Below are 70,378 nucleotides of genomic sequence, written 5' to 3' on the forward strand. Positions count from 1 at the left end.
CCATTGAAATCTACGTGGCAGCCTGGCGGCTTACTTGTATAAGGAATGAGGGTTTAGTTGGAGAGGAAATGAAGAAGGGCCTAATAAGTGAGAGAGTGTAAATTACTTATAATAATAATAATATAAGTAGATGGGTTCGGTTCGGTTCGGGTGAGACTTGAGAGTTCATTTTTTTGCAGAGAGAGAGATAAAGTTACGATATTTATTCTATCAAAGCTGATAAACATTGATGAAAAAAAATGAAATTTCAGCTGCAGTTGTTTCTATTTGTGTTTGTTTTAGTACTAATTTCTCATTCGAGTGGAAACGAAGAGTTATTTACTGAAGAGTTGTTATTGAGACCATTGGCTGATCATGGGAAAGTTCTTGCTCATTTTCATTTTGAGCACAGAGCTCCTTTTCCTAACCGAGATCATCAACATTATAGCCTCTTCCCCAAATCAATTCACCAATTGGTAACTACTACACACTCTTGTTATTTTCATCAATTGGTAACTAATTGGTTGTCTCTGATGTTTATATATTAGGTACAAAAATTTCGAATTCGTGAAATGGAGCTGTCATTCACTCAAGGTCGATGGGACTATGAACGTTGGGGTGGATTTGATCCTGTGTCTAGTAGCAATGTGAAACCTCCTGGAGTTGAGTTGTGGGCTGTATTTGATGTCCCACCTAATGAAGTTGATGAAACATGGAGAAATCTGAGCCATACTCTTTCGGGTCTCTTTTGTGCTTCAATCAACTTCCTCGACTCAACTACTGCTTATTCTGCACCACTTTGGGGATTCCAACAATATTATTCAAGTGGTTTGAGATATGGTGCATTGCCACGTGAGGCTGTTTGCACTGAGAACTTAACTCCATGGTTGAAGTTACTTCCTTGTCGAGATAAAGCTGGTCTTGCATCAATATTAGAGAGGCCATCTATTTATAATGGCTTCTATCATTCACAAAAATTACGGTTGATTTCAACTGGTTTTGGATCAGAGGAAGGGCTGCAACCTGAAATAGTGCTTCAACAAACACTTACTGTTGTTCTCCAATCTGGTTCCCAAAGAACTACCACGAGAGCGGAGAGGGTGCAAAGTTGGTCTATTAGCTCAATTTTTGGAAGGAAAGCCAAACAACGATGTGTGTTGGCAAAGTCCAGCTCTATTTTTATTGAACTTGATAGGGCCTTAGTATCTCAACTTCGTAATTTAGACGTAGAACTCGATGAAATCTCTGACGATTATTGGAACAACTCAGCTTTCGAGTTATCTGTCACTCCAAATAGAGTGATTAAGGAGGCACAAAGTCCATACAGTGGGAACCTAGCTGTACTCTATGAATACTCTATGGACAAGATAAATTCGAGTAAGCCAACAGATATTGGAATTATGTGGAAGCTTCCTATGGTTTGGGCATGTCTACAGGCTCCATTTCATGCAAGTAGGTTTCTAATGGGTAGTGGAAATGAAAGAGGTTCAATCGCAATCTCCCTGAGATCTACAAAATCTGGTTTGGGTTTCAGTGGTGGTAACGCTATTGATGGGTCTAGCATACACGTTGTTGTCTTCCAAGTTGTGCCTTGGTATGTCAAAGTTTATTTTCATACTTTGCAAGTTATTGTAGATGGAGAATACAAGATGGTTGATGATGTCATTGAGAAGATGCATGTCTCGCCTTCTGAGGATAAGGTATCACCTGGGGTGATGGAGATGATCCTTAGATTTCCATGTGATACGAACTCAGTTGTATTAACTATGGAGTTTGATAAGGTATGATTTAGCATAAGTAAGGACTATAATTTTATGTTACATTCCCTTATTTTGCTGTTGATAGTTAAGCATATTACCTAAGTGGGTTGCATGAAGTTTCACAAATGTATCCTATTTTCTCTGTCATTTTGTTGTTTTGTTTCATAAATCTTATTTGGAGAGCAATTTAAATTTATTTGTTCTGAACAACATAGTGTCTTATTATGTTAGGAACCGTGCAGAATATTAATTGAAACACTCAGAAATTGTAACTTAATTGTGGTTTAATCCGACACTAAATAATTTGTAACGTATCTGCTTATGATTGATGAAATTTATATATTCATTAGGAGTGTGTGTATGTGAATACCCTGAGGGTAGTGCCTGAAAGGTGCCTAGCCCAAACAGGTGAGGGTGGATATTAACGAGTCAAATGGTCTGACATTGAGATATATTCTTAATGAGTATGACTTACTGTTTTTATGGACCGGAAAGTATTGGCTCTCGTTAGATTTTTCATTTTTATGAAGAATATGGCTAATCATTTTTAATGACATTGCTGAAAATAATACGTTAACAACTCCAAAATCCATAGCTGATGGAGAGAGACACAACTATGTACTTTAAATGGGCAGCAAGTCTAACACGAGGCAGGCACATGCTTAACAACACCCTCAGGCACACAAATTACATATTCTTAACCATAAAAGTTTGAAAACTCAAAGTAATTAAGATGAATCAGGTTTTCATTACAAACATCTCGTATGCCAAAAATATAGTTGTTTAATGTTCTTGACATTCCAAATAATCACTTTGATATGCTGTATTTGATATGCTGTCTTTTTTGAATCTAGGGTTTTTTACACATCGACGAATATCCCCCAGATGCTAACCAGGGATTTGACATCCCATCAGCTGTAATTACTTTTCCTGACGCCCAAGCAAGTCTGTTTTATCTTGAAGACAACTCGAGCAATTCCCCTATGTTACGGAAGTTCCAGGTATTACTTACCTCAGCCATATGTTGTTTGCTGCTTCTTAATTCCTCTCTTTTGGGATTTATATTTATCATTTTCTTCTATATATGTTACACAGGAAAAGAACATTCTTCTGTCTTATACAGAAGTATTACTTGTGCCCTTGGCTACTCCTGATTTCAGCATGCCTTACAATGTCATTACAATTACGTGCACAGTGTTTGCTCTATATTTTGGATCTCTGCTCAATGTATTAAGAAGGCGAGTCGGTGAGGAAGAAAGACTCTTAAAGAATAAAGGTAAATCATATATATCTTGGACAAGATTAAAACGTTAGGATTAGCTTGAATTAGATTTTGAATCACTGATCCCAAAAGAAAGTGACTTATAGGATGTGGTTGGATAAAATGTAACGGTATGGTCGTATATCTAGTTTTAACAATTAAAGTGAAATTATTCAAAATTACTAGTAAACCCCATGGTGGATTGTGGACAATTTTTCTTCTAGTGGTCATAATGACAACATTTCACTCTGCGACATCTTCTTTAGAGATGTGGTTACTCAAAGGGTCCACCACACTTGGAGATGATGAATGTATGCCTTGTAAAATTCAACAAGAAAAACTGGACCAGTGTTCTTATGCTTATGTTAATGTTCACTATATTAATTGCAACAACTCTTCTCTAGCTGCTTAAATCATTTATATTCATTTTGTAGCTTCCAAAAGGACCAGGTTTTTTCCTCTGCTCCTGCACAAGTTGTCCGCCAAGCTAAGAGGAAGACCGCAGGAACAGCCCGAAGCATCATCTCAATCGTCTTCAATGGGACCCAAGCTAATACTTAAGGTCATATTAGTGGCTGGGGTTGCTATTGGTTGGCATTTTTACCTTAGATGATTGACAGAGTATATCAATTAGGTAAGTTTCTCAATATTTTGTTTTCACTTTAAAGATAATTAAAAGTTATTGTTTAATAATGATTATCTCTGGGTATAAAAATGACGTAGAACTTAAATTCTGCTTGTCATGATATACCAATTAATGAGATTATTAAATGTGATTTTGCAGTGTGATTGTATACAAATAACACACACATATAAATATACAATGCCTGAAATCTTAGAGAAGGTTTATAAGAGAGTAGTCTCTTTAGAAATCAAAACAGGTTATCAGCTACTTTAGAATTTGATATGCTGTATTTTCACGTTCTTATTGAGAAAAATTTCGCAATGGCCCTAATATACAAATACAGAAAATACATGGACTTAGGGGTTAGGAAGAAATCATGTTGTTTAGGACACATTTGACAGGGAGAAGAGAAAGAGTTTCTTTTTTATCCCCACCCTGACTTGAAAATGCAACAATCAACATACCATTTTACTGGTAAAAAAACAAATGTAATAGAACATGTGATCATATTCCTTAGTTCAATATTCTCAAGAAACATGAGAACTTCATTGAGAACAACAGATCATTTACTGAAACAAATTTTGATATAAAAGTATATTTTCGTTCTTTGTGAATAATGCAGTTTCAAGAGAATTCAGTTTGGTCGAGGAGCTTTCTCGAGTATGGATCCATTCAATATAATTTTTCCCTGCCACCTGTAGTGCTCTTTGTAATTTACGTCTTTACTATTGTAGTATGTTCAAATATAGTACGATGGTTTACTTTGTAGTTTCTTATTTCCTTCAAACGTATTCAAACACCTGGTCAATTCTCCATGGAAAAAAGGAGGAAGTAATAGATGAGGTGATTTTGTATTTCCACCATGTAGCAAGCAGTTAATTAATTTGTGTTTGTAATCTCCAATCATATTTTGACTAACTTTAGTGGGCAGATTAATTGTGAACTCAATTCTTTTTAGGGAACTCTATACCCAAGATTTGTTTGTATGACTGCAATTTTCTGGGAGTTCTGTGCGTGTGATCACCTGACCTATCACATCAGTAGAATTGCCCATCTCTTTTCAGAAGGAACTTAAACATATATATATGACAGTGAAAAAAGCATATGGATCAATTGTACGCAGTGCTATCAGATCATTTCTATTATGACCCAGTGAGCTTCTGTGAATTTGGAGCCCCAGTCGTGTATGAAATCTGGATAACATTCTAAACAACAATTCGGAAGCTTATTTAACGTGCTGGGTTACATATATTTCTTGCAGTTTATCAAATCGACTTGGACAAACTCCTATCTACTTGTTCAGTTCATACTTCATAGTACTTGTTCAGTACTACAGCATACACCAATATACTGACAATACAAAGCAGAGAATCTGACAGCGTATATATCTATCGACGCTATAAATCTGAATCCTTATGTTTTAGCAGATATCTCGATTTTTGTTCTAGTGGTTTAGTTTCTGTGGGTGGAGAACAACAAAACACCAAGCTTCATCACTCGGGTTTTGGTGTCCTGTTGAGTGAGTTCACCACATTTTAGTTGAGTAAATTTCACTTTTTAAGTGGGTAAATTCAGCTTGGCTTTTGCATGTAAAGGCAAATGAAATTTGACTGGAATTTGGACCCTGTGAACTATGGGATATGGCGAGGCAACTCTTTAACCTGTATAATGATGAGCACCTGGTGATTAGAAAACTCTTCTTTTGGTCGTTAGAAAATTGCTCAAAATTGAGATCCAAATAATATACTTAACAAGTTAACATACAGCTAAGTATGCTTAAATCTAGTTTTAGTGTAGTGTTTCGTGCTTAACACTAGACTGTTCTCTGATAGAATATAAAGAAAGAGAGTTCCAACCTTTTGTTTTTGTTTTTTGCCTCCTTTTTGTGCTTAACGCAGACTATATGTGGAATGTGCCGGAACCTCACTCTATGGCCACCCACACAAAATGCACATTGATAGGACTATAAATGGGCATCTTCGATGACGATTACAAACCGGATCTAACTGAAATCTCTTGTATTGAACATAATTCACAATCAGCGAATTTCCAAGTAAAGAAAATTATAAACATCCCACAACAAATCAAAATCCTTTACATCATATAAACTGTGCCTAGCTGGAGATCTTTCTTGCAGTATATACACGAGAAGCAACTAATCCAACAAAAGCAACTGCTGCTCCAACAACTGAAAGATACGGGGAGAAGATAATTAAAAGGGTAAATCTGAACTGATCCTACCACAGTAAATGACAAACAAGAACACATTAAAAATGACAAAGATATAATACATTAATCCCGAAAGGCCTTAATGTTCACGTATAGAGGTATACCTGAAATAAACATGAGAGGTCTTTTAAAAGGCTGGTAGTACATCTGGTAATTTCTGCCAGCTTCAGTTATAGGAATACTCAGGTGGGGCTTCTGTGCAGCCGAGACTATCCGACAGAAGAGATTATTTAGGTCTCCTAACTTCGCACTCACGGGTATAGCCGTCTCTATTCCCATACCATAATTGACCTACAACAACATAAATTATATAAACCAACAGTGATTATCTAAAAAATATATAAACCAACAGTTCGAACACAAACTTTTAACAAATATAGTGAGTGGCAAATTAAGGAAATGATGATCCACAATCATAATGTAACATTTGAAGTGACCACCACGACAATAAAGTAATTATTATGGATAAGGTCTCTTATAATGGGACGAACAAAAAGGTTAACGGAGCAATATTGTGGATGAAAACTGTTGAGAAACCCCTACAACTTTTGGTAGTTGCACATATATCTATTGCGCACGATTCAGGAAGAATGTTTACTCTCTGACAAGAACTTTATGTAGTTTTATAAGTGAAAAAAAATATACCATAACACAAGAAGTTCATGTTCGACTATCTAAAACAAAATAGATAGATAGAAAGAAAGAAAAGTACCCTTGTTGAATCTTGTACAGCCAATGGATACATATCCAGATCATCCTTGGCTGCTACAATGAGACAGGGCACCTCAAAACCGGTTTTCTCTCCATGACCAGCAACCTCCACAAGCAATTCCATTGCTCTTTTCCACGACTTTTCATCAGAACTGGAAAATTGAGAAAATGTTTCAGATGGTAATATGTAAAACGGAACAAATGGAAAAATAATCTTAACAATCAATGGTCTTAACATATATGAAAACGAGAAAAGAGGTGCAAGCTTGACATAATCGTACCTTTACCTATTTCAGTCGAAGAACCTTGTAGTTGTTGTATGTGTGAGAGGACAATTTAATGCAAACCAATTATATAAAAAGGTATACCATATAGTTCTTTGTTATAGCTCATCATATCAGTCATACTCAGAACAAGCAGATAAAATTTTGTAATGGCACACAAAAATTCCCACGGGACTAATTTTTATCAATAAAATTCATTTATTAGGATTTCAAAATTTACAAGAGTTCATAAGTATTGGTGCTTGTAGCAAGATTCTAAATTTACAAGACTACACTAAATTTCTAATCATTTCACAGAAAGTATCAGCGAGAAGTATTGTATAGTAGTTACAAATAATTTCTTGTGTGTATTCTCCAATTAAAATCCAATATAAGTGATAGTGCATAAAAGGAAAATTGGCAACAGTACTGTGTGTGTGAGAGAGAGAGAGGTTTTGTGTTTGTGTTTGGGGGGATAGGATAATACCTATCATGGACAAATATGGCTACATCACAGGGTGCTAATGATTCTTTATTAGAGAGCAGCTTCCTGGTTCCATCCTCTGGTATCTGTCGCAATATGAGGATCTTTCTAGTTCCCTGCCAAGATATGAAACGAGATTTGCATGAAAACTGAGAAGGGAAAGGTACACTGCAAAAAATCTGCTAGTGACAATAGTGAGTATATTGAAGCAAAATCCTTAATGTGTAGAAGATTTGGTAGCGGTATTGAAGGTTTTATGTTCCATTGGCTACATACTAGTAGGGCAGGGAATCGGGTCGGGCCCGACCCGATTACCGAATACATCGGGTTCAGGTCGATTTTTATATCCGTTTTGTAATCGGGTCGGATTCGGGTTTGGGTATTTTGGGTTCGGATATAATTTTTGGGCTTTTTTGAATTTTTAGTGTTATTCGATCGGGTTAGTCGGGTTCGGATTCGGATTCGGATATAGCCATATCCGACCCAAACCCAACCCGATCCCTGCCCTACATACTAGATTACTAGTGGTGGTGCATATGGGCGTGCCCTCGCAGGTGTGAGTGAAACATCCAAAAAGGCTCATCAGAATTACAGAACTTATTTTCTAATAGTACTTACCCCATCCTCAAAAACAACATTTGCTGCAAAACGCTCGTTAGTGGTTGAAGTATAGATTTCTTTGAAGGGCCTACATTTGGAACTAGAAATAATAAATGACCTACAACTAAAACCTGAAAAAGGAAAGAAAGTACCTTTACCAAAAAAATAAAAGGAAACACAATTTGTGACTTGACAAAATCCAGCAAATAACTAAACTTTTAGCCTAAATATGAACTTGAAGTCCAATAAGAAAACGAGCATGAAAATTGTGCAAATATCTCACCTTTTTAGGAATGAATTCAACAATGCTGATTTTCCAGAACCTTTAGGTCCAAAGACAAAGCACTGGAAAACTTCTCTTTCCATTTGTTTGTTCTCGCGGTCCAACTGCCTTTGTTTCGTTATACGGAACGCAGATGTAGGATCACCCACATATCCAATGTAAATCAAATTAGCCAAACTCTTATTTGGTTCTAATAGTGTCATAAGGGCCCACTGCAACACATAAAGCTCAGTAAGCATATACAAAATCTATATGAAAAAGAACTTTTGAAAGAACTGAAAGTAGGAAATCACTTATGGTCCAGACTATTGTAGTATTGTTAATACTTAATAAGTTAATAGCCTAAAAAAAAATAAATAAACCCCAGTACATGAAAATTGCAGTTTCAAAAGACAACCTCAAGTCATCAACTACTTTTAATCACAAATGTGAAGTTCTTCACAAGTATCAGTATAATAAGTATGCGTCATATCATCCAGTGATAGCTCCTATATAATTAACTTTATATCAATTTGATCATTAAGTGACAACTCCAAAAGTAGCAAGCAAGAGTTATTTTGTTGATGATGGACAATGTAGTCACAATGCCAGGTTGCACATGAGCCACTGGCTCAATGGTTGTGCACCCCTCCCGCCATGTATGAGGTTGCGAGGTTTGGAACTCACTAGAATCACATAGGGGAGTTTTCACTCGCGTAATTATCTAAAACCCTAGTCCCTAGCAATAGCCTTCGGGCATGGTTTCTCTACAGCCGGTTATGGCTCCATGGTTATCTACCCTTTGAGGTTGGTGATCTAATCCTTCGAGCCAGATAGACTGTGGCATGGCGTGGCTGCTTAGGAGGATCAAAACAAGTATCACCTCTAAGAAAGTCATTATACTACGAAACTTATAACTTTTACTGTACACCACATGACTACATAAGATTTAACCTAATCTTGAAACGGTTTAATCTGGTCGAGAAGAGGAAACATCATGTGCATTCGAACTCGAAGGATGTAAAGAACAACTCATGTACTTAAATTTTAAATTGATAAATGCATGTAGTTTATTCCATTGGGTGTATACGATGTGTTAGTACATTCCTTTTTTTTTTTTTTCCTGTTTTGATCATATATGATTGACAGAAATTAATTTGGTGACGTAATGTAAAGGTTACACATATTGCGCTGAGATCAATATGGAGTTTATGGACAAATAAACTCAGTCATCTTTGTAATTCAATCAAGCTATACTACACAAAACATGAGAAAAGGGGGCATTCACCTTCGATAGAAATCCTTCAATAGATATACCTCCTGATGCAGTAGTTTCGGCCACATCTTCATATGGAGCTTCAATCCAAGGACTGTTAGTAAAAGAAATAAATAAATAAACTAATTGAAATAAAAAGGGAATAGAGTCACCTCAATTCAACTCAGAAAATTTGACAAATAGCATTGCAAATTGAAAACTCAATCTTATAGTGAATATTTAAATAAGAAAATATAAATAAAAAATAAACGGGATAGTATAATGCATGGGAATACCAAATAATTAAATCAAAAGCATGATAGCTGAATTTTTAATGAGGCGGAAAACAGAAGTGTGTCATGAAAATTAAAAGGAGTAAATAAATGACACATCATATTGGGTAACATTTATCAAGATCTTGGTACAACGGTAAGGACAAATTTTCTTTTTGGAAAGGTAACAGACGGATAGAGTAGGAGATTTATTCAATATACGGAGCTACAAACATGACCTATCTTGCAGAGTCCATGCAGAGGGTTTGGTTAAGATATGCCAGATTCTGCCAATATTTTACGAAACTGTTCACTCAAACCTCCAACCCTCCCCCTACGGGACACATTAGTAAAAAACCAAGTAATAAGTTCCTGATCCTACTCCATGAGCATTATCTCTGACCAGTACCTCATGCACTACAGAGAAAGAAGCTAGAATTTGATTATTTCCACAGTAAAATTTTAAGTCAAACTTTGAGGTTCATTAGTGAGTTTTAAAATCTAGGTTATCGAATTTATTCAAAACCCAACGATAGGTTTGTTTGAAGTTGTAACAGAATTATGGATTTATACCATGGAATGACAAATACTCAAATTTCAGTTTCTGGTAAGAAACATTAAGGCAAAAACATGGTAATTGAAAGGACTTGTGCCAACAAGCATTGTCTGTACAGAGACCAAGCTACCTTTCAGGTGCCGTGGAGAAAAGATCATCAAGCTCAGCAACTTGTAGGACCCCATCCTAGCAACAAAATGCTCTACCATTAGTGTCTCAAAATAATCAAGATTAGCTAGCGCACCAGAATTAAAGTTATTGTAAGCGAATGGATTTGTGTCTTGCACACTCATGCTATTTTAAGAAAGGATTGCTAGAGATATGAGTATCTTGGATACAGTAAACTTGATAATAGTGGGAGGGTGGGGTGGGTGGAGGGGGGAATCAGGTGTTCTAAACTATCTAGTTTTTGTATATCAAAGACAGATAAATTGATTCACAATTCATATATATGTCAGTGAAAAATTAAAAAATGAGCTGACTTTCTTATGTAAAAGAAAAAAAGGGAAAAAGCACAAACTTTTGAATTTAATATAATTGGATTAAGTACTAGCACACCCCTCTTCTGTATAAAAGTATCATACATGATGTTTATATATCTATAACAAATATATTAAAGAGGTGTGTTGTATAATCTAAATAGGGTCACTACAACGTGTGGACTTGATCGGGCCGTTCCAAGAATGAAAAATGTGAATATCATAGTTTCTATCTATTACAGAACATGACAATGTGCACCAATGTTTTTTTAATTCGCTAGAAGTCGTGTAAATTTCGATATGCTATTTTATATGAGTTGTGACAGGGTTTGATATTACAAGAGATGCAGAAGAGAACTTCGGAATCCTTGTTACATGACTGTATCCTGGATGTTTACAGAAACAGACACTGAAGTCTTTAAAAAACCAACCTGTCTCCTGAGATATCCCCACAATACCTAATTGTGCTTAATTTCTTGCCAGCTGCTATCCTCATACTAACAAGTATTGCACTAACTGCCCACTAGTCTCGAAACCAACTGTAGTGCCAAAAAGATGCACAAGACGTGAATCCCTTGTCTAAGATTTATTTATTATATGAACTCATTCATGTAGGATACCATTAATTTAGCATTCATTGCCACTTAGTCATAATGTCATAAAAAAAAAAAAAACTAACATAATGACAAGATATTACCATGTACAAGACCAGCCAAATATTGTTAACAAACAAACATGAGTAGTTATGCTTTTAAAAATCTGAAATATTGTATTTGATGCTCTAAAAAGGAGGTCTTACAGAATCAACATCAAAGGAGCTGAAGGTTTCCTTCAAGAATTTTACAGCTTCATCTGTCAGCTCCACACTCTACAAGAAGAAGTCGAGGCGTAAGTAATTGTCCCGCTTAGGGGAAAAAATGGCTATTTGGATAATCAAAAGAAATTAGGAGACAAGTCCTAGCGAATAAACTAAGACCAAGCTCAAATCGCTATAAATGCTCCATGAGATTCCAAACAAATTTAAAGACAAAAGGAAGTCTTTCAAAAGACATGTACCTGATCAGGAGCTCGTTTGAATGAAACTGGATGGAGATCATCTCTAAGTTTGATCTCGTCATCATATCCAAATTTCCTTAGAACTGTCCATAATTCGTTCGACTTATTTTGCAATAAAAGTTCAGTTAGGATAAGGAAACCCTTCAATGTAAGACCGCGATCATTAACCCCTTCAGGATGTTTATCTTGCACCACGCGTTTTATATCCACAACTTCAGAAGGTGGCAGTGGGACGTTGAAACATTTAATCTACAAACCAATATCATCTCAAAAGGTTAGCCACCAAAATAGAAATAACGCAAACAGAATAATCTGACTAGAAAACAAACCTGAAGATCATTAAATTCAGTATCACTAAGAGTATTATCCTTATCATGATCACATAGATTAAATATCCGTTTTAACGCTCTCTCACATCTAGGCTTCAATTTCTGTTTCTTCTTATCAAATAACGGTGACGTCGGGAACAGAACCGCAACATTAGCATAATAAAATACTTTCGAAACCTGTAAATTAACAACACATCATTCAAACTGCCCAACTACTTAAAAAAAAAAAAAAACTACATTGTCAACAACATAACCCACCTGAAAAAGATTCCGTGCCGAACATTCAGTACACGTCTCAATCTCAGGATACTCTTGCATCAACAACAACAACTTCTCCTGTCTACCCGTAGTATCCTCAACCTCATCCAACTTACATCCAACAACAATCACTGGCACCTTCACCTACACATCAAAACATAATTACAACAAATACCCTTCTCTAATAAAAACACATTATTAATAAATAAAACATTACCTGTAATTGCCTAAGCAATGGAAGCCAAAAAGAAGACAAACTCTCTAAAGAAAGAGGTTGGTCACATGCATATGTCAAAACAATAGCATCAGCAGATTTCAACTCATTGTGAAGTGAAACTTGGTTTTCTGAATTTGAGGGGGTGTCAATAACAATAAAAGGGACACGTTGGTCTGGATAGAAATCAGCAAATAAACGAGTTGGTGATAAAACAGGTGGAATAACAACTTGTTGTTGTGGGAATTTTTCATTTGCTGCTGTTGTTATTAAACTTGATTTTCCTGTACCACTATCTCCTGCTACTACTATTCTTACTTTTGGGTTTTTTGATTTCGGTTTTGCAGATAAAATCCCCATTTTTTTTTTTTATAAACCCTAGTTTTTTTTTTTGGTTCCCTCTATTTTTTTTTTTAATTTTATTTCGGGGTTTTAAGGGTATTTTCAAAGTGTCGGGATATTGGCGATAAATCGGTGGATCATATCGCATATTCGCATAAGGCAGACCGACTAACAAGTGACTGTCTGAAATATTGGCTCGGATATCCTTAGAAACCCTGTGTTTACTCCACCTATAAATATGGAGGGGTTTTCATTTAGATATGAAAAACCTTATTTTAGTTTTTATAATGAAGATATAAAATAGAATTGAAAGGATTGTGTACACTAAATATGTGTGACAGTATAATTTGGGCTAATGGATTTGATGAATGGTATTGTTTCGATACCAGACTCGCAATACTGATTTGTTTATCTAACTATACACAAGTGAAACAATAATTTGGGCCTATAAATCCATGGTAACAACATAAGATAAGGTCAATTTTCTTAAAGTTGTACCAGTGTAAAAGTTGAAAGTTATAATTTGTTTATAGTATGGTGTAGTTGCAATGAATCTTGTAAACAATAATTTCGCCTTAGTAGTGACGATATGGGTGTTAACAATATTTTGGAAGTGACAAGTAATTTTATATTAATTATTATTATTTTATTTTCTAATTCTATATAACAATCATTTTATAATTATAAAGCATTTGTTTTGCACCCAGAAAAAAAAAACTGTGCCATAGTCGTTGCTAGACATAACACACTGACTTTATATAAGATTCGCCTAATGTACATGTTCCTTTTCTAAAAGTTTCAGATTCCTTTCAACTCTCTCCTCCTAAAAATATTCTCTAATCTAAAACCCAAATACATTTCCCCCAAAATGTTGTCATCAAGGTTTTGGTAGGGGTTTTGAACTATTAGTAATGACAGAAGTGAAAGTGGTTAATAGCAAGGGGTGTTCTAAAATTTTCGCAGAAGTAGTTTCTCCTTCACTACGTTCTTTTCAACCCATGTCTCCCGCTTCTTCTTCTGTTCCGTCGGTTAAACGCACTGGTGCTTTCTCTGCTCTCATCATTTGTGTTACTGGACTATCTAAAGGTACTACAATTACTCGTTTTACGGATTTATTATTTTCAAAATCTTTATTATGAGTGTTTTTAATTATAGAAGCAAGGCAACAAGTGATGGATGCGACGGAGAGATTGGGTGGTCAATACAGTCCTAATCTGCATCCTCAATGCACTCACCTCGTCGTTCAAATATCCTTTTCAACAATTTATGTTTATAGATAGTTACTGCAACCATTGCATCTGTTCTAAGGACCAAAATGCCGGCGTAGTTTACGAAATCTTTATGGTTATAGGCATGATGAACTTTTCCGTTTTCTTTCTCCTGAGTTTGTTGGCCTTGCAAGAGTTCTTAACTTTTTTTACAGCTATGGTGGGCGTAAGTTTGAGCACGCTCTGAAGCATGGATTGAAAAATGGTCTCTATGTTGTTACACTGGGGTGGTTTGTTGATAGTGTTAGAAAGAATGGTGAGTCCAAACAGCTTTTGATATCAGTTTAGTTGTAACTTTAGAGAGTTCATTTATTGTTGCTTGTATGTCTAGAATTTCTATAAAATTTTAGCTTCTATTGAAGTGAGAAGTTTTTATATAAACGTGTGAGGTTGTGCTAGTTATCTTTTAGCGAATGAACTCATTGTGGATATTTCCGCAGTGAGATTGAGTGAGTCGCTTTACAGTGTTAAAAGTGCCGGGGAAAATGGTCTAAACATGAAGTCGAATCACCTGGTCAGGGTCAATGATACTGAGAATTCTTGCCTTCCTGTTGGATTGCGTGAAGATACCAAACACTCCAACAGGACTCAGCAAGCACAGCTACTGTTTTCCGAAAAGGAGTCTGGGACAAGGGCAGATTTGGTTCTATCCGTCAAGTCCATATACGTGGATTCAGAAATTTCTGATGATGTGCGAAGGAAGGTAATTTTGGAGATATCAAGGAACTATTTCCAATTTTAGTTTCAAATCCATGTTTAAGTCATCTTAGAAATACTGCTTTTGAGTTTTAGTTGTAATGTCTGATCGCTTTTAAAGTTAAGCTGAAACAGTAGTAATAAAGGTATTTTGAGAAATTTGCAGAACCTTTACTTTAATGTATGTACTTTGTTGTGGTAGGTTATTGATGCTGCTACTAAAGGAGGTGTTGCAACTATCGATCTTTGGTTTGTTGGCTGCAGCGCAACTCATGTGGTTTGTGAAGGGCCTTCCATTTGGAGATATCTTGGTCACACGGAAAATGTTGTTACTGTAAGTTCCACTGGCAGGATAATCCCATTGAACATACATTTTTGTTGTCTGGGTGATCGGGTGATTGAGTGATTCTGGTCTAAAATCCGTAGTTGGCCATTTGCATATTCTGAATTGGTGCACGTATAATGTAAGAGATGTCGGAAATTGGAATCTGTACTTGGCCTAAATATTGTTTTTTTTTTTTTTTTTTTCCAGCCACAGTGGATCTTGAAAACGGTGAAGGAGAATAAATTGCAAAGACTTGTTCACTTGTCTGCTGACCTCGCGAGGCAAGCGTCTGGGATTCTAGAAAATTTTCAGGCTCGACAGGTATCTTTTCTTATGGTTTTCCTCATGCATGTAGGGTATCTTGAAAACCTTATGATCATTCTCAAGTTTATATTCAACTTGTATGAAGCACAGCATTTGTTTGGGCTGGTTTTAACTTTTTAAACCATCACAAAACCGCTTAATGTGGATTGTAAGTTTTTATTTGTCATAAAATACTTCCTGCATCCTGGAAGAAGTCATCTGGACAAGTGGACAGCTTGTAGTTTACCATAAATCCAACCAAAAAGTAACAAGAAAAGGAAAAGAACAAGAATATGAATTGAAAACATTTGAAGAGAGAAAGAAAAAAGTTATAGCAGTATGTTCCGTTTCAGGAGACTAATGGGACGGATGGTTCTCAATATGTTATGAGTGTCACGGAGCATCCAATGTATAGTAAAAGTAGAGCAAGCCTTGAAGAGAGGCAACAAATTGTGGATTTGGCAAAAGTTGGAGTTCGTAATCGTCGGCCTCGCCATATGCAGGTTTGCAATTTTTGATATTTATTTTTATTTGGGCTTCTCATATCCCCGTGTTTATTTTTCAAGTCATGTCCAATTTATATCCCCACCAAATTTCAGCCCTTAACTTATTTTTGTATGGGCTTCATGGATGAGTGTCGGACAATTTGCATTTGAATTTAATGTCAACCATGCTTACTGTTTATGTATGTTTATGGTTTGCAGCTCTCCTTTTGTTGAATTCTTTGTGATGACACCAATGAGAGCATCACCAACACACTTCCATAATCGGTTTCTATATGAAGTTTTAGAAATTAAAATAGGAAAACAGACCCCCAATGCACTCCTCTATTTAGAAATTGCTGGAATAGGAGTCGAAAACCAACTGAAATGTAGAACGGTTGGGACGGCACAACTTTACCTGTCCCAATTGGACATAAAGACAGAAGGAAACTTAGCATTTTATATGCCAGGGAAAATTTAAGAATGGAAATTAAATTTTGGATGCCTAAAGTTTAACCCTCCCAATTATAGTATAACAAAAGCAATTAAATGGCGTCGGTACATAGGATAGAACGGTACCTTTTTGGCCCCAAAAAATCCTATGTGGCGTTTCTAAACCAGAATTGACTTTGGTGATGGTCTGATGAAAGGAAATATTTTAAAAGGACCTGAAGGACGGATAATTTTGGAAGCATTAGCAATCCATAGCGTTTCAAGTACATTGTAGCTTGTGCTGATGACGTGGACCTGAGCATCACTGGATGTCTGAGGCAGGCCAACACGCCTCAATTTTGTTCCTGGCTGAACTTGAGGAACAATGCCACAGACACGGACATTAATTATTATGATAGTATAGAGGATTAAGTGTAATTATGGTTCACTAACTCCAAGCAGACCAGGCATAAGGGGGCAAGTCATACTTCATGCATTCTGCAACAAGATATTATATGTTTCTGTGCTGCATTAATGACCTGATTATTTCTCAGTGAAGTAATGTTTAGCATGCTTAGCATTTAGTAGTTAGGACTGTGCTTTATTCAACAATTTTAACAAAAACAAAACAATATATGACTTATTTAATTATATAATTTATTTTGGTCTTAACTACAGAAATTTCAAACTCAGATACGTCCAATTACCCCAAGCATCCTTATGGATTCCATCTGCTGGTCAATTTCAGATCCCACTTCAGCTGCTTGTGTGTACACAGATATTTCTGGTTTTGAAGACCGTGGTGAAAATACCTCTGTATTTTTCGATGCTAGGGGGGATGGAAGGGGTCCGGAAGCCTCATTTGAGAACTTATGTCGACCTCTTAGAGAAAGGTGCTTAAGTTTTATCTTTTATCATATCCATATCTTTTCACTGTCTCTTACAAGGCTCCAGGTGGTGGCTTGAGGCTTACTGTTTGTTGAATTTGGCTACTCTAAGAAATGATTGTAACACACATCACTCAAAAATTTGCATGTTAACCCTATAATTGGTGCCACGACGGTCATTGTCATTTATGTCTGTTTTAGATGGCATGCAATTTTTGTGGTTATTCATGCGTCTAGTGATGATATGTTTTGATCTTTCAGAGCAGCACTCTATGTCCTATCAGGTGTTAATCATTGAGACTTTTTAGGAGTTCCGAACTTTTGGAGTTCCAGCTATATTCTTGTGGTGTACAAACTATTATATGCATATATTTCCAGATTTATTACGCATTCTTTATCTCTTGGAGTTGCAACAACAGATGCTTATAACTAATTATTTTCTGATGGACTGTTGATTGCAGTGAAAAACTAGAGAAGATATTCAAAAATCATTTCCTTACCATATTGTTTCCAATTGATCGATTTGGTGAGATGGGTCCTTCTTCTAGGACATTCTTCAGCAATAATGGTTTTACATGTTTGCAAGTGTTGGATTATATTTATACATTTTATCAGGGTGCGTGAGTGAAGAAGTGTGTTACCTCATTCTTCATTTATTTATTTATAATATTGGCATGCATCTTATGTGCGATTATTGTTTCTTACTTTACCCAATATTTTTTTTCTTGTTGTACTTTTTATTTTCAGGAGAACATGACAGCAGATGAAGTTGCTGTTGCGATTCAGACTGACTCGAAGCATGCTGATCGGCTCCGATCAGTCTATGTCAGTAAAGAATCGCTAGAAAGTGGTAATGTGCGATTCAAACGGATCAATTTCCTGGGGACCAGAAGAAGTTTTGAAATGCTGAAACGTGTAGGTGGGGATAACAATAGCAATGTTTATGAGCTTTTAATCAGAGCATGATATAATTTTATAGAACTTTTGACTTGGATCCTGGTGGGTGAGTTAGGTAGCCAAAACTGTGGAATCAGCTACTGATTATGCACATGAAGGTTGGACATCATTCTGTCTGTAGAAGGTTGAGGTGGATCCGTGGATATTACTTGTCGTGTTGATTTAGACCTCTGCATTTAGTTAAAGAGTTATGGTCTAATCTCCACAACACTGGATCAAGGGAATAAGGTGGATCCGTGGATATTACTTGTCGTGTTGATCTAGACCTCTGCATTTAGTTAAAGAGTTCTGGTCTAATCTCCACAACACTGGATCAAGGGAATAGATCCTCTGCACCTCTGCAAATTTGCAGCTCCCACCATCGAGTATCATTTTATACGAGTGTGTGATGTGTATATTTTTCTGAGAAACAAATTCTTTACTTGACTTTGTTAATATTTTGTACTGTAAATTCACACGTTTTTCTTCATTATAAATGACGATATCATTCCCATATCTGTTTTTCGTTTCTTCTATTTTCTGTTTTTCGTTTCTTCTATTTTCACATGTTAATATGCCACGATGAAATTCGCTGTTACTGACGTAAAACACAGGGCAGAAAAGTTTAAAGACGGTCACTTACTCAGACACGTGGAGCACTAGAAATCAATATCTAACCAAACACCAAACCGAAAAAACACCGGCCAATTTCAGGTGAAACATCAAATATTCGACATCAAATGACGCGGTTTTGACCAAATAGCGCCGTTGAACTCTTCTTTCTTTTCTTTCCCAATCTCTTGCGAAACCGCGTGATTTGAAGCCCACTGTTTAGCCCAAGCCTATGTGGTGTTAGAAAAACCGCACACGAGAGAGATTTGATATAGTGGAACCAAATTTTGGCCGATTTGGTTTTTCGTTTGGTGTTTTCATCAACATGTGTCTTTCCTGAAAATGAAAAAACACCAAATTATTAGAAATTTGATATTTGATGTTAGGATAGTATATCACCTAAAGATGTTCTCATTATTTTTTCGGTGTCCGAAAAGCTGGTAGATATCGGGGGATATGTGTGTTTAACATAGGGATGTCCATTCTCGCTCGGCGAGAAACCCGCCCAAAACCCTAAAAACCCGCGACCAACCCCCGCGAGCCGACAAAAACCCGAACCCGAACCCGACCGAAATACATAGGGTCGGGTTTGGTCACACTATCTAAAACCCGGACCGACCGAACCCGACCCGATAATTTGGCCCTAAACCCGTTAAAAGGGTTAAAAAGCCCGAAACCATATCCAGACCGAACCCGAACCCAAAACCCAGTTATATAGGGTAAAAATGCCCGACCAAAACCCGAATCCGAACCAGACCATAATTCCCAACAACTATATTTTCATTTATTATCTATTTATCTTCAACAAACTTTTAGTCTTTTGCTCATTACTATTTACTTTTGGTCTTCAAGACAAATTACCTTTGGACCGTACCCTTTACTTTACTACTCTCTCTCTTCCCTCCAACAACTCTCCAAGAACAAAGACAACCCAATCACACGCTCACGATGAAGAGATTGGTGGGTTTGATAGTCTTCGCGAAAGTTTGCATTCACTTCGTAAAATTTGCGCACCTCCTCAAATATCTCTTTCTAAATGTGGTCACCAAGGTCGAAGAAATCAACAGTCGGATTCACACCACCACAAGAAACCAAACTCCCAAAAGCCATCAATCTTATTGTCAAATCAACGAGTCGATTCACACCACCACAAAATCGAAACTCCCAAAAACCATTAATCTTATTGAGTTATTGTCTTTGGAATTGCTTGCTTTCTTTTGCCTTTTTTTTTTTCTTCTTTTCGCTTTTCAAAAAATGCAATCCGTGTGTTTTGAATTTTGATGGTTATTGGGTGGGCTTTTACGATGTTAAAGTTAAAACGGTCGAAATCCAATAAAAAAGATGGTTTTGATTAATTAGATGAAAAAAGAGGTTTTTTCTTGAGATCTAATAACCTAAAATGGCGTTCCCGATGAAGAGATTTAATATTCTTTTTATTTCATATATTTTGGTTTTTACATACCAAACCCGAACCCGAACCCGACAGTGCAATAAAATATAGGGTTAGGGTAGGGTTTGGTCACATGTATCCAACAAATAATTGAACCCGAACCCGACCGTAAAGAATAGAATCGGGCCCGGTAACCCGATACTCGTTCAAAACCCGAAAAATCGGGTTCGGGCCGGGTCGGGTACCCGTTTGGACATCCCTAGTTTAACATAGGATAAAAAAACAAGTAAAACGTTGGGCCCGAAATTTGATAGGCCCAATAACATTAAAACAACAGGTATACATTGCAAGTTTTTGCTCTTTGCGCGCGAACATTTTTTTATTCTCCATGAAATCAACCCCAATCTAATTTCCTGTAGAGGATTTCTAGGGTGCAGTAAAAAAAACATAAAGAAATCCATCTTACCAATGCAAAAGGAAATCGCCTAAATAGTAAGAACCAATTCTCAAGCTGTTTTATCAGGTGTTTTTAAATTAATTAATTAAATTTTGATTGTGATGATTTGTAAGGAGGGATTGTTTTTGTCTGATGCCAAGTAGTGGAGGGAAATCAATGTGGTACGCTTGCTTAAATATCTACTATTTTTATTTACAATGCTCCCCAATCTAACATATTATCCATCTCTCAATCTCTCACACAAGAATCAACGGCCCAAAACTAAATAAAACTTGTAATCAAAATATATCCATAATAAAACCATCAAATTCCTCACCTACTTGTCTACTTTCTGTATAAATAAAAGTTAAACATCTGGACTAGTGACACGTACGTTTTCTGAATTCTCTCAGTTACCATCGGGTTTTGAACCTCTACACGCCTCGAAACTTACAAATTGTGACACAAACCCTAAATATTCATTCACAACCTTTTTTCAACACTTAAAATTTCTTATTGGGAGTACAATGGAATGTACAATTTATTCAATTCCAGCCTTCATATTATTTTTCTTGATGTTTATACTAATCTATTTGATAGCCTACTTTATTGTATTCAAAAATTGGAGTAACAAAATCCGTCCCGAAGCATCAAGTTGTTTAATCTCATTAGCCCATGGTACACCCGCAGTTTTCTTAGCCACTTTCTCAATTTCATCACATGCCCAACGTGGATTCGCTGTTCCAAATACTGTGTTCCAAAACATTGTTCTTGATTACAGTATTGGTTACTTTTTAACTGACTTATTCCATTACTTATATTTCTTCCCTAATGATGTTTTATTCATTGGACATCATTTAGCAACTCTATTTGTGTTTGTTACTTGTCGGTATCTTGTTTTTCATGGGGCGTTTGCTATTTTACTACTTCTTGTTTTGGCAGAAATTACTAGTGCTTGTCAGAATACGTGGACACTTGCTAGTATACGAAGAAGGGATGTTCCTGTTGCTGCTAGATTGTTTGAGGTGATGTCGCCGTGGTTTTACGCGTTTTATTCTCTTGTTAGAGGGTTGGCAGGGCCTATGTTTGTTTACGAAATGGCTGTGTTTTATTTGAGTGGGAAGGCGGATAATGTGATACCTAGATGGATTTCTGTATCGTGGATTGTGGTGGTTGTAATGGCCATTTCAGTAAGTATATTGTGGGTTGGGAATCTTTGGGTTGATTTGTATACAGAGAAGAAGAAGAGGAGGAGGAGGAATATGAGTGTGGAGAAGAAAGTCAGATAGGCTTATTAGATACACTACACACTTAGTTGAAATTGGGCATTATTTGGTGATAATGGAATTGTTTGTGATTCCATTTTAGAATACTGGGCTGTGGGGGATAATGGTGGTTGATTTGTCAATTTGCATCTAACTTTGTATTATCATCAGAGGTTGTTTTGGGTGATGATTATGTTCAAATGTTCAATACACCATATGCTTATCGAAAGGAAGATTTTATGATATCAAACAAATTTTCGTCTACTGCAAATACTTTTCCATTATTCTGTATTGTTTAAGTTCTTGATTGGTTTGTTTGCTTTGCTTCCTTGAGGCTGGATTTTTTTTTTACACGAGGGATTCAGTTCAACAATTGAGATCTTGACATGCTTTTAACTGTTCATTTTTGTAAACTTGTTGCCATTCCAACTAGTTTGTTGTTTAGGCTCTGTTGTATCATAAGTACACTTAAGCATTAGTGTGCTATTATAGTTTAGTCCAATGAGAGCTTATACAGTTACACTAAGCCCATGTAATTAGGTTGTGATTTTTGGCGAAGATGATCGATCTCCAATCACCATGCCTTGGAGCCTCGGAGATCAGCACAAAGATCATCTCGTTTTGAAATTGTAACTGCTAAAAAAGACTGAGGAATCATGTAAAATTGACAACTGAGTTGAATGTTGCGATAGATTTGGAAATGTGTGAAATTTTGGAGCTATCTGAGGTTTCAATAGTCAGTAGGACGATCATTGTTGTGATGAGATCGGCATCGTCAAAAAGGTCAGTCGGACGCTTTTCTGACGAGGTGTGGTTTAGAAGTATAACCCAAGTAGGTGTTTTCAAGGATTTTGTTCTATTAGCTCTATGTAGGTGAAACAGAGCCTAATGAAAAAAGTTGAGCTACTGTACTGTTGATAAATGAAAAATGGGAGTGATCCAACCAACCTTGTTTGCATATCATTGAAAAAAACTTAGTCTAATATTGGTGTGTCAATTGCCTATTATGACAAAGCTAAAAGATATCTTGATCTGGAGAACAACAGTTTTAGAGCTCGTATAAGGTTCTTGCAAAGTTACAAGAGCACTTTTCTTGGCCTGCAGAGTTAGCTCTTGCTTCAGACTTCAGAGTAGGCCAGTTATAATCTTTGAGCTATGATATTATAATCTCAATCATGATTCTATCTTTTTGAAAAATTGTAAGCCATGTCTCATTGTAGTATGTTTATGATGCTTAATGCCTTAACCAGGGAGCAAACTCCCCAAGGCTGTTGGAAAATAATAGCTCCACGTCTCAGGCTGTAAAAACACTGAGATCTGCAATGAGGCTCTTACTTCAATTTTTTAAAATTTCTGCCTAACCATTGTTATCTATTTTATCAATGTCATGCAGGCCTAGTTATCGGAATCTATCCTCCGTAAGGAACTGCCTTCCAGATGTGCCAATATTGGCTTTGATAGCCACAGCTGTTCCTAAGTGAGTATCCTGATGTGTCCTTTTCCTGGAATGTGTGGTATAGTACGGCTGTTGTTGTCCCTATTATTGTGTTTTCAAATCCAAATCTTTCCTTGTGAAGTAAGTTGAATTGAAGGACACCGCCTGCTATCATGCGTTTACCTTAGAAATGCTTACACTGGTCAACAGAATTTAAAATTTTGTGTTGTAGTTGTCTATACTTTGGGAAATTATTCTCGGCTTTTTTTTTCTTCCTTTACCTAATTTGGAGACAAATTTGTGAACTACTGCATAGTGCATACTGCTCTATGTACGATTTTCTTGGGATCATGCATATTCTAGCGGTGCTGTGGGTGCGTTAGTGCGTATAGGGTTGCAAGGTGCCAAAAGAGTACCATTGTCAATTGAAGCAAGACATAAACTCTGGCTATGAATTTGTTCCAGAATTATCGATGATTTTTTTTTGATGTCGATGAAAATCCTTTTGTACCATCCTATGAAAAAGGCTCTTTCCCGCCAGTAAGCAGACTTACTCAGTAGAACTATGATGTGTCATTACCACAGCTGCTGAAGATCGATTTACCTAGTTTTGGAATCGTGATGATGAAGCAAGTCTTTCAGAGAAAATATATCAATATATGTAGTGAGATAATGAGATGAGTAAACTTTTCAGCATATTGGGGTGTGGGGCCTTTTGTTGAACAAGTTGACAAACTTATAAGCATGATGGACGTTCCCTTTTGTTTCTACTGTTTTTTATTTATTTAATTATTTAAATGAGGGTATCTGGCCTTGCAAGAGTCCTTTACTTTTTCTACAGCTATGGTGGCCGTAAGTTTGAGCATGTTCTGAAGCATGGATTGAGAAATGATCTCTATGTTGTCACCTTGGGGTGGTTTGTTGACAGTGTTAGAAAGAATGGTGAGTCCAAACAGCTTTTGGTATCAGTTTAGTTGTAACTTTAGAGAGCTCATTTATTATTGCTTGTATGTCTAGAATTTCTATAAAAATTTAGCTTCTATTGAGGTGAGAAGTTTTTATATAAACGTGTGAGTGTGTGCTAGTTATCTTTTAGCGAATGAACTCATTGGGATATTTCTGCAGTGAGATTGAGTGAATCACTTTACCGTGTTAAAAGTGCTGAGGAAAATGGTCTAAACACGAAGTCGAATCGCCTGGTCTGGGTAAATGATACTGAGAATTCTTGTCTTCCTGTTGGATTGCGTGAAGATAACAAACACTCCAACAGGACTCAGAAAGCACAGCTACAGTTATCTGGAAAAGAGTCTGGGACAAGGGCAGATTTGGTTCTCTCCGTCAAGTCCATATACGTGGATTCAGAAATTTCTGATGGTGTGCCAAGGAAGGTAATTTGGAGATTTCAAGTAACTATTTCCAATTTTAGTTTTGAATCCATGTTTAAGTCATCTTAGAAATACTGCTTTTGAGTTTTAGTTGTAATGTCTGATCGCTTCTAAAGTTAAGCTGAAACAGTAGTTATAAAGGTTTTTTGAGAAATTTGCGGAACCTTTAATGTATGTACTTTGTTGTGGTAGGTTATTAATGCTGCTACAAAAGGAGGTGTTGCAACTATCGATCTTTGGTTTGTTGGCTGCAGCGCAACTCATGTGGTTTGTGACGGGCCTTCCATTTGGAGATATCTTGGCCACAGCATATGTTGTTACTGTAAGTTCCACTGGCGGGATAATCCCATTGAACATACATTTTTATGGTCTGGGTGGTCGGGTGATTCTGGTCTAAAATCCGTAGTTGGCCATTTGCATATTCTGAATTGGTGCATGTATAAGTATAATGTAAGAGATGTCGGAAATCGAAATCTGTACTTGGCCTAAATATTTCTTATTTTTTTTCAGCCACAGTGGATCTTGAAAACGGTGAAGGGGATAAAGTTGCAAAGATTTGTTCACTTGTCTGCTGACTTCATGAGGCAAGCGTCTGGGATTCTAGAAATTTTTCAGGCTCGGCAGGTATCTTTTCTGATGGTTTTCCACATGCATGTAGGATATCTTGAAAACCTTATGATCATTTTCAAGTTTATATTCAACTTGTATGAAGCACATCATTTGTTTGGGCTGGTTTTAACTTTTTAAACCATCACAAAACCTCCTAATGTGGATTGTAAGTTTTTATTTGTCGTAAAATACTTCCTGCATCCTGGAAGAAGTCATCTGGACAAGTGGACAGCTTGTAGTTTACCATAAATCCAACCAAAAAGTAACAAGAAAAGGAAAAGAACAAGAATATGAATTGAAAAAATTTGAAGAGAGAAAAAAAAAAGTTATTGCAGTATGTTCTGTTTCAGGAGACTCATGGGATGGATAGTTCTCAATATGTTATGAGTGTCATGGAGCATCCAATGTATAGAAAGGGTAGAGCAAGCCTTGAAGAGAGGCAACAAATTGGGGATTTGGCAAAAGTTGGAGTTCGTAATCGTCGGCCTCGTCATATGCAGATATGCAATTTTTGATATTCATTTTTATTTGGGCTTCTGATATCCCCGTATTTATTTTTCAAGTCATGTCCAATTTATATCCCCACCAAAATTCAGCCCTTAACTTATTTGTGTATGGGCTTCATGGATGAGTGTCGGACAATTTGTATTTGAATTTAATGTCAACCATGTTCACTGTTTATGTATGTTTATGGTTTGCAGCTCTCTTTTTGTTGAATTCTTTGTGATGACACTAGTGAGAGCATCACCAGCGCACTTCTATAATTGGGTTCTATATGATGTTTTAGAAATTAAAATAGGAAAACAGACCCCCAATGCACTCCTCTATTTAGAAATTGCTGGAATAGGAGTTGAAAACCCGACGGTCATTGTCATTCATGTCTGTTTTAGATGGCATGCAATTTTTGTGGTTATTCTCGTGTCTAGTGATGATATGTTTTGATCTTTCAGAGCAACACTCTATGTCCTATCAAGTGTTATCATTGAAACTATTTAGGAGTTCTGAACTTTTGGAGTTCCAGCTATATTCTTGTGGTGTACAAACTATTATATGCATATATTTTCTAATTTATCTCTTGGAGTTGCAACAATAATAGATGTTTGTAACTAATTCTTTCTAATGGACTGTTGATTGCAGTGAAAAATTAGAGAAGATATTCAAAAATCATTTCCTTACCATATTGTTTCCAATTGATCGATTTGGTGAGCAATAATGGGTTTACATGTTTGCAAGTGTTGGGTTATATTTTTACATTTTATCGGGTATGCAGTGAAGAAGTGTGTTACCTCATTCGTCATTTATTTATTTGTTATATTGGCATGCATGTAAGTGCGATTCTTGTTTCTTACTTTGCCCAATTTTTTTTCTTCTTGTTGTACTTTTCTTTTCAGGAGAACATGACAGCAGATGAAGTTGTTGCTGCGATTCATACTGATTGGAAGCATGCTGATCGGCTCCGATCAGCCTATGTCAGTAAAGAATCGCTAGAAAGTGATAATGTGCAATTCAAACGGGTCAGTTTCTTGGGGACCAGAAGACGTTTTGAAATGCTGAAACGTGTAGGTGGGGATAACAACAGCGATGTCTACGAGCTATTAATCAGAGGCTGATATAATTTTATAGAACTTTTGACATGGACCGTTGTGGGCGAGTTAGAGAGTTCTGTCTGTACTCTGTAGAAGGTTGAGGTGGATATAACTTGTCATTCATGTTGATTTAGACCTCTGCAATTCTGCATACAGTTAAACAGTTTTGGTCTGATCTCCGTGACATGGACTGATGGAATTGATCATGCACCTTGCTTTCACGTCTGCAAGCTTTCACCTTCGACTACTCATGTGGAAACAGTATAATGCTGTTGGGGAAAAACTTGAAGCATCGCCCGTGGACTTAGGGCATCACCAATGGGGCCTGGATACGGGCCTCTATCTCCAGATTTAACGGACTTTAGCAAAAAACTGTTTCCAACGCAGCCCCTAAATGGACCTCCAATTTAACCATCCTGGATATTTGTCTTCATTTCTACAGATGTTTATAAAGAACCTGAAGCCCAATACTTTGCACATGACTTCACTTAAGTCAGCACGTGACTTCACTTTTTGATTTTTCAGTTTTGTTTCACATGTTATAAAGGAGCAGTCATCTTCTCCGTTGGAACACCCATGATATAGAGTTTTAGGTTCTCCTTACGTGGCCCTGGGTTTTAAAGGCCTGCATTGGTGATGCCCTTAATAAGTTAATATCTCAAAGTCATTTTATACGAGTGTGATACCTGTAAATTTTTCTGAGAAACCTTTGTTTCTCTTTGTTAATATTTTGTACTGTAAATTCACACGTTTTTCTTCATTATAACTGATATCATTCCTATATCTGTTTTCCTTTTCATCTACTTGCTCAAGTGCTCGACAAAAGTCTACAAGTTTTTGTTGATAAACTGAACCTTTTAGCTAATTTCAAATTTTCAATACAAAAGTTATCTTTTAGCTGTTAGGGATTAAAAAAACGGGGTATTTAAGATGCATGCCAATATAATATCATGGACCTGAAAGATAACACTCATGTGAGTGTAACAGGTTTGTACTAGTTTGACTGTTTGACCAATTATTGACCTGAAAGATAACACTCATGTGAGTGTAACAGGTTTGTACTAGTTTGACTGTTTGACCAATTATGGACCTGAAAGATAACACTCATGTGAGTGTAACTGGTTTGTACTAGTTTGACTGTTTGACCAATTACAAAAGCCAAGAGTAAATAATTTGTGTATTATTTATTTAGAGTTCGTCTACCCCGGAGTCTCTTCATATGGATGAGGATTTCGAGACCGTTGGATGTGTGATCTAACGGTTCGAAAATAAAAAACAAACTCACATTTTTTTATTTTGATTTTCGGGACCCTCATCCAGGATATACAGGACCGGGTCTAAAACAAAACATAGGTACTGACGTTAGATCCGGTTTTCAAGGATAAGAAAAATACAGTAGCACTGGTTGGATTGGATCAGTTCATTACTAAGAATGCTACATTGACAAATGAGAAGGAAGTTGAGGCGCATCCAATCCGTGCTATGAAGTTTTCTGTTTCACCTGTTGTTCGTGTTGCTGTGCAATGCAAGGTTGCCTCAGACCTGCCGAAGCTTGTTGAAGGTCTTAAACGTCTAGCCAAGTCAGACCCTATGGTTGTGTGTACACAGTAAGAGTCCGGAGAGCTCGTTATAGCTGGTGCTGGAGAGCTTCATCTTGAGATTTGTTTGAAAGACTTGGCTGACGATTTCATGGGTGGGGCCGAAATCATTAAATCTGACCCCATAGTTTCCTAGTTTCCTTCCGTGAGACTGTGCTTGAGAAGTCTGATCACATTGTGATGAGCAAGTCCCCAAATAAGCACAACCGTTTGTATATGGTTGCCCGCCCGTTGGGGGAGGATCTTACTGCTATTGATGATGGACATATTGGTCCTGGGGATGATCCTAAGGTTGCTCAGAGATAGGATCATCCCCAGGACCAATACGTCCATCATCAATAAGGTTCGCTCAGAGATATTGTCTGAAGAGTTTGGCTGGGACGAGGGTCACGAGGGTCTTGGAAAGAAGATATGGTGTTTTGGTCCTGAGACCACCGGTACTAATATGGTCGTTGACATGTGTAAGGGAGTTCAGTACTTGAATGAAATTAAGGACTCGGTTGTGGCTGGTTTCCAGTGGGCTTCAAAGGAAGGTGCATTAGCTGAGGAGAACATGAGGGGCATCTGTTTCGAGGTTTGTGGGGTTGGGCTCCATGCTGATGCCATTCACAGAGGCGGGAGTCAGATCCTTCTAACTGCAAAGAGAGTCATCTATGCTTCACAGATTACTGGGAATCCAAGGCTTGTGGAGCCTATTTACTTGGTCGAGATCCAGGCCCCAAAGCAGGCACTTGCGTGCATTTATCGTGTTTTGAATCAGAGACGTGGGTGTCTCATAGATGAGGTGCAGATTCAAGGTACTCCATTATATAAAATCCAAGCGCACTTTCCAGTCATTGAGTCATTTGGGTTCTCCAGTCAACTCAGTGCTGAAACATCCGGACAGGCCTTTGCTGAGTGTGTGTTCGATCACTGGGACGTGTTGACCTCAGATCCTTTGGAGGCTGGGTCAGTAGCAGCAACCCTTGTGTCTGAGATTCGTAGGAGGAAGGGCTTGAAGGAGCAAATCACACCTCTCTCCGAATTTGAGTACAAGCTATAAGGTGTTAATTATCAAGTTGGGGTTTTCCATCGTACTTTTGGCTGTCATGTGATATGTTCTTATTATGATTTTGACACTGTTGACTGCTCTACACACTTATGTTTCTGACTTTCATGTTTTAAGGTTTACTTGTGGTTATTTGGATTCGGTTATTTTAAGGTTTACCTCATAAGCTCTTTGTTTCTGTTGATTTTGGTTTTACTTCATATTGCTCTTAACTCTTATTTTAAGAATCTCGTGGTAATGTAGTTTATATGTGAGGTTATTGAACTCATTGATCAGTGGCTACTGGAACTGTACCAATGAGGTTGTTTTCCAGCGATTTAATTTGTGATGCTGTTTGGTCTGGTGCGATCTCTTAGTCTAGGATTTTTTTTTGTTAATTATTTAGTGCTCGTCTGTGTTTTTATCTTTGGACAAGCATGTTACAAGTATAGAGTATGATTTGATAAATAAGATGGGTGTAGAGTCACTAAAGTAAGCCCTATCTTGCCAGTGGACTCTTTTTGCCGCTATTGATTTGCTTGTCTCGTTATTTGTGTTTAGTGAATACTTTATCTGTTCTGCTTGCTGTGTTTTTCTTCTCCTTACTGCTTTAAATGGAGTACTGGAAGGGTTGACAATATGATGAATTGCTGACTTGCTGTTGTGTATCGGTGACAATATATAGGAGATAGGTTGTTACATTGAAGTGGTGCTTTAGCTACGGTTTAGACTTAGAATATTGCACCCTCTCAAGACAAAACCCCCACCAAGAAGTTTACCCAATCTTCCCATCAAGGTCACCTCCACGCTCCACATAACTTATGTAGAATTAAAACAAGAAATCACATCTAACTTATAGCTGTTTTAATTTTCCCATCGTAGTTTTGGTTGTCATGTGATATCTTGTTTTAGTCTCTGGACAAACAAGATAAAAAGTATAGAGTGATTTGGTAAATGAGATGGGCGTAGAGTCACTGAAGTAAACCCTATCTCATCGCCCCTATGGATTTGCTTGTCCCGTAATTTCTGTATTTAGTGAATATTTTTCCAATTCTGTTTGCTGTGTTTTTCTTCTCCTAAATGGAGGAAGGGTTGACAGTATATGATGAATTACTGTTTTGCATCGGTGATAATATACATGAGATAGGTTGTTGCATTGATGTTGTTTTTTACCTCTCCTTGCTCTGTTTAGATTTAGAATTTTGGGGGGTTGTAGTTATACTACACCCTGAGAAAAAATCCCCGGCAGTGTTCTGAAGAAATCTCCTTCCAATCTGACATCTAGGTCACCCTTTGACATGTTAGGACTTCCAATCTGACATCTAGGTCACCCTCTGACATGTTAGGAGATGAAGAATGGACTAAATACGAATACAAAAACGAAGATGAATGCATTATAAAGTCATTGGTTATACAGATGAACACATATATGCACTTACCTTGCAATGTAATGTTGCAATTATTGATATGAAAACTCGCGGCAATATGTACGTAAGGTTGCTAAACTTTGAGAAGCCTGAACTGAAAAACGAAGTATTTACTTTTAACTTTGAGAAGCCTGAGCTTAATATGGTTACTTGGTGGAATTGTGTGGGCAAATTTATCTCGTGTGTATGTACATCTTAGGCTTGAATTTTGGTAAGGCAATCAACCGGGCTGAGATTTTTATGATGGATCTTTCGAGGGAACTTTGGTTGAAAGTGGAATCCATAGGCGATAGGGTGTTCTTTTTATCAGGATTTGGCACTGTCTTTGTCTGCAACCAATGCGGAATTGAAAGGAAATTGCATCTATTTCACTCTTTTGGAAGGACAAAGGTAGTTTGCATGTGTTCGATCTGGAAGATGAGAGTCTATCAGTTTCTTTCGCAACTTGCGGACGCGTTCTGCCCTCTAGATGTCATGATGAAGGCCCTTTGAAGATAAAGAATAATGTTACGGTGGTCAGGCAACAAAGCAAGTTATTTTCCTTAATAGGAAGTAGTTTTAATTAGAGCTTTCCTAATCATTAAAATGAAAAGTGTAGTATATGGAACTATATATGCATGCGTGATTCGAAAGTCTGAAGGTGTAGAAGCTAGTGTATTAACTGTATTTATAGAGACAGTTTCCCAACTGAACACCGAGTCCATCCACTGATCCACTTCCATTACAAATTAGGAGCACCATATAACTATATAAAGTATAAACCCATGTTTTATTATTTTATAAAAGCCAAAATTAAATTACTTGCCACGTCTATTAGCTCACAAGCAGATTAGATTGCCTTAATAAAGTTGAATTTTGTGCATTTGGAACAGTTACTAAGCCTGGGAAAGTGGATACCCATAGAAAGACAATGAGCAAACTATCTTTCTTGCTTCTTAACTCCGTTTTCTTGAGCATATCCATCTCTTTACTTTTATCAGACAGACGGAAAATTGTTTAACGATTTTAGAGTGGTGCAGACTGCAGCTTGACCCAAACTAATCCAAAAGGGAATCCTGATTAGCTGCCATCTAATATTTTGTTTAAAGGCCTGCTATTTAGCACTCCTTTGTTTTGGCTCGTGTGCCAAAAGGTTGCGCAATTCAGCACTGACCACAATAATGACCGCAAAAGTGCAAAACTAAGCCTACCGAAATTGAGGAACTTGAATATTCATATATCTAGAACACATAATTGCAACGCTTGTAGGTAAGGGTGGCAATTTTGTACACGACCCGCTAATCCGACACGAAATTAGCGGGTTTGGATTGGGAAAAAAGGCTTTTGGGTCATTTAAGAGTTGACCCGCCAAACCCGTCAAATAAATGGGTTGGGTTAGGGTCACACATGTTAACCCGGATAACCCGTTAGTATATCCGATTAGTTTCCGGGTCTAATGGGTCGAGCCATCAACCCGTGACCTGTATGACCTGTTTTAAGTCCTTAAACATATATGTTTCCGAATTTTATTAAATCTCATAATCCCAATTACCTAAAAGAAAATACTAAACATAAAAGAATCAATTGGATTTAGAAGAATCAGCCGACCATCCAGCATATAGAATATTATAGATTCATTCAATAAAATATATGATCACGTACATTAACATTGAAGCCTTACCCTAGTCTCAATTATATAAAGAGAACAATGAAACAGTCAAAGTCACAATAATATTTGCATTTATTTAATAATAGGTTTGCCTACGAGATAGCAAAGTAGACAAACTCGACATGCATGGTTGTTGTTTCTAGTTTGGTTATGTTTTTTGTTTGGCTAACAGGTTGTTTCACTTGTTTGATTTAGGCGTTCAGCAGATGCATGTGCTTCAACAACTCTGTGTACTTTTGCAAGTTCTTTTATCATTTAGATTAATAAATATTCTTTATCCAAAAAAAAAAGAAAAAAAAAAAGAACTTACGGGTTATCTGTTAACCCAATCCAAAATTGACCCGCTGACTTAGCGGGTCACCCGTTGGGTAACTCGTTACATATGCGGATGCGGGTTGGGTTTGGATTTGACAAACTTGACACGATTAGTAATTGGGTCGGGTTTGGGTTTGCTCTCCTAACACGTGACCCGAGTATGACACGACACGAACTCGACCCAACACGACCCATTGCCACCCCTACTTGTAGGTACACTTTCTTGATTCATGCGAACCAAACAGTATCTAAAAGTGCTATGACAACATTTTATATAATGACTTTTGCAATATCTTTTTAACACGAAAGAACTCCTCTAAATGAATGCTTGGAGAATCAAAGAGTGGAGCAAGCATTTGCATTGATAATTAGAGTGGCAACCTCAGAATTCAACGTCATGGTTTACAGGTATACTTCAGGGAAAGGGAAAATTCATGTCCCAGTTACTAATAATATCTTGTCAGAAGGAGCATGCACTCATTGAACATTACCCTGCCACATCGATGGAAAAACTTTGTAGGCATCCACGAAATGAAGACGGGATACGTAAATTGTCAAAAAAGATATCAAACAAAAATGAGTAATCTTGTATTATCATCTTCAATTTCAAGCTGCAAAGCCTCATAGATCAAGAAACAAATTTCTCATTGGATAAAAAAAAACCCATCTTCATAGGGCCACATTTTCTTGGATGCACCTACAGATGGTAAAACTTATGAGAGGCAAGAAGAAGCATGATATTGCCAGTAAGAACACATTCGAAATGAATTTAATACACACTCCTGGTTATCTTATTATGAAGAACATACTCATAAATGTGTCTATTGCATCATTTCTATGTTGTATACACCAGCTCCGACTGCAAAACAGGTAAAAGTATAGGAAATCAAAGGTTATTTATTTGCTGAGCAGTATAGATTGCAAAGTAACAAAATTATAATCCAGAAAACCAATATGAATACATGAAGAGCGTAACAATTTTAAGTAGCTAAGCATCCTAACTCTGTTTTCCCTGGTGGAATGATTTGAGACAATTAATAAGGTGCTGCGTCAATGACGCAGGAATTTGACGTTTAAAGATTTGGCTTGGCTTCTTCAATCAGAAGCTTCCTGCATTTACTGAATAAAAATAAATTTAGAAGACAAAGACAATGGCCGTAATGAAGACCTCCCAAGCAAGATGGATCAGGTTCAGATGGGAGCGAAAACTGTAGGAGCTAATTCCCCAAAGCAGTATGTAGAACTTACAATTCTAAGATTAGCTCGGCCTCATACAGAAAAGGTAGCATCCAAAAGCCAAAAAAAAAAAAAAAAAAAAAAAAAAAAAAAATCAATTATATGGTAACATGCAGAAGGATTATGATTATAAGTCTATATGTAGGCCATCCTGTGAAGTGCTACAAATCTGGGTTATCCGAAAGCCCAGAAAATAGTCAATACTGAAAGTACAACTTCTTCAAGTAATGTGGAGTCTGTCAAACATCAGCCATAAGGCATTTCCTCCTTTTCTCGGCATAACGCAGGCCAGTTACTTTTTCTGAGTGAAGCGTAACCAGAAAAAGTTCATATTACACAGCCAAAAGACATTTTTCAGCATTTTTCAGTATTCGAACATCTTCCAAGGATCAACCATTATTACGTGTCTATCTTTTACTCAAGAGTTTTATCTGGTAAAGAAAGAAAAAGAAACAGATGGTAATCTTTGCTGTTTCAGGAAAGGTATAGCATAAGGGCAAAACATACTATATTCACTCAAATGACCACCATGTTCCTAACTTACCTTAAAATGTCTTCTGTGAGCAGCATCACCAAACTGATTTGGAAATTACCAATTTACAATTCCGCAATTTTTAATATTTCAGGATCTAACATAATGGACAGTTTACACTCGTAAGTGGTCACGAATTCGATGTTTTTGACTTCTTCGATCTGAAACACTGCATCAACAAGGATTTCCTACCAGAATAGTTGTCAAAATAGTAATTAAGACCTACTGCTGGTTTACATTACTCCCTAATCCATAAAGCTCTTCAGATAACTCTAAGATTTACTCTGCACTTTGTGTGTGTGTGTGGGGGGGAGGGGGGGGACCTAGTAAGCAAGTCATATTTCTAGGGCAGGGAAAACTCTTCATCATATTTCTAGGGCAGTACGATTAATAAGTAACCTCATCATGCTAAGAAACACAAATAGCAAAAAGGGTTGAAGAGAATTTTACTTCAATTCAGTGTCACTGATTGCGTCGCCACCCTTTTCTGCACATAACCTCTTTTTACCACGCATGAACCTATGAACTTCAGTGTACCAACCACATGACCGAAGACGTGAAGATGCATCCTTCGCTAGCCTGGAAGATGAACCAAAGGATGCAAGACTGCATTTAGAAACGGTTTTATAGACAGAAAAGTATGAATCAACCTTATAGATCAAATGAAATGTAGAAACTATTCGAAATTTGCGACAATACACATAAATATAAAGGAAAATTGAGAAAAGTCCTTTGATGCGAGTCTATCAAATGTTAAGCCAAATCCGCAACACCCATGTCAATGGACTAATGGTATCAATTGCACAAGAAAAACAAAATGAATGATTTTGTCAAAAACAACACTTCATTAAATCCAACATAAGATACAAAAGAAAAGGAACATGAAAAACTCCTGAGTAAAGACCACTTACATTTCATCAATTTTCTCAACCGCAGCCTGATGAACATCTGGTGACACAGACTTGCTACATTCATCATCCAATAATTTTCTCTTAGATCCAGATACGAAAGATAAGTTTTTCTCGCATGCGTTTCATAATATAACACCACAATCAGGCCTTCTGTCTTGTGCTACAATAAGAGCAAACGCACCACCTTCAGACCCCTCAGTTTTCATTGGTCTGACACTACTACCTGCAATTTTACCGTTTGCGTGTGGCATTGGTTCAGGATCCAAAGCATCGAGAGACTCGTTCACATGAGCAACATTGGTTAGTGATGGCATCTCTTTTGTAATTTTTTTCATCTCTTTCCCTTCTTTGATGTCAATGTGATATCCCGCATACCCGTTATTATCGCCATTTCCATTTGGACGAAGCTCTTTGGAATCAGAAGACTTCAAGATATTGAACTTTATTCTCGGACTTGAAGGAACTTTATCATTTTTAGATATGGTAGGAATGAGCTTCTTGGAATTATCAGGTCCATATGATCCCATGACTACCGGCTTTGGTGGAACAGCTCTCCTCATGCTTTGTGGTGCATTACACCCATTGGAATGTAGAGGCTTCACTTCATTGGGAACAGAGTATGACGCAGCATGGCCGTTGTAATACTGAGGCTTCAGCCATTGGCAACAGAGGATGACGCATCATGGCCATTGCAGTGTGGAGGCTTCACTCCATTGGTAACAGAGGATGATGCATCATGACCATTGCAGGATGGAGGCTTCACGCCATTGGTAACAGAGGATGATGCATCATGGTCATTGCAGTGCGGAGGTTCCACTCCTGTGGTAACGGAGGGTGATTTGGTTGGTCGCGGTCTTTGATTAGAACGGGAAAAGAAAAGAATATAAACCTTTTCAGACACAACCTCTTGTAGATTAGAGATAGATACAAAGGAATCATTGCAGCAATACCACCGACCCATTGCATCCTGCAAGCACATAAAGTACACGAGGCAATAGCAATGTCGATATAATATAATTAAAAAAGAGATCACTAGTATATCAAAACAAAGCAACAAAAATGTTAGGTAGAAACATACCTTGATGTATGCATAGTAATGTCCAGAATCGGGTGAATAACCAGAATGCACAATGGTACCATAAAGATTATACTGTGGACATGGATCCTGTATAACAACATGAGATTACAATCCAATTAATCATGATAAGAAACAAAATAAGTAAGAAAACAATTTGAGATATTCTAATACAATGAGAGCCAAAAGGAGTATCAGTTATACACTATATTACAATCTCTTCTGAATAATTGCTGAGATCCATACTGGGTCTTAATAATTCTAATGGGCAGCCTATACCTTGACCTCTTTTCCATGAAGGGATTGTAATAGTGCATAGCGTACATCACAATCCCACCTCCTTTTCTCTCTTTTCTTATGCATACATTCCAAAGACAATATACTAATTGCCCACTGGCCATTACTAGTCACAAAAGGTAAGGATTATAAATATTATAAGATCCTATACTAATAGAATCCACTAGCACACAGACTACCAACTGCTGTTACCCTGCTAAAACGATCATAAAAATATACTATTCCCTTTTTTTCTTATCAGTAGAAGTCGAGCAATTTCATTAATTTAGAATATGTACAACAATTTTACACACATTTAGGACTCATAGAACACTAGGCCTCCCATTTACTCCCCCACTGTTAAAATGTTTTCTCATGGTACTAATAAACCCCAATTACACAAAACACCTCAAAACAGAAAGCTCATCTTTTATTCCTAACACAATCTCGTGGATTTGCCATTTTTTTTTTGTTGTTGGAAAACCCTCAGGATCCTCTCCTTCGACAAAGTCCACATAATCTCCATCAAAAGGTGCTCGGCTAACCATTGTGATAGGTGGTTTACTCCAACCACTTGCTCCCTTATAGCATGTACCTAAGGAAAAGCAAACCTGAAATACATACATATGAAACTTTGAAACTTTCATCGCCTAAAAGTTGAACACCTAATTCCCAATCAAAGAGAAACTCCTTAGCATCAAGAATAATTCTTTAAATCCCTCTGACCCTCAAAGACCCTTCCACAACGCCCAAATTATTTCCTTTAGGGCATGCTTCATGAGCTACCAGGCCAAATTATTTTCTCCTCCTCTCTCAAAGTTAATTTTTCAGGCAAACAACTTTTTCAAGATGTTAGTGTGATTAGTACTAAAAGTCTGAAGATCGTTATGACCACCATCAACATTGATTCAAAGAGTTTTGTTTTTGAAACTGTGGTGGGGTCCAACTCATTCAAAAATGGAAGACAAGTGCCGTTTTTAAGCTGGAGGAAGCAGTGTGGATTGTCCAGGTTTTCAGGACTTTAGGCGAGTCGGGTTTCAAGAACACGTTCAAAGGAAGGACCATCACATGTTTTGGCAAGGAAAACAAGGCTGGAAAGTATGTGCTGATTTCGGCTTATTTCCAGGTAGGTAAAGCAAAGCGTGACTTTCGCTGATATGATTCGAGGTAGGCAGAATGCTCCAACAAGAACTGAGTCAATCACTAAATACGTGGTCTGCATTTGAATTTGTCGTATCATAAAACCTTTGAGAGTTTGAGGAAAGACATTCCGGGTTGCATTGTCTCTGATCAAGAGGGTATTATTGTGGAGGTGGAGACAAGGGGGAAAGATATGCCCAGATCTGTGAAGGCTGTTTTAGAGGTTGAAGAAGAGGGAGGAACAACAAACCCTAGAAGAGGTGATCTGGAGCAGGGGGAAATAACACGTGGATATTGGTTCTCCCTTAAGGGACAGTGGACCTGACTTGGTAAAAGACTTTCGGGCTCAGCCCACGGCAATAGATTTGGATCCATATGCTGGACAAAGCCCAGTGACTAATATCAGGCAGCAAGATACAGCAGAGTGTCTCTTTCATAAGGCCCATGCGGCCCAAGGCAGGGGTTTGGGTGCTGAGACTTAGAGGGTCTCTCCTACAACAGTTTTGACGTTGGTTCAGGGAGAGAGGATGAGCAGGGGGAGGTGAAAGAAAACAAATCCTCTGGGTCTCCTAATCATCAAGATCTACCCGAGATAACAGAGAGACCACCAGCAAAATATCTAGGGTCTCAGATAGGAGAAGACGAGGTCAGTGCCTGGTCGCCTCCAGTAAACAATCTAGTTTCTTGTCACCCCTTTCCAAAGGATCAGTCTCAGCATGAAGAGGAGGGAATCTTTGTATAACTCTGAGGAAGATCTTGACGAAGATGTGGAGGAGGTTTTTGCCGGTGCCGAGAGACATCAGTGTGTGGGGGGAGAGGAGTTTGAATCAGAGGAGATTAGGAGTTTTATGGGTTTGAGGAGAGATCTCTATCCGGAATATGAGGGGATGGGCGCGCAGAGTCAGGCAGATTTAGAACTTCCTGACTCCCCACAAAGTGCTCTATACAGGGATGAGGCTCGGGCAATAATCTCAATGCACACAAAGGCTAAACCGGCTAGTTTGCGAGATGTATGTAGTACCGCAGAGGTTTACAGGAATGTTTCGAATCAAAAGGATAATGGGTGTACGGAATGTAAGTCGGACATGTTAGGAAAGCTTCTGGAGGAGAAGCTGAATGATTTAGCTGATCGAATATGGGTGAAAGTACAGGAAAATATAGAGGATCGTTTTATGCATACAGTTGGACAGCCTGAAGGAGAAAAGAAGAGAGAATGCCTCGAGGCTAGTAAACCTTCACCAAGGGATGCGGTCGAGTTTATGAGTCTTAAAACAGGAGTTTCTGTCTCTGCACTACCTTTATCTGTTGTTTCTCATTCTTATGTCGGGAGTCCTTTTTCTCATCGTATTAGTCTTGGTAGTCTTGTCTCTTCTGATTTTGGATGTGTTTTTCATCAGGTACCTTCTGCTGATGTGACCAAAGGCTTTTATAAAGATCAGGGTCTCACTGATAGGAATGGACCCAACTTCTCACGCATGGTAGAACCACCTAGCTCCTGGCCCCTAACAGAGAGACCGGATATTGAATGGGAACACGGTAATAGCATCATTATCCTTTCTCAGGAACAGGATGAATCTGGGTTGGCCTTTGGCGAGTTGGGTAGAGCAGATAATGTGGGTTTCTTTGATATCAGTGGTGATAGAAGGGGGGAAGAGGAGAATGAGGGCGAGTCTCAAGGAGGTGATAGTTTGATGGAGGGTATAGGGGGTTTTGGGGGAACCGCTACCGCTTAACATGATAGATCCGAATCAGCAGGCGATAGAAGAGTCTTCGTCATCATGGTTTGCTAAGCATACGGAAGACCTAATCAGGATTTCGGGGTTGTCGTGTGAAGGAAAAGAGACGGAGGTTCTGGAGATGTTACAATCTATTTGCAGTTCTATCCATATATCGTCAGGGCATGAGACAAAATCTAAAGGGTTGGGAGTTCAGAAGAGCAATAAGAAGGACAGAGAGGCTTCTCCTTCAGGGGTTAAACAAGGAAAAAGGATGACAAATGAGTTACTTAGACTTACATCAGTCATTCATTATGGCGAGGACATCATAGAGGGAAGTAGTAGAAGGGGGAAAAAAAGTTTGTTTTAATGGATCACAAAATTCTGAATTGGAATGTGAGGGGATTGGGAGATGATAGGAAAAGGCCAAGCATAAAGGAGGTGATAAAGAAAGAGTGACCAAGCATGGTACTCCTTCAAGAGACTAAACTACAAAGTTTTTCTGTTAGGTATGCCAAGGAGGTGTGGGGCAAGAATAACATAGAGTGGGTTGAGTTACCGGCAGTGGGAGCCCCACCGAAGGGCAGCATCTGTGTTCTCTGGGATAAGGACAAAGTAGAGGTTTCAAACAGTTTGATAGGCAGTTTTTCGATGTCTGTTGTGTGCAAGTTTGGTGGTGAATCTGAATCTTGTTTAGTTACTGCAGTCTATGGGCCTTCGAATAGGGAGTCTTCGGCCCTTTTCTGGGGTGAATTGGATGATGTTTTTGCTTTCAGTAGAGGATTACCATGGTGCGTGGGTGGAGATTTTAATGTGATTAGATTTTCGCATGAGAAGAAAGGGGTAGCCGCATTACCCCTAGTATGACCTGTTTTGATGATTGGGTGAGGAGATGTGAGCTTGTCGACATCCCTCTTACTGGAGGCAAGTTCATGTGGTCAAATAAGCAGGAGGACCCTATTTTGACTACTTTGGACAGATTTCTGGTTTCGGTTGAGTGGGAGTTAAAGTGACCACATTTGATTCAGCTCGTGGTCCCAAGCACGACATCGGATCATCATCCTATTTGTTTGGTAAAACAGGTCGGGTTGGAAAACCATCACCTTTTCGTTTTGAGCTCGTGTGGTTTTCTGACCCTACCTTCATGGATAGTTTTAAGTGGTGGTGGATAGAGAATCAGGAAGGAGACCGACCGAGTATTATCTTCGCCAAGAAACTCAAGTTTGTCAAGGATAAGATCAAGATGTGGAACAAAACAGTCTTTGGGAGAGTGGAAAAAAGAAAAAAATCGTTAATGAGAAATATCAGGGACTTGGATATGAAAGAGGAGGATCACAATCATTCGGGGGAAGAGTGGAACAAACGGATAAACCTCAAGGCAGATTTTGAGAGCGTGGCCAGAATGGAGGAAATGTCATGGAGACGCAAGTCAGGAGAGAGGTGGTTAAAAGAGGCACAATCTAATACTAAATTCTTCCATCAGTGTGCGAAAGCTAGGAACAGGGAGAATTTTTTAGATAAGTTGATTATAGAGGGAGAAGAGGTGAGGAGGGATGATAGTCTGAGGGAGAGGGTGGTTGAGTATTATTCGAATATGTATATAGAGCCACATAATTATAGACCTCGGGTGGATAATTTGGATTTGGCAGGCATTTCTGAAAAAGAACGGAACGAGCTTGACTCCTATGGAGGAAAAAGAGGTTTGGGAGGCTATGAAGAGTTTGAAAAATGATAGATCTCCAGGTCCGGACGGTTTTCCGATTGAGTTCTTCAGAACGGTTTGGGAAGTGATTAGAGTGGACTTCATGGAAATGGTGCGGGACTTCTATGAGACAAGTTTCTTAGCTCACAGTATTAACAACACGTTCATCAAGTTGATTCCTAAGAAGCATGGAGTGGAAGACATATTTGATTTATGTCCCATTAGCCTCATTGGTAGTGCGTATAAAATCATTTCTAAGGTCTTATCCATCAGGTTGAAGAAAGTGTTGTCGAAGGTCATAGCTCAGGAACAAGGGGCTTTTGTCTTTGGACGTTAGATTCTGGATGGAGTTTTGATTGCTAACAAGGCCATAGACGATCGAAGGAAGATGGATAGGCCGGGGATGGTATGTAAGATTGATCTAGCAAAGGCTTATGACCATGTGCATTGGAACTTTCTTGATTACATCATGAGGAGGATGGGGTTTGGGGGCAAGATGGAGGGGTTGGATTCGGAGATGTGTTTCTTCCGCTTTTTTTTTCCATTCTCATAAATGGAACGCCAGCGGGTCTTTTTAAGACCTCCAGAGGTATAAGACAAGGGGATCCTTTATCCCCTCTCCTCTTTATCATGGTGGTTGAGGTGTTTGGCAGGATGGTAGACAGAGCAAATTGTCTAGGGGTGTTGGAAGGATTCAGGGTGGGCAGAAATCAGGTTTTGATATCGCACCTCCAGTTTGTGGATGATACCGTGGTGTTTACGGGGCATTCTGTGCTGTTTTGAGGTGGTGTCGGGTCTCAAAGTTAATATGGGGAAAAGCACCATTTTTGGAGCAACGGGAAAAGAGGACCTGGCCTTTATGGCTTCCGCCGTGGGGTGTAACACGGGTTATCTCCCATCCAGATATTTGGGTTTATCTCTCGAGGCATCTTACAGATCTATAGCTATCTGGGACGGGGTTATAGAGCAGTTTAGCAGGAGATTGTCAGGATGGAAGGGTCAATTTTTGTCCACGGGTGATCGGGTCATCCTTATCAAGAGCATCTTTTCGAGTTCCGGTGTACTATATGTCTCTTTTCTATATGCCATCCACTGTTGTCAACAGATTGGAATCGATCATGAGAGATTTTTTGTGGGACGACAACGATGATAGACACAGATTTCACCTCGTTCAATGGGACAGGGTTTGCAAGCTAAAAAAAGATGGAGGACTGGGTATCAGAAGTCTACGGCAGTTTAATCAAGCGCTTCTTGGTAAGTGGCTCTGGAGGTTTGGGGAGGATAGAGAGAGTCTCTGGAGGAAAGTTATTGTGTCTCGGTTTGGGGAAAGAAATGGGGGCTGGGAGAGTGGGCCTATTCATACTGCTTATGGATGCGGAATATGGAAAGGGATTCAAAAGGTCAGGATGTTTTTTCTCAAAAACATTGGCTACAACCTAGGTAGTGGGGATAGTATCCGCTTTTGGGAGGATGTTTGGTTGGAGGAGAGAACTCTGATGATGGCGTTACCTCGGTTATATGCTCTATCTGACTCAAAGAATAAACTAGTTTGCTGGTTCATGAGGAAAGATAATGGTTCGATTGCTTTGAACCTTGGGATATATGGGGCTCTCTGTGACAGGGACATTGCTAGTGTGGCTGCTCTTATAGGGAAGTTGGAACTCATTCCTAATGTGAGACCGGATAGAGATAAAAGACTGTGGCTCATTGACAAGAAGGGAATTTTTTCTTGTAGATCATTTTATTCCATCCTTCATTCAACGCTTCAATGTCCAGGTATGAGAGTGCTGTATGATTTCCCGAGTCATATTATATGGTGTTCTAAAGTCCCTTTGAAAGTTGCTTTTTTTGTATGGTGTGCATCTCAAAACAAGATTCTGACTATGGATAATCTTAGGAAAAGGTGTATTAAAGAGATGCTTATTAATTTCTGTCCTCCGTGTTTGAGGGATGGTGAGTCGGCCAGTCATATCCTTCTTAGCTGTCCTTTTTCTTGGAGTATTTGGTGTTTCTTTGTCTCGAAATCAGGCGTTTCGTGGGTATGCCCTAAGTTGGTGAAGGCTTTACTAGCATCATGGCACTTGGATGTCTATTCTCGTAAAGGGAGACGTGTATGGAATATGCTACCTTTTGCTATCTTATGGGGGCTATGGCTAGAGAGGAATAACCGCATTTTTGAGGGGGTGTCTTTGCCTAGGGAGAAGGTGGTGTTGACAATCAAGGCGCTACTTTGCTTCTGGCTGCACATTTATGAGGAGTTTCGGACGGTACCTTTTGAGAGTTGTCTGTAGATGGGAGTCCATTATGCTATGAGGACTCCGATAGAGGTTTTTCGTTTTGTTTTTTTCTTTGGTTTCTTTCCTCTTTGATTCTTTTCACCGTTCATGTTGTACGCACAAGGATATCTCATCCTTTTCTATTTTATTTTTAATATATACACCTTTACCGAGCAAAAAAAAAAAAAAAAAAAAAAAAGAATAATTAATTGTTCCCTAATGCTTATATGAGGCCATCCGGATGAGTCCACGGCTTCCCTAAGGATGAAAGAAAAGGCCTTCGATGTGTAAGAAGAAACGGGGCAAGTGCCAAGTAAATTATCCACTTCTTTCAAGTTTTTGCAAAAGAAAACCAAGATTGGGAATGTCCACACCTTTGCGAAGGTGTCACAAACGTTTATAATTTGATAATTCGTTAACCATAAGTTGTATGAGTTCCAAAAATTTTATGAGCATAGTGTAGCCTTTCAAAGGTAATGAATCACCACCAATAAGCCTTAAACTTTTCAACTCCCATGTAAAAATTCTATCTCACTCGGTAGAAATTACAATGAGGAGTCTTCTTTGTAAGCATACATACCCGACAATCTGCAATAAAATTTACATCACTATGCACCAGCACAACCTCGCAAAGGGCCTCTCGAATTCCCCACATCAATATCTAAGAAGCCAATAGGACAGCAACGCATACTACGAAGCAAGCACAAAAATTTCGGTTTGAAAATTTCTTGACAAGATACTGACAGATGTCTCACAAGCCTTTCTCCTCCAAATGCTGTGTAGAGTTAAAATAGCACCTTTTCAAATTTAGATACCCTTTCGTTTCTATCCCTTTTCTGTTATCGGTTCTAACCATCTCTCCTCCAAACTACTTGTCTCAGTCATACTTTCTTCTTTTTAGTTCTGAACTATGCACTCATAAGGAGTATATATAATTGAGGTGGGAAGAAGTAAGATCCAACCCCAAACTCAAATTCATGAAAAAATGATTCAGATCTCCTACGTTCAGTTCAAGGGTTCAATACTTCTGCCTAGAGATAAGATTCTAGATAGCAGCGACGTGGAATCGTGGCAAAGTTTTAAAACATGGTGCCACACCAAGTAATGATTTTACAAAAATATCCATTCACAAAACTAGAAATAATAACCTTAACATTCTCACTAAAAAAATAACGTACGCTCAATATCAGAGGAAGTTAATTACATAAATAAAGTCGACATACCTAGCTTTCTTTGCACATGTAATTAGAAAGAAGTAAACCCTCTTCGAATGCAATCGCTTGATCAATCTTCCCACCATGTATTCCTTCAAATCTTTATAAAAACCAGAACTCCTTCCACTAAAAAACACGCACAATTGAAATATAACTACTAAGACCATTACCAAAATACCATCATTAACCATTACCTTCAATTGAATTACAAGTACATTAGGTGCTTTAAGTATCGCCAATTGCTTCTTAGCCACCACCAACTTTTCACAACTGAAACGAAACCCAACACCACAAATCAACAAAAACCAACAACACACATACATAAACAATAACAAATTTGATTTGTACTTACTTATCACAATGATACTTATTAGTCCCATTCAAAACTTCTTGTTGAAAACACCGCTGCATTGCATCTTTAACTGAAGTAACTTGAAACAAATCAAGACTAATATCCATAATATCATCCGTCTTATTCGATTCAGCTCCACAATCACAACACTTAACTACTCCTCAATTTACCACCAAAAATCCCTCTAACAATACTACTATTCTTATTAATTTTCAAACAAGCATTATGACAAGCATCAATAACAAACCTAAGAAACCCATGTGCATCCTCTTGTCTACCGTAACAAAAGTGAGGCGAAAAAATATTAATACAACTCAAAATCTTAGAAGGGGCGTCAATAGAAAAGTCTAGAGTAAGGGACCGGATTGTCCGTTTTTCAAGAAGACAGAAAGGGCAATTGCCGGTACCGGATTGAGGACAACGAGAAGAGTGGTGATTGTTTAGACAGTAATTGGCAAGAGGTGGAGTATAGGATAAGCATTGAAGAACACTATTTAGATAACAGGTGTTTCCTAGGTTTTTTAAACCTAAAGGTGGGGATGTGTTGGGTTTTTTTCTCTTTTTTTTAGTAGGTTTTTTGCCAAGTCATCTGCAGACTTGTCCCCATTAATTGAGTAAACGTAAACTAGTACCACCATTGGAACACCACCAAGATCGCATTCTGTGTTTTGGAATTTTTGGAAATTGGATTGGGAAGATGCTGGGAAGTGGGAAGTTTTTTTATTTGTTGTGGGGTTTTTTAACAAGTGGGTAAAGGTTTTTATTTAGCCTTCCCCTTTTTCTTCGTCGTTTCGTTTTCTGTTTTCTCTGCTACTCCAAATCTTGGATTTAGCGTAATAAACACTTGTTAGCTGTTATTGGGCTTTCTTTTTGTTTAATGGGCTTTCTTTATGTGGGCCTTATGGATCAAAGTTTTTACGATACGATATACGTTAAGTGGAATGTTTCTCTGACCTCGTCTCAAAATTTTATATGTACCGACGTACGTGCTCATGCTCAGCGTCTTTATTGTGCTCAAGCTTTGAACATCACCTGCGCAGGTCTGTGTGTCTGTCTAGCCAGTGCAGGGCTTGCTTTTTGAGGAGGAGACAGTAGTAATGCTAGTAAATATGGTGTGACTCTGTAGCCTGACTACAGGAATGAGCAATAAACCAACTTTAGCTTCATCTAATGGAAAACAAACCAATATACCTTAAGTGGAATGTTTCCCTGGCCTCATCTCAAAATTTGAAATTTTATATTTACAGACGTGCGTGCTCATGCTTTTAACATTCTAGAAATTGGGCTCTAGACACTTTCTACTTTCTATAGTGTCCTTTTTTTTTTTGAGAAATCCCAAAATTTTCTTTTGATATTACTCCAAATTTTTGTGACACGTCAGACTTTAGTATTCTAACGAAATCTTATTTCTCTTTTTTACCCCTGTCCTGATAACTGCCAATTTCTTTCGCACACGAAAAAAGAAAACTCTTAATCGTAATCACGATGCTCTTTTGTCCCTCTCAAAATGAATTCAAACCAAAATTTCACATTTCGCAGTTTATTTTCCCATTATACTGCTGGAGTTTCACAGAATTTCATATAATTTTTTTATTTCAACGAATACATGAATTCTTCTTGAGATATCGTATACGATCTAATTGCTGTAAAAAAAGAGGTAAAATGTTAGAATTCAATCTACTATTGTTTGATTTTAATGTTTTCAATTACTATTGTTTACAATTTATTTTTTTTCTCAGACTTTTTCTTGTTGTTTGTTAATGGACTTTTCGGTGGTTGCGGTGACATTGTATAAGAATGAAAAAATTTCTATTCGAATTGGTTTGGATTCTAGGATTAGTGAAGTTAAAAGCATTATATGTACGAGATGACTTGATTTTGCTCCAACGACATGTAACTTATATGTGTTTCGTGAAGAAAAAAAAGCGTTAATTGACACTGATTCTGATCTGCAATCTCTAGCATGTTTTGTTTATGCTAAAGGATATGGTTTTGTGGAGTTGTATGTTGGTATTATTGAACAACCACTTAGAATGTTGTCTCGTGGTAGTGGTAGTAGTAGTGTTACACATATGCGTGATGTGTCTACTGAAATTCAGCAGCCTTCGAAGTCTTCTGTATGGGCAACATTGATAACTGGAGTTGGTCGAGGTTTTAGTGGTGGTTCTCATTGAATTCAAGACTACGTTACTAAAATACTGTCTTTGAAAATGGGTATTCTTATTTTCTGGAGAGGAATGATTCTATGAGAGTTACTGCAGTGTGTACCATGAAAAAGGAGATGGGATGTCCTTGGAAAGTGCATGCATATGCAAGGTTCAAAATGCTTCAGTTATTTGAAATTACAGAAATGGTTCCTAACCATACTTGTGGTGCTGGGTTTAAGGATGCAATGAATCCCAAGCTGACAAGTCAGCTTGTTAAGAGTGTTATTATTGACCAAGTGAGAGACAACCCTTTGTTGAAACCTATAGATATTGTAAAAGAATTCAAACCTGATTATAAGTTGAATTTGGGTTACTATTATGCTTACACTGGGAAAGAACTTGCTATGAAGGAGATATATGGTGATGATGCTTTGTCTTATGCACTTTTGAACTGGTATGAGGATAACTTGAGGAGAACCAATCCGGGTACTTATACAGACTTGGAGGTGAACAAAGTGACTCGTAAGTTTGAGAGGTTTTTATTTCATTTGAGGCGTGCTATAATGGGTTTAATTATTGCCGACCCATGCTTTGCTTGGATGGTACTTTTTTGAAAGCAAAATACAAAGGGTGTTTGTTATCTGCAACAGCCAAAAATGCCAATCAAGATAAGTTTTTCGTACATTTGTGCGATTACCTAGGTTTCATGTTTTTAGAGAAAATGATATGTCAAATAAATTATAATTTGTATTTTATTCTATATTCATAGATTTTGATGTATCTTTAGTATAATGTGTTTGTTTTTCAATAAAAATGTTATTCTTCATAGACACTTTTGTTGTATTTGTAGGTTTATTTCCTGTGGCATTTGCTGTAGTTGTGTCTGAGGATGATGACAATTGGGCTTGGTTCCTGAAAAATTTGAAGAAAGTTGTTTTGCCTGATAGAAGCCTTACATTTATTACTGATAGGCATCATGGGCTGGTGATCTATATCCCAATCTTGTTTCCTGATTCCTACCATAGCTTTTGTCTTTGGCATTTAAAGAATAATATAAAGACGGGCCGTGTCCAAAGAAAAGTTCCAAACGCGTTTTATGTTCAGAAGTTGCTCTCTAATTGTGCATATGCTGCAACTAACACTGAATTTGACAAAGCTATGGGTGAGCTGAGACTTGTTGGTGGAGATGAAGTCGATAAATTTTTGGAGAGTGCCTTATAAGCATTGGGCAAATGTATATTTTCAGGGGAATAAGTACTCTCTATCCTTTTTAAATGTTTATATATATATATATATAGATTTGGTGGTATAATGTTCGTTGGTGTAGGCTTGTAATGTCCTAGTTCTTATTAACATATAAGTCAGACATGGTGTTAGACATAGTATTCTTATTGAGAAAACTTTTTTTTAAAAAAAATTCAAAGGGAACTATATTACAAGCGAAGACCATATATGATACTGATAATGAATTAAAAGACCAATGGCACAATGAGGACTTTAAACAAGAGCGCATAAATCTGAAAGTAAGGACTACAACTTGATTTGTATGAATTAGTCTGACCTCACAGTACATGACATGTAATGAAGTCAGAGACCAACTTGGTATGCAGTTTTAATCGTCCAACCGGGTGCCCTCTGATTTTGCTTGCCAACTGCATCCTCATAACTTCCCATAAGACCAGAAGAATCATCTTATGATATTCCATTATCTAACCTCATTGGCGATGTGCCTGCTGAAAGTTGCATATCACCACTGCTGCCCTGATTCCATTTTCCATTGGTGTCAGGCCCCATGATCCCATGATAATCAGCAGTTGTCATGCCTACATAACCTCCAACTCCACCATTTAAGTAGCCAGGATGAAATGGAGCATTTACAGAAGGCACCAAACATCGCCTAAGACCAACAATCCTAGGGCCATTCCAAGGACTCCTTGGTGCAGCACCGAAATCAACTCCACCATATCCACCCATCGGAAATCCTCCGAATGCTCCATAGGGGTAACTGACAACCAGTCGAGGTCCATAACCCGTGTAAAGATTATACATAGAATTATATGTTGGGTATCCCCCACTGTACCTACCAATAATAGATCCTCTTTGTCACACCCTGAATTTCGACAGAATTCGGAAAAAACATTATTTGTCCCCGACTCTTCGATCTCCGAGGTGTGACGCACTCTCCACTTCCAAAAACCCATAAAATGCAGTTTAAATATGGGATAATTAAAACCAATAAAAATTTCTATTATACAAAAGTCCTATTCATTTCAAAAATTCTCAAATACTGATTACTTACAAATCTCCTTTCAACAACTCTTTAATTAAAATTACAAATGAAAATACAAATAGTATTGCCTCAACTGAAAAACCTATATCACCTTAAGGGAAAACAAAACACATCCTGAGATGTAATGTTAACGCAAACCACAAGCAGCAACCACTCTTCTTCAACACTAAACATGTCAAGACTTATCAACTATGTTCATTTAATGAACACACCCGATAAGCAAACATGCAAATCGGGTCAGCATTATAAACAATGCTGGTGTGAGTAGCCCTAAAATACAACATATAATTATACATATATATACACAATCCCTACGGCAGTTAGTTCCTCCACCGAGGCGCCTTAACTTTCAACGACTAAAACAACATCCTTAAGTACAATAATTTAGGCGTAGTTCCTTCCTCCACCGAGAGGCCTTTAACTTCCCACTAACCACACAACAAACTATACGCGCGTCATAAATAAGGCATGTAGTTCCTCCATCGAGGCTTTAGGTTTTAACTAAACAAATAACCAACTAAACATATTACCATAATTAGATTATTTCAGCTTTCTTTGCGTGTCCCTAAAATTCACGTCAGATATCTATGTCTTTACCTAGTTTCCCTGGCTACCACAATCGCGAACCCAACATGTACATCCACATGCCTCCCCTTACATAATGAACCACTCGATGCGTAACCACCACGAAATGGGATGCCGCGACACCGTAAAATCCTCACACCGGAAGCAATTATGTAAGTAATGCCACTATTCGGCATAAAATATTGCGCATCATCGTTCTATTTTGCGAACGGAATAATCAAGCCACTATTCGGCTACGCCAGGAGGGCCATTCAGCTTTACTGAAACGCCAGAAGGGCCGCCCGAAGGCCATTCAGATTAACTGAAATGCCAGAAGGGCCAATCACATGAGTTGTGGTAATCAGGTTCTAGGATTTTCGTTACGTAATTTATTCAGGAGTCATACATTAATGACTCATAATAAATTCCACTATATCACGTGCAGGTCAATTACCTTATTGCACTAAGCCATAATATATAGAAATATCTCAGTTATTTCACATAACCACTTTCCGACTTTCACGTGCCAATATATTATTACACTACACCACACTCCCGTGGGCAAATATTCATCAATACTATGCTACCTCATAGTAGCATCTCACATATATAATAATGGAGCGTTTATATAAATTCCTCCAAAAATATTACATTAATATATATATCCCAACATATGATATCATGTCAAAATGCTTCAACGTATCGCATACATTTTTATAGCGTATTAGGAATATAATGTCTCCTAACATCTCAATATCGTCACGTGTCAAAAATACACAACATCACTGTCAAATCTTTCTTAGATAATGACAACCAAATATATACAAGCTTCCATAGCATTTTATTACTACATATGTCCATATAATATACAACATAAAACGTAGCGCGATTAAACAGTCAAAAGTCCACAATCAAAGCCCAATATGTATATGCTTTACACACTACTCACGTCAAATCTAAATTAGATAATGACCAACCAAGTTATATAATATCGACAATATTTTATTACTATATTTGTCCATACAAATCAAATATGTGAAAAACTGGAAAAGTCAACGGTCAAAGTCAACAGTCAACGGTCAAAGTCAACAGTCCTGGTCAAAGTCAAACTGTCCTGGTCAAAGTCAACATGTCATGGTCAAAGTCAAACTGTCGTTTCCGTGTTCGACAGGTTCATGGTCATAGCCATGGTTCATGGCTAAGGTCAAAGGTGCATGGCTCATGGGCTCATGACCAAAGTCATGGTTCGGACCCAACTGGCCAAGCCCAAACCTTATAACCCGAAAGTCCAAACATTTAAAGACCCAATTAGATCTATTTTAAGTCCTATGGACTGGCCCCAAGCAATATTAGAAACGGGCCCAAAAGCTATTAAGTGATTCGGTCCAAAAATAAGAGAAAACCGGCCCACAATTACAAAAATTAGAACTGGCCCATAACAAGTTATCAACTAATAGGAAAAAGGGCCCAAACAAAAATAGAAATGAACTGGCCCAATACTTTAGAACATAATCGGGCCCAACCCTCTAAAATAGAATCCGGCCCAACCAATTAAACTAGCTAAGCCCAAGGCCCAAATCGGTGAACAGTGCATCTTCTCCAACTGCCACCACCGGATCAACCACCGTCGACCTCCACACAACCACCCAATAACCAACTAAGTTCGTTATTCCAACACTAACAGTCCACCCATAAAGGTTTACTGGCGAGTTCTCAGCGCCGCCATTAAAACCTCCAGAGTTCGAACAGTTTACCCAAATTAATAAAGTTTCGACAGTTTAATACCAATCCGAATTTAACAAAGTTTAATAACTACAAATGGCACGAAGTCCAATACAACAGGAAAAATGAGCAGTAAAAAAAAACATAAACAGTATACGCCGATATATGTAAACTACAAATCCGGTGAAATAGCAAAATAGCTACTCACCTGTATGACCAGCTCGACGAATCCTCCTAGCCCGATTCGTCGCGCTCCACCCTCCAGAAATCCAGCTTTCATCTCTGCCTCCATTTTCATTATTTTATTATTTCTCTGAATCCTATTTTCCAGAACAATGTGTTTATATACTTGGGTCCGAAACCCAAACCCAACACCGACTCGGGCCCAAAACCAGGCCCACGTATCCCGAATCCAATCCGACGAATTTTGAAAATAAATAATTAAATTAATTAATAAATAAATAGAAGAATACGTATTTAAAAATACGTGCGTTACACTCTTCCTTCACCATTCCTCATATTGTGACTATTAGTATGATTCCTACCACTGTTAGTCGTTGCATCTTTCGGCACGTCCCTCTTAACCTCCACAGACTTGTTATTCAACTCATGAAAGTTATTCTGCATCACACTCTCTACAACTTCCTCTCATCAAACATGATAAACCCAAAACCCCTTGGCCTATGAGTCGTACTGTCATACATTACAACGACATCCGTAATTCTACCAAACTTTTCAAAATACCCCCTGAATTCTTCCTCGGTTACGCTAGCAGATAAACCCCTTACAAAAATCTTCTTAGACCTAAATTGAGTGTTATTCCCACCACCCTCTACTATGTTGTTCTTGGTTAGAATTGTGGTAATGTTGATGTTGTTCACCTCTTGGTACAGCTTTTTTTCACTTCCACCGTTCTTGAACATATAACATGATTTTCTTCAAGTGCTTGATCAACTACAGATGGATCTGCAAAGACGACAAACCCAAAACCTCTTGGCCTTGATGTAACCCTATCTCTCATGATCACAGTGTCTATTACTTCACCATACTTGCTGAAGTGATCTCTCAAGGTTTCTTCTTACTGAGAAAACTTGTTAGTTGTACATATGACTTTTTTTATTTCTTTATGTCATCAACTGAAGTTGTTTCACTTTGTTCATTATAACTCTTAGTATTTATTAATTACAACTTCAGACATATTTGGCCGTTGGTTGGGATCCGATTGACTGCATTGCAAAGCCAACTCTACTGTCTTTTCCAGCTCTTCTACCAAGAAACAACCATTATTTAGGTCCCTATTAACTAGCACTTCCAGCCTCTCCTCCTCATGTAATGTTCTGACCTGTACAATACTTGTTAGTGTAACTCGTAATGATAAATAGGACTAGAAACACATGTAGTGGCCAGTCTAAGCCTATAAGGTATTGGTGACAAAAGTACATTTAACAGACATTTACAACCAAGATGCCTTACAAGCGTGGGCAGGCGAATCAAATATGTAGCATTTGCAATTAAGACGAGACTAGGGGAAATGAAAGGAAAAAAAATACTTGGCAGAAAAATGAAAAAGGAAAACAGAAACACAGTAAGCTGTGGTTAACACTGAATTTGACAAAGCTATGGGTGAGCTGAGACTTGTTGGTGGAGATGAAGTCGATAAATTTTTGGAAAGAGTTCCTTATAAGCATTGGGCAAATGTATATTTTCAGGGGAATATGTACTCTATCCTTTCTAAATGTTTTTTTTTTAATATATATATAGATGTATATAGATTTGGTGGTATAATGTTTGTTGGTGTAGGCTTGTAATGTACTAGTTCTTATTCACATATAAGTCAGACATAGTGTTAGGCATAATATCCTTACTGAGAAAACTTGTTAGTTGTACATATGACCTTTTTCATTTAATTTGTTTTTGCCAGCAACTGAAGTTGTTTCGCTTTGTTCCGGTTCTTTTGACTTAGGTTTGGGGAGATGTGTTCAAATATTGCTGAGAGCTTTAATTCTTGGATAGGCAAAGAACGATACATGCCGATTACATCAATGTTGGATGCGATTCGTGTTAAGATAATGGACATGATGACGAGGTGCCGGGATAAATGTAACAAATGAAAATCATTGATGTGTCCGAAATGGAGAAAAGGTTGGTCAAGAGAATTCAACTTGGTCGGACTTGGAAAGTGACAAAGTCAGCTGATGATGTGTTCGAGGTTCACTCTGACAATATCTTTTGCGTTGATTTAAAGCGTTTCTTCTGCAGTTGCAATGTGTGGACCATTGAATCTTTTCCTTGTGAGCATGCTTTACAATGTATACTCAGTATTGGTGAAGACGTGCACAAGTTCTGTGACCCGTATCTTGCTGTTAGTGCTTTTCGTGATTCTTACTCGCATTCGATTAATCCTATTCCTGATATTGAGAAACCAAAAGGGAAGCCTGAAAGGTCATTTATACTGCCACCTGATACTAAACGTACTCCAGGACATAGGAGGAATAAAAGGAAAGAGAGTATGGGTGCGAGAGAGAGAAAATTGCGTAAGTGTAGTAGGTGCAATTTGTATGGGTACCATACCATTGCGGGATGCTAGAGACAACCATAGTTTGCTGAATTTTTCATTTCTTTTACTGTTTTTTTTTTCTTTTTATACTTATTTTTAGTATGGATTTGTGTTGTTGAACCAGTGATTCTTATTTATTTATAAATTTCATTTCCTTTTCATATTTTAGACTTTCAGTTTTGACGTTGTTTGTTATGTTTTTGATGGGCCCGTGTCATGAACGTGTGTTCTACTACCTAAACAAAGCAAAACTTGTGACCACTTGTTTGTAAAGATTTGTATTATTCCAGTTTGTCCAAACTCCAAAGCATCACGTACTGAGGCATGATTGTGCTAGTCTGCTAGAATTTTCATTAAGCATGCTTCAAAGATGGGAAGAAAATTAATAGAAGAAAACCAACTCCATGAAAGATCGCTACAAGCACTTGATGAGACTGCTATAATTCTACAGAGTCTCAATCTATCTTGTAATTTAAAACAATCTTTAATCTTTGAGATGTGGTATGGTGTGTTGGACCAAACATCTCTGCAGAATTATTCCATGATCCCTTATTCACACTCTCATTGCCTAATTGATTTAGGGGCTTAGGGGTTAGGGTTGAGTTTCTAAGGGTTTAGGGGTTAATGCTTAGGGTGTAGGATAATTGTTCAGGGTTATTGTTTACTCTAGGATGTTGCAGGAACTACATCAAGAACTGTTATCTAACTCTAAATATCACTTTTTTCCAGCGTGAATACCCAAATCAGCAGCAACTTTGGTTGCTCTAGTGAGAGCATCGGACACCCAAAGAGCTCCTTTAGAAAAGTAGCTACTGTTATAAAATGCAATAGCTACTTCAGAAGCTGTTTTTTCCCCCGCCACAGATCGACATATTTGCTTGCCTCATAAGCTTTGGCTCCTGCAGTCGCTGAAATTTTATAGGAGTCATCAAAAGCCTTGGCCTTGGTCAATGCATCTTTGCTCAATACATATCCCTTGGATACCATGGTTTTAACAAGTGTAACATTGTGTTCTGAGTTTCAGAAAAAGCATCAGCGTCTGTAGAAAAGTTAGTCATTTCCACCCATGCAGCCATGCGCCCATCTGAATTTCCATTCTTATTTGGGTAGAGAGCACATTACATAGATGGGGCATTTCTATTTTTCATCTGTTCTCTCTATCTACAAACACCTATCATAACATATATTTTAGTCAAGTGAGCTGTTAAAAAAGTTATCTGGTATAGATATATAGATCAATCTGAAAGTAAACTCCACGGATTCCTATAAATAGAAAGAAACTGTACGAAGTGAAGAAATTCTAAGAAAATTATTCTGTCCAAGTGCATATATCTGTCCAATCCCCTATTCCTCTGGACACACAAATGATAACAAGAAAAAAAAAATCAGCTACATCCTTCTTTTCAAGTCTCATTGCTTTTATTTGACTTTGAATGCCAACTTCTATACTTGTCAGACAAGATCTTATAGGCAAATTTTGCACGAGCCTTTTGGATTTTTTCTTCAAAGTTGCCTTCTTGGAACAAGAACTGGTTTTTTTCCTTGTATGACCATTGCATGAACTTGCATACATAAACTGCATTGTCTTCCCTGTGAAGAAATTGATATTAAGTCCAAATTAGGATAAATATATTTTAATTATAAAGTTGTTGAGTTTATTCTCTTACGGTGAACATTGTTGTGGGATGATCCATAACTTGAATTGGGGAATCTGTTGGCAACAATTTTTGCCTTCTATATAAGCGTCGTTTGTTCACCAACTCAGTCACTTTATCTCTCCTAAATTCAATTATTTAGTTAGAAGATTAAATAATACAAGAAACAAATAAGTGAGTCTCTATCTAATAGCTTCAAGTAGGAAGGACTTGGTCACATGATTCGCAAGTAGAGGCCAAAACAAACTATTTGGACATTGTGAAGATAAGTTTTGAATGCAATGCTTTAAGGTTAACACAATGAAACATAATAATGTATTTAGTTACAATGTTAAACCACGCAAAGAAGCAAGTAGAGATGCATTTAATAAGGTCACTAACCATTAGTTTAGCGTCTTTTTGTATTTGTCTTTTTGAGGTCTTTCCCTGGCAAAGAACACATTGAAATAAATCCACTCCCAAGTGTCATAGTCCAATCTCGTAAGTGTCCAATGGTAGTTGTCCCTTGACCTTTTTGTTTTGGGTGTGTTAATCGGAAAGAAACAGAACATGACATCTTCTTCAATTTCTTCCAAAACATCTTCTAGAAAGGATCTCACATTTTTTTGGTTCTCATCTGTTATAAATGTCTAGAAACAAGATGTAGCTATTTTAGTTTACCCAAAAAAAAAAGGAAAAGAAGAAGATAACATAGATAAAAAAGAAATGTGGGATTGGTAGATAACATTTACCTTACACATTGAATGGAAGAATTTGCTCTTTGCAGTATTTTGGTTGTTTTCTCTCAAATATGACATGAACCAGTCAATGATCTACATGATTCATGAAAACAAAAATAGGTCAACAATAGTTAGTGCTTTTGCGATTAAATTCTAATCATTTTATGGGAAGTGTTACTATAATGCATTGTCAAACATTACCTCGTTACTTAAAAAATTATTAAACATTAGATCTTCAAGTACAATTCCTTTAATGTTGAAATCATCGCCTGTCCATGCTATTGTGTTGCCATAATGATTGTTCAATATAATGTTAGAAAACTATTTATAAACAAAGGAAAACAAAGCCAATAACCCAAAAATGGCAACGCTTGAACCCGAACATGGTACTCTTTATTTTCTTTGTCCATATTATCCTTCTTTATTATACTGCTTAAGATTTCTAACTATATATGCAACCAACCTAGGCCAATTGCTATACCTCTAAGGCTCTCGGTTCTCTATTGTTTACTACTCTTAATTTCTTTTTGGACTCATTTATCCACCTGAGCTCGTAAAGTAGCATTTTCCTCCCTGAGCAAGGAAATGCTCTCGTTCGTTATTCCCAACTGGTGGGCAAGGTGCTGGACTTGAGCTTCGAGGCTAACCATGCTTCGTGGGCTTGAGAATTGGTGATGGATGAACTGATTTAAGGTGGTTCTCAAGTAATCGAAACCACAGACGGCGCCAATGTAAATGATCGTTTAGGTCTTTTCCTGATTACTGTAGATAAAGGGGGTGATTAGGGTTTGGATTAGACCGAAGTTAAACTTCGAAATGAAGCCTCACGATCTTCTCTTGATCTCTTTTTTGGGGAGAGAAGAATCAGGTCTCACGTAGTTCCATTAGGTGGTATTTATAGGCTTTGGGGGGCTTGGATTCTTGGGACAATGGGACCCTGGTGGACAAGTGTAGGGAGGAGGTTATTCTTAGTTGTTTTCTGATTGGGAGTGGGTGAGGTGACCCTCATTTCCCGATGAAGGTAAGATTTTGGTAATGATTACACATGATGGGGTATGCCTTTATCCGAGGCGTTCAGTCTCCAGTATTCTGCCTGCATTGTGATGTCTCGGGCTGAGTTTTAGCGTACCACTTATACAGAAGGAGCTGCTCACAGGTCGGTCTTGGAGGTCGATGTATTGAAGTCGCGTATGCAATGTTTCTTAGAGAGCTGCTTCATAGATCGGTCCTGGAGGTCGTTGTATTGAGATCGCTTATGTTTCGCATGCAATGTTCCTTAATGGGGATATTGCTCCCCTACACAGCCCCCTCTCAGTAGATTGGTTGTATTCGTGCAAGCGATCTGCTGAGAGAAGAATCAACACTTGGGTGAAGCATGAGCGAGCTATGGTGATCGTTCTGACTGAGATGGCGCTGAGTTCGAATCTTGTAGCATGATGGTTTTGGCGGGAAAGAAAAATTAGGGCGTGGGTGGCACGTGACAGAATCATAGCAGTTGGAAAGGAGTCGTGTCGCCGCGTTATTCGGAACCCATGAAAAGACAGGTCCTTGGACACGTGTGTGGGCTATATGATAGGCCGTAATCATAACTTCTTGGGCACTGAACAGGCGGTTGTGCAAAATCAAATTTGGGATAACCAAAAGGCATTTCCAGGTTTCTTCTTCCGCAAAAACGCAAGCTAGGGCTCTGCAGGTGAGTGCTTCTGTTGCTGTTTGCTTTTCATTTTCACTTTGCTTTCTTCTCGTTCCAGTAGGGTTTGTTAAGTTGGTAGGTCAGTGTTAGGTTGTAGGGTTTAAGGTTGGGTAATTTGAGAAAAAGGAAATACTACAATGTCGGATTCGGCGACACTTTCGCCGGAAGAGGTTCGGAGATTTCACTGAGCTGCGGAGAGTATGAAGAGGAGAATGAAGACTCGTTGAGTGGTGGTGGTGGTGGTGGGACTGAAGTGGATGAAGAAGTTAGGGTAGGGGAGGTTAATATATAGTCGATCTGGGTCAGAAGATGACGTGGCTAGTACGTCGGGTCGAGGGGAGATGACGCCTGTAGGTGAGTTACCCCTAAGAGCGGTAGAGCATCGTGCTGCTAGTTCGTTTCCTGAGCTGCGAGCAGCTTATGGGATTAATGTGCCCGACCTGGAGATATACGAACCCAGGCTGAGTGAAGATGTTCGTAGTGAGAGGTACAATCCTCCGAATGGTGGAATAATCATCTGTGAAGGTCAGCTAAGAGCGTACATGCAGATACCGTTCTCGAAATTGGTTTGTGACTTCTTGAGTCACTGTGGGAAGTCTCCATGCCAGTTCGTTGGAAACACTTGGCGACTATTTAAGGTGTTCGACCTGTTGAATGCCAGTGGTGAATACCACATAGGGGTGTCTGACATAATAGAGCACTACGTAATAAGGCGGTCTGGTAATCTGAACTTTAGCTTGTAAACCATGACGACACATTCTGCTGTGCTCGATGGTGTAAGCAATGAGGCCTGGACGAAGAGGCCGTTGCTGCTAGTTGGCAACTACTGTGCTAGTGGATGTAGGTTGCGAACTAGGATGTGTAGCATGGCCGGTGGGTAGGCTTGTCTTGCTTTTGACACTTTGATGGGTGAGCGAATGTTGTTCTAACTGGTTCATCTCTTTGTTTTGTTTGCAGAGTTTCCTCGCAATGCGGACCTTAACCGATCGCTGGAGATAGAAAGGTTCGCTACTGTTGAGTCGAGAACAAAACGCAGCGAAGCTTCCGAATTTGCTCATTTCTTTGAGGAAAAAGGAGGTGCTGCGATCCGGAAAAAGAAAGGCTCAAAAAGAGCGAGCTCTAGATCGAACGGGTGGTAATGGAGAAGCGTACAAGTGATCTGATAACATGGGAGGACCGAGATCGGGCGCGTGGCGTCCCGAGGCGTCCTCTTGGTGGTGGTACTGCAGGGGCTGGTAGTTCGAGTTTTCGTCCTGAAGGGTTAACAATTGACGCCTCTGTGGAATCGAGATCAGCCTTCCACCGCTTCGGCCCCCGGGCAGGTTGGAGAAGAGAAGAGCTGAAGCGGCTGAGCGAGAGGGGGCTCGAATGGCTAAGGTTGTGCGACACGCCACGGGAGAGCTCTGTGTGGGGGTGCTAGCGGTGGGCCCGAGTCGGCGAAGCCTGAAAGCGGTCATGGACTGGACGACGACGCGGTGTGGGATCTAGTCCGTCGACGAGGACGGGAACCCGATCCGCTAGCGAAAGCGAAAACTCCCGCAAGGCGAGTGGGAAGGCTGTTGTGGGTGCTGATGACCTGGAGGCCCAGTTCGTGTATTTAGATGAACACGGAGGGCAGTGAACGATAAAGCGTCTTGACCGGCAGCCTTCAGGTCGAAAAGGTATCGGCCCCTTTCTTGAAACAGTCGCGTTAGATGGCAATCGCAAGGAACCGGATGAGAAGGGGATCGGGCGGATAACATACGGCGGATGGAAATCGCGCAATGTCTGGTACGTGGGTTTGTTGTCCTTTGATATAGCGTGTTTTGTTATGTTCGTTGCTTTGATTTGTTAATATACGTGGACTATGGCAGCTTGTCAGTGGTTTCCAAAAGTTGAAAGAGATTGCGATTCAATGAAAGCGGATAGAGAATTCCGTGTTGAAGCCGCCGTCGAGAGGAGAAGAATGTGCAGGACGCTGCTAAGATGGAGCGTGAGGAGCTTGAGGACCTGCGGAAGGCTCATGAAAACCTGAATCTGGCGAAGATCTGAAAGATACTGAAGTTGAAGATCTGAGGCGGCTAGAAAAATTTGAAGGGCGTTAACGCTCTTGCTTTGTGGAAATTGGAAGAATTTGAACGATTATGCCCTTCAATCGCAAAAAGGTTGCGCAAAGACGCTACTAAGGCCTATGATGATCCGGATCGCGGACTTGGAGATCTGGAAGCGGATTACAAGGCTTTGAAGGAGGAACACGCACGCTGCGCGTCCCGTACCTCAGTGGAACAGGTACGAGGACATGGTGGTGGGGCGATTGCCTCCTCTTTGATCATGCCGAGGCCGCGGGTGTCCGAAAAGCCGGTGCACCGGACGCTATGAGTTTGGAACTGGATGGCGTATCGATCGTAGTGGACGGGAGGGATGCTGAGGTCGATGAAGCTTTTGAGGCTGCAGAACTAACTGTGGTGCCCGGGGAGGGCGAGTTGTAAATTTGTTGAATGTTTCTCATCAGCTTATATCTTTGCGATCTGATAAACCGGTTTCTGGGGTAACACAGGGCGGTTAAGCCTTCGTGCATTTCTGTATTCTGTTTTGTTGAATGAGTTGGTATCCCGTACTAGTTCTGGGTAACCATATGAAGTTAACTTTTGCGCAGCCGGGTTGGATTTCCTGAGTAGTCTCAGCAGCCCGGCTAAAGAACGAACTGTATGAAAATGCTGTGTAAAGGTCATTATTTGCTTTCCTGCGATGTTGCACACTTGTTTCTCTTTGTGCGTTTCCTGTATTGATGATACCAGATCGCGTTGATGGGAATGCCACGTGTGAGACAGCGAGCGGCTCGAGGGGCGCAATTATGGCGGACAGCTTGGCTGACGTTTGGCGTCTCAAGGTAATTATGACGTGGTTTGGAAAAGACGTTTACTTGATAAGTGAAACTGTTCGCGGAATACCAAAGGTGTTTGAACGTTTGTTCCAAATCTCTTCTTCTTCTTCATTTCCATTTCCACTACCGCTGCTTTGAAAGGTAACGTTGCTCTCCTCGTTTGAACATGTCTTGCTAAGCATAATTCTGCCCCGGTCTTTAACTCCGACTGCGTCGTCTTTGTTCGTAGGTGTAATTATGGCATAATGCAGCAAACAGAGTAAAGGAAAAGGGCGTCTGAGAGAAACTTCTCCACTGGTCATGGAGGAGATAGAGTTCTCCCCTCACGTGCATGGAGACCGTGGAAAGCGGAAGGCTGCTTTGGTGGGGGCCAGAAGCAACAAACGACCTAGGAGGGCTGGTGGCGTTGTGATCAGGTCACCAGGTCGTCAATTCGCTGGTGAGAAACTTCGCCCGCGACACGGGGATGTGGGGCGGCGAGTTCTACTACACATGGGGAAAAACGGGAAGAAACGCGCCGCTGAAACGTTGGATCAGTAGTTTCCACTCCGCCCCATAGCGAGTAACCGAAGGGGCGTCTTTGGATGGTGATAAAGGAAGTAAAGGATGAAAGCATGGAAACGCTTAGGGGCGATGGATATGGCGGCTTGTCGGTAAACTTGTGATACAATGAGGTGTTTATGTTAGTTTCGAATGTCTTTTTCGGTCACGTTGACTTTGGTTGTGCGGTTTCTTGCGGTATGATAGATCGAAGAATGTTGTGCAAGGCATTGAAGCGATGATAACTTCGCATGTGGAGTTGGGTTGTATCGCGGCTGCGTGGAGAGTCGAAAAAGGAAGGCCGGAAGTAATGACGACGAGATATCGAACGGCTTGCGAAGAACGCCGCTACCGGTCTGGACTTGACTGAGCTAGATAAGGAGGTGGCTAAAGTGACTGCTTATGCCAAGAAATGCCAAGGGGTCGCTCGCGAGGCAAAGGAAGCATACACCACGCCTCGTGTCGAATATGCCGCTACCGGGCGAAATATCATGTCCGGAAGAGAACGGCTGATGGTGAGGCGCAGGAACAAGGTATGCGGGTGATCTTGAGGTCCGCTTCGACCGCGGTCTTTGGCGGGGAGTCGCGACCCCACAAGATAAGCATGTCTTATCTGATGTTTGATGAGGTACTGTATTTCTGTTTGTGGGAATCTGTGATGATGTGTTGATTCTGCCTCTCTTATATGGGAGTAAACAATAGAGCTGTACTTTCAGGCTTGCGAGGCGATTCATTAATCGGTTTTGAAGAACCGGTTTCCGCGGAAGTGGCGATTCGTTGTTTTGTTTAATATGTATCGATCTGGATTTTCTGGGTAGCCCCAGCAGATCGGTAAAACGAGCTGTAATAGCTATGGCTAAGCACTAGTATGGATTGAATTTAGAACGCATGCTACTGTTGATTGTTTGCATCTATTCTCCTCGCTTTATTATCTTGGCGTGGTTTGTAGTTCATGCTTTCAGTAGCGTAAGCGCTTTGCATGTAATCATTCTCGTATTTCGTTTGTCACGCCACATTGTGTAGAGAAGCGCTAGGAGCCCCGCTTAGATAATGTGAATCGAGGTTGAAGGGTTCTTAAGTTAGGTGTATTCTTTACGAAGGTATAAGTAATCTTTGCCGGAATGTCTTGCTTAGGCGGCGTGTTAAGCGTATATATAAGCGTAATGCCCATTGGTATTGTACTCATGTGGTCGACCCTAGAGCATAGGTTTTCGACGAGTGATAAGTGAAGAGACTGTGGAACCTATAAGCTCCGTGAGAGAGTGTATGGGCGCCGAGCGTTCTCGTGGTCGAGCCTAGAAAGATAGGTACTTTCGGCGTAACAAAGAGTTGGAGAGGGCTGCAGCACTGTAAGCTCGAGAGAGTCATGCTTTCGCGAGAGCGTTCTCGTGTGGTCGATCCTAGAAATATAGGTCCTCGACGTAACAAGACTTGGAGAGGCTGTAGAGCCTATAAGCTCCGTGAGAGTCAGATGCTTTCGCGAAAAGCGTTCTCGTGTGGTCGATCCTAGAAATATAGGTCCTCGGCGTAACAAGACTTGGAGAGGCTGCGAGAGTCCATAAGCTCGAGAGTCAGTATGCTTTCGCGAGAAATGTTCTCGTGGTCGATCCTAGAAATATAGGTCATCGACGCGTAACAAGACTTGGAGAGGCTGCAGAGCCTGTAAGCTCCAGAGAGTTGTATGCTCGCGGAGAGCGTTCTCGTGTGGTCGATCCTAGAAATATAGGTCCTCGACGTAACAAGACTTTGAGAGGCTGTAGAGCCTGTAAGCTCCAGAGAGTTGTATGCTCGCGGAGAGCGTTCTCGTGTAGTCGATCCTAGAAATATAGGTCCTCGACGTAACAAGACTTGGAGAGGCTGTAGAGCCTGTAAGCTCCAGAGAGTTGTATGCTCGCGGAGAGCGTTCTCGTTTGCGACAGCGTGCTGCTGGCTGAGGATGGCGGACCAAGTAAACGTGTTGATTAGCTATGCTGTGTAAACTGTTTGACTTGTCAATACAAGTAAATAGATTATATTGTATTAGTTAACACAAGAAACTTATTTTTCATTAATGTGAACAAAAGGATATACAACATGAATGGCGCTACTGCTCAAAAAAATTTCAGTAGATAGGTATTCCAAGGTCGAGGCAACATCTTCCCCTCTTGGGTTTTTATCCAGTATGCTCCATTGCCGGACGCTGCGCGTCCACGATATATAGGGCCTTCCCCATGTGGGTGCTAACTTGGAATCGTCTTGCGTCTTTTTCAGCACTAGGTCGCCAGGCTGAAAAGACCTAGGATGAACTCGCTTGTTGTAGGAGTTCTTCAGAGTTTGCTGATAAGATGCGACTCTGATGGCAGCTAAGTCCCGCTTTTCTTCCAACAGGTCGACTTCTCGTGCTAACACGGAGTCGTTGTGAATCCCGACTCGACAAGTTCTGATCGAGTCGTAGTGACTGTCAGCTCGGTGGGAATTACGGCTTCTGTGCCATAACATAAGGAGAATGGTGATTCACCGGTACTGGATCGAGCTGTGGTGCGGTGAGCCCATAGAATATTCTCCAACTGATTTGGCCATTGGCTCTTATTCTTTTCAATCTTTTTCTTCAAGTTTTCCAAGATTGCTTTGTTCTTCGGCCCGGCCTGACCATTACTCTGAGCGTACTGTGGAGTAGAAAATGCGTGAACGATCTTCCACTTGGCTAGAAAATCTTTAATCGATCTGCCTTTGAACTGAGGCCCATTATCCATTACTAATGTATGTGGCAAACCAAATCTGGTGATGATGTGAGTCCAGATGAAGTTTCTGACATGGGACTCTTTGACGTGTGCTAAAGGAATAGCCTCGACCCACTTGGTGAAGTAGTCGGTTGCAGCTAAGACAAAGCGGAAGCCCGTACTTTTCTGTGGGATGAACGGTCCCATGATGTCCATGCCCCACATGGGAATGGCCATGGGCTTGCTATATCTTGATCGATCGGTTCAACGAACAGGTTGGATGATATTGTGGCCAAATGTTTGACACTTGACACATTTGAGGGCGTATGCTTTAGCATCGATCTGCATCTGAGGCCAAAAATATCCTTGTGAAATGGCCTTATGGGCTAAAAGAGCGACCGCCGGCATGATTTCCACATTCTCCTTCGTGGATCTCTGCGAAAACTAACCGACCACTTTCGCGGGTGATGCACCGCAAGTGTGGGCCCACCGATTTCTGAACAATTTGTTATGGAACAAACAATAACGTCGTGCTTGATAGGGGATCTCGCTTAGCCTTGGTGCGCCTCGGGGGGCTACCGTCTTGGATATAGTCGATGATAGGCTGCATCCATGTTTGACTCAACCGATGGGCGGAAAGAGGGAAGAGGTCGCTTATTGTCGGTGTGCTTTCGACTTGGTGCGCGGTCGATCGACTACTTCTATGAGTAGTTGTCTTGGGGTGCAGCTCGGGGTCTGGGTTGCTAGGTAAGCTAAACTGTCCGCATGACGGTTTTCGTCACGCAAGAAATGATGGATGTGTACCTGCTTAAAAGAAGGCAATAATTGATGAACGACCTGAAGATATTTTGAAAGATTACCTTCATGGGTAGTGTACTCTTTGGCAACCTGGTGAACAACCAGCTGTGAGTCACTAAAGACTTGGAGCTCTTTGACACCGAGCTACAGCGCCATACGAAGTCCCTTGATCAGCGCCTCGTACTCCGCCTCGTTATTGGAAGTTACGAAGTCGATGCGAACTGACTTCTCCATCACACTTCCATCGGGTGAAACTAAGACAACCCCTATGCCACTGCCGCCATGATTGCTAGAACCATCTACAAAGAGAGACCAGGTGGACTTGATGTGCTCTTTCGAATCTGGGAGGTCGGTTTCTTGTTCCCAATTGGGGTCATCAACAGGGAAATCCGCTAGAAAATCGGCGACGACCTGTCCTTTCTGAGAAATCCGTGGTACGAACTCCAGGTGGTGCTCACCGAGTTCTTCGGCCCAAACTTCCATTCGAGTAGTCTTGTTTTCTTTGTGGAGGATTTTCTTCAATGGGAGGTCGGTAAGAACTTTGATTTGATGCGCCTGAAAGTAAGGCTGAACTTCCGTGCGAATACAACAAAACAAATGCGCTCTTTCCGGGAAGGAGTAATTCTTTTCACCGTCGTGAGCGTCTTGCTTGTGAAGTAGATCGGTTTTTCTGAATTGTTTTCCTCTTTGAAGAGAACTGGCGATGGCGAAATCGGATCTTATCGGATAGAGCCCCGAGTCTCTCCATCAACGGGCTTGGCTAAGGCGGGGCGCAGGTGAGGTACTCTTTTGAGAGTGGCGAATGCTTGATGGCACCGAAGCTCCATGATGAGAACCGCCTTTTTAAGGAGTTGCGAACGGTCTACACCCTATCGGATGCCCTTGATATGAATCGGTTGAGTCACGGCGACCATGCGACAATTTCTGTATTTGTTTCTTCGTGCGGGGATCGGGCATGTCTAAGAACGCTCGGATCTGGTCTGGATTCGCTTCGATCCCTCGCTGAGACACTTGATACCCTAAAAATTTGCCGGAGGACGCTCCAAAAAGGCATTTCTCTGGATTCAGCTTCATGCCCGTACGACGTAGTCTAGAGAACGCTTGTGCAAGGTGGTCAAAGTGATCACCGGCTTTTTTGCTTTTGACGACCATATCGTCGATGTAGACCTCCATGGTGTCGCCTAACATGTCTTGGAACATGTCAGTGACCCGTTGCTTGATACGCTGTTCCGGCGTTTTTCGGGCGAGCGGAGAACGTTAGTAGCAATAGATCCCTTTGCTCAGAATGAAAGAGGTCTTCTCTTGATCCTCCTCGTAAAGTGGGATTTGGTTGTACCCAATCGTGACGCGTCCATGAAGGAGAGAAGCTCATGACCACAGTCCAGTCGACAAAAGTCGGTCAACGCGCGGTAGGGGAAAAACTGTCTTTTGGTGTGGCCCGATTTACATTAAAAAATCGACGATAGGCTTAACTTGTTCCATTCTTTTTGAATGCCACGATGTTAGCGATCCACTCCGGATAGTCTACTTTTCGATAAAGCCGACTTGCTTGAGTTTGTCGACCTTCGTCGTTGATGGCTTTTGAAAACACGGGGATAGTCGGCGGGTCGGTCGTTGTCGGACCCGTCTAGCATTGGGATGAACATTTAATTTATGGCATGCGATTCAAGGGATCTATTCCGTGCACATCAATATACGACCAAGCAAAACATCTTTATTCATAGATATGAAATTTACAAGGTGGGTCCCGACAGGGTTGATGTTAGCCCCTACATATACAAACTTGGGGTCGCGATCTTACGTACCTAGGTTCACTTTTTCTCGCTCGCATTTGGAGGTTTTGGTAATGGCGGCGCTGCTTTGGCGATTTGCTATCGGGGAGGTTTGAACACTTTGTGGGGATCTATGGTGATCGGGTCGGGAGGGTGGAGCGACACGGCGGCAACGCCGACGGGGATACCCGACACGGGGAGTGGGACCGGGCTACGCATGCACATTGATGATGGTGTGGCTGCTGCGTCATCGTGGCGGGCGCCTAACACGAAATTTGACGACCTCGATACTCTATCGCGAAATTCTTGACATTGGATCAATCTTTGGAGACCTTTCTTTGTCGAAGTAAGGACTTCGGGGAGCGAAAAGCGGTATCTGCATGAAGAAAAATCTTTTGCTAGAGCCCCTAGCGTTACGCTTGGCGGTTAATGGACTTAACAACTAAGTCATGTGCCATTGTGTAACCGGTGGGTTCATGTGTGGCGGCGGGGTCGGTTCACCAGGCGATCTCACTTGTTGACATGATCCGTTACAATGGTGCGCTTCAGCCGATTGCTTCTAAGTTCCATCATTCCTCTAGGTCCCGGGAAACGGAGAACTTGATGCAACGTTGACCATCTTTGCTCGCGATCGATGGATCCAACGTCGTCCGAGTATGGCATTGTATGACGACTTTTGTCCTAGAGAACGCGAAAACCGTGTATTGCGGTGATCTTGTCCTCTCTAGATCCCACCGACACTGGAAGTATAATATCACCAATGGGATCGGCCCTGGAACCATCGAACCCATAAAGGGGGGCGATCGGGTCTAGGAGGACGGACTTGGGAAGGTTCATCTCTTGCATGGTGTGGTAGAACAAGATGTCATGTCAGAACTGCCGGTCGATCGGGGCGCCGCTTTAACCGCCCGGTCGCTAATTTTGACATGGACTACCAATGCATCATTATGAGGAAGGCAGACTTTGCTTAAGTCGGCCTCCGTGAAAGTGATATCGCTCGCTGCCGCGACTGCGACCAAACCACGCGGGCTGCCCTGTGAAGTGAAATGATAGACTTCTTGAAGAGCCGACCACGGCGTCTTTTCTCTCCTGGATGAGGTTACGGAATCGTCCGGAAAGTTATCACGTGAATAGTTCGATCATTGTCACGCGATCGGATGAGTCTTTGCCTTCCGGGCTTAACGATCGATCGTGGGCGCCCTGCCTGCGAGGGCGAGCTTGAACCTCTTGGTAGTGACGGCGAGGTGGAGATCGACTACGCACTTTCGGCGAACCATCGGTTTGTGGCGTAAGTCGCCGAATGTTAAATGTTCTTTATCTTGTTTTATATGGCGGCTTCCACTAGATCCCGGATAATAATGTTTAAGCCCCCAAAGATGCATCAGTTTCATGGCATTTGGCGTTGTGAAATGCGCAAAATGGCTTGTCAGGTCGATCTACCGGTTGCCTCACATCGGGTCGAAAGAATGGGGCCAGGCTTAATCTTACCCGAATGTGTAACCGGGGCGTGTCGATAGCGAACTCTCACGTTGTCCGATCGGTAATCGGCTTTTGGTACAAGTGACCTGGAGCTTTGCTTTGCGGTGGATACGATCCAAAACTGTTGCCACCTCCTGGTTCTTGTCTAAGCCGTGGAGTTTCAAAGTTTCCTGCAACTTGATGTACTTGTCCACTTGAGCGTAGAGCTCGGACAGTGTCTCTGGGCGTTCCTTCATCAACAACCTGGAGAGGTCGGTGTTACGCACTCAGCAAGCATTGGAAAAGGCCAGTGTGGCGAAAGATTCTTTCAAGCCGCTTTCCATGCACAATAGTTCGGCCTTGAACCGTCCTAGAAACTCACGAATAGTTTCGTCTTCCTTGAATGATAATTGAAACAAAGAATCAAGATCTGCCTTCTTCCGCCTGTTGTGGACGTACTGGCTGGCGAACAAATCAGTAAGTTGTTCGAAGGTTTTTATAGAATCAGATTCCAGTGAAAAGAACCAATCAAGAGCACCATCCTTGAGATTGGCTGGAAATAATCTGCAGTGGAGATGATCAAACTCGGGTGAGCTGTAAAGTGCCAAACTCTGAATGTAGCGAGCTACATGCTGACCAGGGCACGTGCTGCCATCGTACATGGGAAAGCGTGGCTGGATAAAGTCTTGTGGAGAGGGTTTATTGAGGACCTCTACGCTGAACGGAGATGTGCGATATGTCTTAAGCATTTTGTGCACAATCTGTGTCAAATCCTTCTTTACGGCGTTCTGACCAATCCTTTGTGATAACTCGTTAATCTGTTGATTAACATCGTTGATGCCGTTCTGCGCTCCGTTAACTTGTTTGTTGTTTTGGTAACTATCCACCCGAGCTTCGTAAAGTAGCATTTTCCTCCCCGAGCAAGGAAATGCTCTCGTTAGATATTCCCAACCCGTGGGCAAGGTCTTTGGACTTGAGCTTGAGGCTAACCATGCTTCGTGGGCTTGAGAATTGGTGATGGATGAACTGATTTAAGGTGGTTCTCAAGTAATCAAAAACCACGACGGGCGGCGCCAATGTAAAGGATCGTTTAGGTCTTTTCCGACATTGTAGATAAAGGGGGTGATTAGGGTTTGAATTAGACCGAAGTTAAACTTCGAGCGAAATGCCCTAAATATCTTCTCTTGATCTCTTTTTTTGGAGAGAAGAATCGGTCTCTCAATGTGAGTTCCATTAGGTGGTATTTATAGGCTTTGGGGGCTTGGATTCTTGGGACAATGGGACCCCAAAGTGGACAAGTGTAGGGAGGAGGTTATTCTTAGTTGTTTTCGATTGGGAGTGGGTGAGGTGACCCTCATTTCCGATGAAGGTAAGATTTTGGTAATGATTACACATGATGGGGTATGCCTTTATCCGGTGCGTGATCTCGATTCTCGCCCTTTTGCAGATGTCTCGGGGCGAGTTTTAGCGTACCA

General features: G+C 39.7%; 6 protein-coding genes and 4 pseudogenes across 9 annotated transcripts; 7 read left to right on the forward strand and 3 right to left on the reverse strand.

The window, feature by feature from the left end:
- Window positions 1-239: 239 nt before the first annotated feature.
- On the forward strand, window positions 240-4,483 carry LOC147473951 (uncharacterized). The gene is made up of 6 exons (XM_086586856.1): window positions 240-455; window positions 528-1,760; window positions 2,594-2,740; window positions 2,835-3,015; window positions 3,435-3,634; window positions 4,248-4,483. Exons 1-5 carry the CDS (start codon window positions 240-242, stop codon window positions 3,611-3,613), a joined length of 1,956 nt encoding a protein of 651 aa, XP_086442982.1. The 3' UTR covers window positions 3,614-3,634; window positions 4,248-4,483.
- A 1,145-nt stretch (window positions 4,484-5,628) lies between these two features.
- Window positions 5,629-13,015, reverse strand: LOC147473952 (mitochondrial Rho GTPase 1-like). Of its 2 annotated transcripts, XM_086586857.1 has the most exons (13): window positions 12,597-13,015; window positions 12,380-12,523; window positions 12,122-12,298; window positions 11,793-12,041; window positions 11,536-11,604; window positions 10,388-10,443; window positions 9,463-9,544; window positions 8,196-8,407; window positions 7,931-8,000; window positions 7,316-7,428; window positions 6,567-6,717; window positions 5,959-6,145; window positions 5,629-5,813 (listed from the first exon to the last, which is right to left on the reverse strand). In XM_086586857.1, exons 1-13 carry the CDS (start codon window positions 12,951-12,953, stop codon window positions 5,740-5,742), a joined length of 1,941 nt encoding a protein of 646 aa, XP_086442983.1. In that variant the 5' UTR covers window positions 12,954-13,015; the 3' UTR covers window positions 5,629-5,739. The 2 variants fall into 2 exon arrangements, with proteins under 2 accessions (XP_086442983.1, XP_086442984.1); XM_086586858.1 differs by lacking the exons at window positions 7,316-7,428; window positions 7,931-8,000.
- A 628-nt stretch (window positions 13,016-13,643) lies between these two features.
- LOC147473953 (uncharacterized) lies at window positions 13,644-18,780 on the forward strand. Its single transcript, XM_086586854.1, has 10 exons — window positions 13,644-14,021; window positions 14,091-14,182; window positions 14,357-14,459; window positions 14,644-14,906; window positions 15,102-15,233; window positions 15,432-15,545; window positions 15,866-16,030; window positions 17,120-17,334; window positions 17,790-17,946; window positions 18,079-18,780. Exons 1-10 carry the CDS (start codon window positions 13,847-13,849, stop codon window positions 18,292-18,294), a joined length of 1,632 nt encoding a protein of 543 aa, XP_086442980.1. The 5' UTR covers window positions 13,644-13,846; the 3' UTR covers window positions 18,295-18,780.
- Window positions 18,781-21,229: 2,449 nt separating this feature from the next.
- Window positions 21,230-22,231, forward strand: LOC147473954 (TLC domain-containing protein At5g14285-like). Its single transcript, XM_086586855.1, has one exon. It carries the CDS (start codon window positions 21,230-21,232, stop codon window positions 21,989-21,991), a length of 762 nt encoding a protein of 253 aa, XP_086442981.1. The 3' UTR covers window positions 21,992-22,231.
- Window positions 22,232-22,376: 145 nt separating this feature from the next.
- On the forward strand, window positions 22,377-27,765 carry LOC147473955 (uncharacterized; annotated as a pseudogene). The gene is made up of 8 exons (XR_015210244.1): window positions 22,377-23,444; window positions 24,244-24,344; window positions 24,528-24,790; window positions 24,980-25,109; window positions 25,298-25,411; window positions 25,732-25,910; window positions 26,534-26,658; window positions 26,788-27,765. The product of XR_015210244.1 is annotated as an uncharacterized LOC147473955 (transcript).
- Window positions 27,766-28,204: 439 nt separating this feature from the next.
- On the forward strand, window positions 28,205-29,791 carry LOC147473956 (elongation factor 2 pseudogene; annotated as a pseudogene). Its single transcript, XR_015210238.1, has one exon. The product of XR_015210238.1 is annotated as an elongation factor 2 pseudogene (transcript).
- A 3,550-nt stretch (window positions 29,792-33,341) lies between these two features.
- On the reverse strand, window positions 33,342-46,225 carry LOC147473957 (ubiquitin carboxyl-terminal hydrolase 25-like). Its single transcript, XM_086586823.1, is given in 9 exon segments — window positions 33,342-33,694; window positions 33,807-34,953; window positions 35,216-35,344; window positions 35,677-36,643; window positions 36,755-36,841; window positions 45,269-45,344; window positions 45,427-45,582; window positions 45,584-45,999; window positions 46,001-46,225. Coding segments are annotated over 6 exon segments (1,083 nt in total). The 5' UTR covers window positions 46,034-46,225; the 3' UTR covers window positions 33,342-33,694; window positions 33,807-34,953; window positions 35,216-35,344; window positions 35,677-36,328.
- Window positions 46,226-47,677: 1,452 nt separating this feature from the next.
- LOC147473958 (uncharacterized) lies at window positions 47,678-48,794 on the forward strand (annotated as a pseudogene).
- A 366-nt stretch (window positions 48,795-49,160) lies between these two features.
- LOC147473959 (heterogeneous nuclear ribonucleoprotein 1-like) lies at window positions 49,161-53,591 on the reverse strand (annotated as a pseudogene).
- Window positions 53,592-54,280: 689 nt separating this feature from the next.
- On the forward strand, window positions 54,281-54,736 carry LOC147473960 (uncharacterized). Its single transcript, XM_086586865.1, has one exon. It carries the CDS (start codon window positions 54,281-54,283, stop codon window positions 54,734-54,736), a length of 456 nt encoding a protein of 151 aa, XP_086442991.1.
- Window positions 54,737-70,378: the final 15,642 nt, after the last annotated feature.

This window comes from Coptis chinensis, unplaced genomic scaffold (genome assembly GCF_015680905.1).
Source record: "Coptis chinensis isolate HL-2020 unplaced genomic scaffold, ASM1568090v1 utg157_pilon_pilon, whole genome shotgun sequence".
NCBI classification, from domain to species: Eukaryota; Viridiplantae; Streptophyta; class Magnoliopsida; order Ranunculales; family Ranunculaceae; genus Coptis; species Coptis chinensis.

Bases quoted from the DNA above. Each gene is read 5' to 3' on its own strand.
- LOC147473954 (XM_086586855.1), top strand. From the start codon at position 21,230: ATGGAATGTACAATTTATTCAATTCCAGCCTTCATATTATTTTTCTTG.
- LOC147473960 (XM_086586865.1), top strand. From the start codon at position 54,281: ATGGAGAAAAGGTTGGTCAAGAGAATTCAACTTGGTCGGACTTGGAAA.
- LOC147473951 (XM_086586856.1), top strand. From the start codon at position 240: ATGAAATTTCAGCTGCAGTTGTTTCTATTTGTGTTTGTTTTAGTACTA. The intron at 456-527 runs GTAACTACTACA...TTTATATATTAG, and splicing joins CCAAATCAATTCACCAATTG to GTACAAAAATTTCGAATTCG. The intron at 1,761-2,593 runs GTATGATTTAGC...TTTTGAATCTAG, and splicing joins TAACTATGGAGTTTGATAAG to GGTTTTTTACACATCGACGA.
- LOC147473952 (XM_086586857.1), bottom strand. From the start codon at position 12,953: ATGGGGATTTTATCTGCAAAACCGAAATCAAAAAACCCAAAAGTAAGA. The intron at 8,001-8,195 runs GTGAGATATTTG...TTCCAAATGTAG, and splicing joins TTGAATTCATTCCTAAAAAG to GCCCTTCAAAGAAATCTATA. The intron at 6,146-6,566 runs GTACTTTTCTTT...ATGTTGTTGTAG, and splicing joins CTGTACAAGATTCAACAAGG to GTCAATTATGGTATGGGAAT.
- LOC147473953 (XM_086586854.1), top strand. From the start codon at position 13,847: ATGACAGAAGTGAAAGTGGTTAATAGCAAGGGGTGTTCTAAAATTTTC. The intron at 14,907-15,101 runs GTAATTTTGGAG...TTGTTGTGGTAG, and splicing joins CTGATGATGTGCGAAGGAAG to GTTATTGATGCTGCTACTAA. The intron at 17,335-17,789 runs GTGCTTAAGTTT...TGTTGATTGCAG, and splicing joins TGTCGACCTCTTAGAGAAAG to TGAAAAACTAGAGAAGATAT.